A 72089-nucleotide genomic window follows, 5' to 3' on the forward strand; every position below is an offset into this window, starting at 1 on the left:
TCCTGCTGATTCTGAGAATGTTTTTTCGTGACATATTGTACTTCATGTTAGTGGTAACATTTCTTCGATATTACTTGCGATTATTTATGAAAAAAATGGAAATATGGCGAAAATGTTTAAAAATTTGCAATTTTCAAACTTTGTATTTTTATGCCCTTAAATCAGAGAGATATGTCACGAAAAATAGTTAATAAATAACATTTCCCACATGTCTACTTTACATCAGCACAATTTTGGAAACAAAAATTTTTTTGTTAGGGAGTTATAAGGGTTAAAAGTTGACCAGCAATTTCTCATTTTTACAACACCATTTTTCTTTAGGGACCACATCACATTTGAAGTCATTTTGAGGGGTCTATATGATAGAAAATAATGAAGTGTGACACCATTCTAAAAACTACACCCCTCAAGGTTCTCAAAACCACATTCAAGAAGTTTATTAACCCTTTACGTGCTTCACAGGAACTGAAACAATGTGGAAGGAAAAAATGAACATTTAACTTTTTTTTGCAAACATTTTAATTCAGAACCATTTTTTTTATTTTCACAAGTGTAAAAACAGAAATGTAACCATAAATTTTGTTATGCAATTTCTCTTGAATACGCCAATACCCCATATGTGGGGGTAAACCACTTTTTGGGCGCACCAGCAGAATTGGCTGGAATTGAGATCGGACGCCATGTCACGTTTAGAGAGCCCCTGATGTGCCTAAACAGTGGAAACTCCCCACAAGTGACACCATTTTTGAAACTAGACCCCTTAAGGAACTTATCTAGATGTGTGGTGAGCACTTTGAACCCCCAAGTGCTTCACAGAAGTTTATAACGTAGAGCCGTGAAAATAAAAAATCGCTTTTGTTTACACAAAAATGATCTTTTCGCCCACAAATTCTTATTTTCACAAGGGTAACAGGAGAAATTAGACCACAAAAGTTGTTGTGCGATTTCTCCTGAATATGTCGATACCCCATATGTGAGGGTAAACCACTGTTTGGGCGAACCGCAGAGCTTGGAAGTGAAGGAGCGCCGTTTTACTTTTTCAATGTAGAATTGGCTGGAATTGAGATTGGACACCATGTCACGTTTGGAGAGCCCCTGATGTGCCTAAACAGTGGAAACCCCCCACAAGTGACCCCATTTTGGAAACTAGACCCCTTAAGATGTGTGGTGAGAACTTTGAATACCCAAGTGCTTCACAGAAGTTTATAATGCAGAGTCATAAAAAAAAATATATTTTTTTTTCCACAAAAAAGATTTTGTAGCCCCCAAGTTTTTATTTTCACAAGGGTAACAAGAGAAATTGGACCCCAGAAGTTGTTGTCCAATTTATCCCGAGTACGCTGATGCCCCATATGTGGGGGTAACCCACTGTTTGGGCGCACGGCAGAGCTCAGAAGGGAGGGAGCACCATTTGACTTTTTGAGCGCAAAATTGGCTGTCGTGTTTGGAGACCCCCTGATGTACCTAAACAGTGGAAACCCCCCAATTCTAGCTCCAACCCTAACCCCAACACACCCCTAACCCTAATCCCAACCTGATCCATAATCCTAATCACTAACCCTAACCATAATCACAACCCTTACCCCAAAACAACCCTAATGTCAACCCTAACCATAACCCTAATCAAAACCCTAAATCCAACACACCCCTAATCCTAATCTCAACCCTAACCTCAAACCTAACCCTAATCCCAATACACCCCTAATCACAACCCTAACCTTAACCCTAATCCCAAACCTAACCCTAATCCCAAGCGTAACCCTAATGCCAACCCTAACCCTAATACCAACCCTAATCCAAACCCTAACCCTAATCCCAACTCTAACCCTAACTTTAGCCCCAACCCTAGCCCTAACTTTAGCCCCAACCCTAACCCTAGCCCTAAGGCTACTTTCACACTTGCGTTGTTTGGCATTCCGTCGCAATCCGTCGTTTTGGACAAGAAACGGATCCTGCAAATGTGCCCGCAGGATGCGTTTTTTGCCCATAGACTTGTATTGCCGACGGATCGTGACGGATGGCCACACGTCGCGTCCGTCGTGCACTGGATCAGTTGTGTTTTGGCGGACCATCGGCACAAAAAAACGTTCAATGAAACGTTTTTTGTATGTCGCATCCGCCATTTCTGACCGCGCATGCGTGGCCGTAACTCCGCCCCCTCCTCCCCAGGACATAGGTTGGGCAGCAGATGTGTTGAAAAACTACAGCCGCTGCCCACGTTGTGCACAATTTTCACAACGTGCGTCGGTATGTCGGGCCGACGCATTGCGACGGCCCCGTACCGACGTAAGTGTGAAAGAAGCCTAACCCTAAATTTAGCCCTAACCCTAAATTTAGCCCCAACCCTAGCCCTAACCCTAACCCTAGCCCTAACCCTAACCCTAACCCTAACCCTAGCCCTAACCCTAACCCTAGCCCTAACCCTAACCCTAGCCCTAACCCTAACCCTAGCCCTAGCCCTAACCCTAGCCCTAACCCTAGCCCTAACCCTAGCCCTAGCCCTAACCCTAGCCCTAACCCTAGCCCTAACCCTAGCCCTAACCCTAACCCTAGCCCTAACCCTAGCCCTAACCCTAACACTAGCCCTAACCCTAACCCTAGCCCTTGCCCTAATCCTAACCCTAACTTTAGCCCCAACTGCTGTTCTCCTGCCGGCCAGCAGATGGAGACAGATGGCGGGCGCACTGCGCATGCGTCCGCCATTTTCTTTTGCCGGCAGCCAGGAGGAGCAGCAGGAGGATCTAGGGACACAGGTGAGTATGATAGGGTCCCCGAATCCCCCTATTTCTCTGTCCTCTGATGTGCGATCACATCAGAGGACAGAGAATTACACTTTACTTTTTTTTTTTTTGCGGTCGCCGGTAAACAGTTAATTACCGGCGATCGCAAAACAGGGGTCGGTAAAACCGACCCCGATCATGCTCTTTGGGGTTTCGGCTACCCCCGGCAGACGAGACCTCAAAGATTCTCGTGGGGCCGGCCGGTGGGCGCACAGCGCATGCGCCCGCCATTTTGAAGATGGCGGTGCCCACCGGGAGCCACGAGGAGCACCGGGGGAGACAGGTAAGTATTGGGGGCTACCTGGGACCCCTTTTCTCTGTCCTCCAATGTGCGATCACATCGGAGGACAGAGAAATTAAAAAGAGATCGCGTTCTTTTTTTTGCGATGGCCGGTAAACGGTTAATTACCGGCGATCGCAAATGCGGGGTGGGTAAAAAAACCCGAATCATGTTCTCTGGGGTCTCGGCTACCCCCGGCAGCCGAGACCCCGGAGAAAATCCGACTCTGGGGGGAGTTATTTACTTTTTCCACAGCGCCGTTAATTAACGGCGCTGTGGTTTAAGTACCCTTAGCGGCCGCCGTTAAAAGGCATATCGGCGGTCGCTAAGGGGTTAAGAAAGTGTAGGTGAAGTATTAGAATAGCTTACCCATGTTGAATCATTGCTGCAGGGACCAGTGAAGGCACACTTATTTAGTACAGATGTACTTGTTTGACTCTTGTGAGTCATAAAGCCCCCAAACAAATTAGACTTATGTTATACGAACTTGCTGATATCAATGGGTTTGGCCAACAGTTTAATGAGAAGGGGTACGCCTGTCAGCTGATCATCAAGGGAGAGTACGATTGAGCTGCCATACCAGCATGAAAAAACATTGAGTGCACTTTTTATTCATTATCTTTTAATGGATTTTGGCTTGATCTCAAGCCATCATGACTTGATGAATGAAAGATCAGTAGGAAGATGGATCTTGTGCCTAAATAGGTCCACCAGGGTCTTCTCCACCATGATCTTCATGGTATCCAAGCCATGCTTGTCTTCCTCTTCACCTTGTTTCATCTATTCTTCTGGACACAATGTCCTCTGTTGTGAATTCTATTATCGAACTCTCTCCTGTGGTCATGAATGGTACTTCGGCGAGTTCTGTCCATGGACTCCCTCTGGTGGCTGTGAGTGGTGCTGCTGCTTCTGAGGTTCCTTCCACAGGTGACGGAGTTTATTCGTTGGCTGGCTGCTCTATTTAACTCCACTCAGATCGTTACTCCATGCCAGCTGTCAATGTTCTTGTACTGGTTCAGTTCGCTCTTGGATCTTTCTGGTGACCTGTCTACTCCAGCAGAAGCTAAGTTCCTGCTAGTTATTATTTGTTCATTGTTTTCTGGTCCAGCTTGCTATCATGATTTTGTTTTGCTAGCTGGAAGCTCTGGGATGCAGAGTGGCACCTCCGCACCGTGAGTCGGTGCGGAGGTCTTTTTGTACACTCTGCGTGGTCTTTTTGTAGTTTTTTGTGCTGACCGCAAAGTTACCTTTCCTATCCTCAGTCTGTTTAGTAAGTCGGGCCTCTCTTTGCTGAAACCTGTTTCATTTCTGTGTTTGTGACTTTCATCTTTACTCACAGTCAATATATGTGGGGGGCTGCCTTTTCCTTTGGGGAGTTTCTCTGAGGCAAGGTAGGCTTTATTTTCTATTTCTAGGGCTAGTTAGCTCTTAGGCTGTGAAGAGGCGTCTAGGCCGTGTTAGGTACGCTCCACGGCTATTTCTAGTTGTGTGATAGGATTAGGGGTTGCGGTCAGCAGAGTTCCCACTTCCCAGAGATTGTCTTGTGTGAGTTTAACCATCAGGTCGTTCCTGGTGCTCCTAACCACCAGGTCCATAACAGTACAGCTGGCCCAAAGTATTAATGCATCTCAATAGAGGGATAAGAGAAGTTCTGAGACCATTTTTTTTCTTTGCAGTGTGTTTTGTCTTTCTTTTCCCCTTAACCTTTGGGTGGTTCAGGACACAGGTGTAGATATGGACATTCAAGGTCTGTCCTCTTGTGTAGATCATCTCACTGCAAGGGTACAAAACATTCAAGATTTTGTGGTTCAGAATCCGATGTTAGAGCCTAGAATTCCAATTCCTGATTTGTTTTCTGGGGATAGATCTAAGTTCCTGAATTTCAAAAATAATTGTAAATTGTTTCTAGCTTTGAAACCCCGCTCCTCTGGTGACCCCGTTCAACAAGTAAAAATCATTATTTCTTTGTTGCGTGGTGACCCTCAAGACTGGGCATTTTCCCTTGCGCCAGGAGATCCTGCATTGCGTGATGTAGATGCGTTTTTTCTGGCGCTTGGATTGCTTTATGATGAACCTAATTCAGTGGATCAGGCAGAGAAAATCTTGCTGGCTTTGTGTCAGGGTCAGGATGAAGCGGAGGTGTACTGTCAGAAGTTTAGAAAGTGGTCTGTGCTTACTCAGTGGAATGAGTGTGCCCTGGCGGCAATTTTCAGAAAGGGTCTTTCTGAAGCCCTTAAGGATGTCATGGTGGGATTTCCCACACCTGCTGGTCTGAATGAGTCTATGTCCTTGGCCATTCAGATCGATCGGCGCTTGCGTGAGCGCAAAGCTGTGCACCATTTGGCGGTATTCTCTGAGCATAGGCCTGAGCCTATGCAGTGTGATAGGACTTTGACCAGAGTTGAACGGCAAGAACACAGACGTCGGAATGGGCTGTGTTTTTACTGTGGTGATTCCACTCATGCTATCTCCGATTGTCCTAAGCGCACTAAGCGGTTCGCTAGGTCTGCCACCATTGGTACGGTGCAGTCTAAATTTCTTTTGTCCGTTACTCTGATTTGCTCTCTGTCGTCGTATTCTGTTATGGCATTTGTGGATTCAGGCGCTGCCCTGAATTTGATGGACTTGGAGTTTGCCAGGCGCTGTGGTTTTTTCTTGGAGCCCTTGCAGCATCCTATTCCATTGAGAGGAATTGATGCTACGCCTTTGGCCAAGAATAAGCCTCAGTACTGGACTCAATTGACCATGTGCATGGCTCCTGCACATCAGGAGGATATTCACTTTTTGGTGTTGCATAATCTGCATGATGTGGTCATTTTGGGGTTGCCATGGCTACAGGTCCATAATCCAGTTTTGGATTGGAAATGTATGTTTGTGTCCGGCTGGGGTTGTCAGGGGGTACATGGTGATGTTCCATTGCTCACAATTTTGTCTTCCACTCCTTCTGAAGTCCCTGAGTTTTTGTTAGATTACCGGGATGTATTTGAAGAGCCCTAATCCGGTGCCCTACCTCCTCATAGGGATTGCGATTGTGCTATTAATTTGATTCCTGGTAGTAAGTTTCCTAAGGGCTGACTGTTTAATTTATCTGTGCCAGAGCACGCCGCTATGCGGAGTTATATAAAGGAATCCTTGGAGAAAGGTCATATTCGCCCGTCGTCATCACCGTTGGGAGCAGGGTTCTTTTTTGTGGCCAAGAAGGATGGCTCTTTGAGACCTTGTATTGATTACTGCCTTCTTAATAAGATAACAGTCAAATTTCAGTACCCTTTGCTGCTGCTGTCTGATTTGTTTGCTCGGATTAAGGGGGCTAGTTGGTTCACCAAGATAGATCTTCGAGGGGCGTATAATCTTGTGCGAATTAAACAGGACGATGAATGGAAAACAGCATTTAATACGCCCGAGGGCCATTTTGAGTACCTGGTTATGCCATTCGGACTTTCTAATGCTCCATCTGTGTTTCAGTCCTTTATGCATGACATCTTCCGAGAGTACCTGGATAGATTCATGATTGTATATTTGGATGATATTTTGGTCTTTTCGGATGATTGGGAGTCTCATGTGAAGCAGGTCAGAATGGTGTTACAGGTCCTTCGTGCAAATTCCTTGTTTGTGAAGGGGTCGAAATGTCTCTTTGGAGTTCAGAAGGTTTAATTTTTGGGTTTCATTTTTTCACCTTCTACTATCGAGATGGACCCTGTTAAAGTTCAGGCCATTTATGATTGGACTCAGCCGACATCTGTGAAGAGCCTGCAGAAGTTCCTGGGCTTTGCTAATTTTTACCGTCGCTTCATCGCTAATTTTTCTAGTGTTGCTAAACCGTTGACTGATTTGACCAAGAAAGGTGCTGATGTGGTCAATTGGTCCTCTGCAGCTGTAGAGGCTTTTCAGGAGTTGAAGCGTTGTTTTTCTTCTGCCCCTGTGTTGTGCCAGCCAGATGTTTCGCTCCCGTTTCAGGTCGAGGTTGATGCTTCTGAGATTGGAGCAGGGGCTGTTTTGTTGCAAAGAAGTTCTGATTGCTCGGTGATGAAACCATGTGCCTTCTTTTCTAGAAAATTTTCGCCTGCTGAGCGCAATTATGTTGTTGGCAATCGAGAGTTGTTGGCCATGAAGTGGGCATTCGAGGAGTGGCGACATTGGCTTGAAGGAGCCAAGCATCGCGTGGTGGTCTTGACGGATCACAAGAATTTGACTTATCTCGAGTCTGCCAAACGGTTGAATCCTAGACAGGCTCGATGGTCGCTGTTTTTCTCCCGTTTCGATTTTGTGGTTTCGTACCTTCCGGGCTCTAAGAATGTGAAGGCTGATGCCCTGTCAAGGAGTTTTGTGCCTGACTCTCCGGATGTTCCTGAGCCGGCGGGTATTCTCAAAGAGGGGGTAATTTTGTCTGCCATCTCCCCTGATTTGCGGCGTGTGCTGCAGAAATTTCAGGCTGATAGACCTGACCGTTGTCCAGCGGAGAAACTGTTTGTCCCTGATAGATGGACTAGTAGAGTTATCTCTGAGGTTCATTGTTCGGTGTTGGCGGGTCATCCTGGAATCTTTGGTACCAGAGATTTGGTGGCTAGATCCTTTTGGTGGCCTTCTTTGTCACGGGATGTGCGTTCTTTTGTGCAGTCCTGTGGGACTTGTGCTCGGGCTAAGCCCTGCTGTTCTCGTGCCAGTGGGTTGCTTTTGCCCTTGCCGGTCCCGAAGAGGCCCTGGACGCATATTTCCATGGATTTTATTTCAGATCTCCCTGTCTCTCAAAGGATGTCGGTCATTTGGGTGGTTTGTGATCGCTTCTCCAAGATGGTTGATTTGGTACCCTTGTCTAAATTGCCTTCCTCCTCTGATTTGGTGCCATTGTTTTTCCAGCATGTGGTTCGTTTGCATGGCATTGTGGAGAACATCGTCTCGGACAGAGGTTCCCAGTTCGTTTCAAGGTTTTGGCGGTCCTTTTGTGCTAAAATGGACATTGATTTGTCTTTTTCTTCGGCTTTCCATCCTCAGACAAATGGCCAAACCGAACGAACTAATCAGACTTTGGAAACATATCTGAGATGCTTTGTTTCTGCTGATCAGGATGATTGGGTATCCTTCTTGCCTTTGGCTGAGTTCGCCCTTAATAATCGGGCCAGCTCGGCTACTTTGGTTTCGCCCTTTTACTGTAATTCTGGTTTCCATCCTCGTTTCTCTTCAGGGTAGGTTGAGTCTTCGGACTGTCCTGGTGTGGATACTGTGGTGGACAGGTTGCAGCAGATTTGGACTCATGTGGTGGACAACTTGACATTGTCCCAGGAGAAGGCTCAACGTTTCACTAACCGCCGGCGCTGTGTGGATCCCCGACTTCGTGTTGGGGATTTGGTTTGGTTGTCGTCTCGTCATGTTCCTATGAAAGTTTCCTCTCCTAAGTTTAAGCCTCGTTTCATTGGTTCGTATAAGATTTCTGAAGTTCTCAATCCTGTGTCATTTCGTTTGGCCCTTCCAGCTTCTTTTGCCATCTATAATGTGTTCCATAGGTCGTTATTGTGGAGATACGTGGCGCCTATGGTTCCCTCCGTTGATCCTCCTGCCCCGGTGTTGGTCGATGGGGAGTTGGAGTATGTGGTGGAGAAGATTTTGGATTCTCGTATTTTGAGACGGAAGCTCCAGTACCTGGTCAAGTGGAAGGCTTATGGTCAGGAAGATAATTCCTGGGTTTTTGCCTCTGATGTTCATGCTGCCGATCTAGTTCGTGCCTTTCATTTGGCTCGTCCTGATCGGCCTGGGGGCTCTGGTGAGGGTTCGGTGACCCCTCCTCAAGGGGGGGTACTGTTGTGAATTCTGTTATCGAACTCCCTCCTGTGGTCATGAATGGTACTTCGGCGAGTTCTGTCCATGGACTCCCTCTGGTGGCTGTGAGTGGTGCTGCTGCTTCTGAGGTTCCTTCCACAGGTGATGGAGTTTATTCGTTGGCTGGCTGCTCTATTTAACTCCACTCAGATCATTACTCCATGCCAGCTGTCAATGTTCTTGTACTGGTTCAGTTCGCTCTTGGATCTTTCTGGTGACCTGTCTACTCCAGCAGAAGCTAAGTTCCTGCTTTTTATTATTTGTTCATTGTTTTCTGGTCCAGCTTGCTATCATGATTTTGTTTTGCTAGCTGGAAGCTCTAGGATGCAGAGTGGCACCTCTGCACCGTGAGTCGGTGCGGAGGTCTTTTTGCACACTCTGCGTGTTTCTGTTTCATTTCTGTGTTTGTGACTTTCATCTTTACTCACAGTCAATATATGTGGGGGCTGCCTTTTCCTTTGGGGAATTTCTCTGAGGCAAGGTAGGCTTTATTTTCTATTTCTAGGGCTAGTTAGCTCTTAGGCTGTGAAGAGGCGTCTAGGCCATGTTAGATACGCTCCACGGCTATTTCTAGTTGTGTGATAGGATTAGGGGTTGCGGTCAGCAGAGTTCCCACTTCCCAGAGCTTGTCTTGTGTGAGTTTAACCATCAGGTCATTCCTGGTGCTCCTAACCACCAGGTCCATAACAGTCCTCTCTTCATATGATGTGCCCAAAGTAGGCAAGTTGTAGCTTTGTGATCCTTGCAGAGATATGGCAGAGATCAGCTAGTGCATAAAGGATTAAAAAGTTGGGTCAGCACAACTTTTTTTCTAACAGATTTCTAATGGATTCCATCTAGCGGATCATTGAATAGCCCGTCCAGTAACAAAACTTTTCACTTGTCTTTGGATAGCACAATCCAGTGTTTGTTCAGTAGAGCTTTCATCAACATTACCACCTACCCCATGTACACCTCGAACACCACGCCACTTCCCCTTCTACCATGACTGTGCTTTTTCCCCACTCATGGTGGATGTACTCTTCCTCTCTTTTAGCCAGCTGTTTCACAACCCTAGGCCCAGACCTGCAAGTCACCTTCACTAAATTAACAATCAGTATTTATTTGCTAAGATTGTGTGGCTGGACCACAGAATTAGCACAAAATATTTAGATGCTGAAATGTGGACTGGTGCATGGACCACACAATTAGCACAAAGGATTGATATGCTAAAATGTGGACTGGTGGCTGGACCACACAATTTGCACAAATGATTTGTATGCTGAAATGTGTATTGGTGGCTGGATCATACAATTAGCACAAAGGATTGGTATGTTGAAATGTGGACTGATGGCTGGACCACACAATTAACATAAAAGGTTTAGATTGTCACAACTATGTTGTCAGGTGTCCGGGGACCCGGGACTCCTTCCCTGTCCCAACCGCTGGGGGTGCCCTAGCTCACCCTTTTCCCTGGATAACTTCTGATGGTGAAGATGTCAGGGCCACGTACCTTTGTTTGCTTCTGAATCCGCCCTCAGTCTGTACCTTTCCCCCACCAAGGGAAGAGGGGAGAACTAGTGTACTATAATAGACCAACCAGACTAACAAGGTAATGCAAACAGGGATAAAGAAAAATGCTAAACATACAAATATACTCGCACATACAACAAAGGAATGTACCGGAGAGTGGAGGATGGGGCTAAACCAAAGTAAGAGAAGAAAAGGAATTATCACACACTTAAAACCTAGCAACAGTCACAGATAAATTCACCAAATGCCTTCTCCAATAATAACCACCAACAACCTCCAGCCATGCAGCATAAGCTAACTCTGACAATAAGTGATAGCCAGGGCCCAGATTATATAGGAGATGGGAGTGGTTAACAGTGCACTGCTGAGTCTAAATGCAGGAAAGCTTCCAGGAGCTCTCAACTGAGCAGATTAACCCCTACACTGCTAAAAGAAAGTTGCACTGTTTAACCCCTTCACCCCAAAGCCTGTTTTCACCTAAGTGACAGGGCCAATTTTTACAATTCTGACCACTGTCCCTTTATGAGGTTATAACTCTGAAACGCTTCAACGGATCCTGGTGATTCTGACACTGTTTTCTCGTGACATATTGTACTTCATGATAGTCATAAAACTTCTTTGATATGACTTGCATTTATTTGTGAAAAAAACAAAAATTTGTCGGAAATTATGAAAATTTAGCAATTTTCAAACTCTTTTTTTTATGCCCTTAAATTAGAGAGTTATATCACATAATATAGTTAATAAACAACATTTCCCACATGTCTGCTTTACATCAGCACAATTTTGGAAACATAATTTTTTTTTGTTAGGACGTTATAAGGGTTAAAAGTTGACCAGCGATTTCTCATTTTTGCAACAAAATTTGCAAAACCATTTTTTTACGGACCACCTCACACTTGAAGTGACTTTGAGGGGTCTATATGACAGAAAATGCCCAAAAGTGACACCATTCTAAAAACTGCACCCCTCAAGGTACTCAAAACCACATTCAAAAAGTTTATTAACCCTTCAGGTGCTTCACAGGAATTTTTTGAATGTTTAAAAAAATTGAACATTTAACTTTTTTTTCACAAAATTTTTACTTCAGGTCCAATTTGTTTCATTTTACCAAGGGTAACAGGAGAAATTGGACCACAAAAGTCGTTGTACAATTTGTCCTGAGTACGCCGATACCCCATATGTGGGGGTAAACCACTGTTTGGGCACATGGCAGAGCTCGGAAGGGAAGGAGCGCCATTTGACTTTTCAATGCAAGATTTGCTGGAATTGAGATCGGAGCCCATGTCACGATTGGAGAGCCCCTGATGTGCCTAAACAGTGGAAACCCCCACAAGTGACACCATTTTGGAAAGTAGACCCCCTAAGGAACTAATCTAGATGTGTGGTGAGCACTTTGAACCTCCAAGTGCTTCACAGAAGTTTATAATGTAGAGCCGTAAAAAAATGTTATATTAATTTTCACAAAAAATGATCTTTTTGCCCCAAATTTTTTATTTTCCCAAGGGTAACAGGATAAATTGGACCCCAAAAGTTGTTGTGCAATTTGTCCTGAGTACGTCGATACTTCATATATGGGGATAAACCACTGTTTGAGCGCACGGCAGAGCTCGGAAGGGAAGGAGTGCCATTTGACTTTTCAATGCAAAATTGGCTGGAATTGAGATCGGACGCCATGTCGCATTTGGAGAGCCCCTGACGTGCCTTAACAGTGGAAACCCCCCACAAGTGACCCCATTTTGGAAAGAAGACCCCCAAGGAACTTATCTAGATGTGTGGTGAGCACTCTTAACCCCCAATTGTTTCACTAAAGTTTAGAATATAGCATTGTGAAAATTAAAAAATCATTTTTTCTTTCCACAAAATGATGTTTTAGCCCGCAATTTTTTTCCCCAAGGGTAACAGGAGAAATTGGACCACAAATGTTATTGTCCAATTTGTCCTGAGTACGCTGATACCACACATGTGGGGGGGAACCACCGTTTGAGTGCATGGCAGAGCTCGGAAGGGAAGGAGCACCGTTTGAAATGCAGACTTAGATGGAATGGACTGCAGGTGTCATGTTGCATTTGCAGAGCCCCTGATGTACCTAAACAGTAGAAACCCACCACAAGTGACCCCATATTGGAAACTAGACCCCCCAAGGAACTTATCTAGATGTGTTGTGAGAGCTTTGAACCAACAAGTGTTTCACTACAGTTTATAACGCAGAGCCGTGAAAATAAAAAATATTTTTTTTCCACGAAAATGATATTTTAGCCCCCATGTTTTTATTTTCCCAAGGGTAACAGGACAAATTAGACCCCAAAAGTTGTTGTCCAACTTGTCCTGAGAACGCTGATACCCCATATGTTGGGGGGAACCACTGTTTGGGTGCACGGCAGAGCTCGGAAGGGAAGGAGCGCCATTTGAAATGCAGACTTAGATGGATTGGTCTGCAGGCGTCATGTTGCATTTGCAGAGCCCCTGATGTACCTAAACAGTAGAAACCCCCCACAAGTGACCCCATATTGGAAACTAGACCCCCCAAGGAACTTATCTAGATGTGTTGTGAGAGCTTTGAACCAACAAGTGTTTCACTACAGTTTATAACGCAGAGCCGTGAAAATAAAAAATATTTTTTTTTCCACGAAAATGATATTTTATCCCCTATGTTTTTATTTTCCCAAGGGTAACAGGACAAATTGGACCCCAAAAGTTGTTGTCCAACTTGTCCTGAGAACGCTGATACCCCATATGTTGGGGGAAACCACTGTTTGGGCACACAGGAGAACTCGGAAGGGAAGGAGCCCTGTTTTACTTTTTCAAAGCAGAATTGGCTGGAATTGAGATCGGACGCCATGTCGCGTTTGGAGAGCCCCTGATGTGCCTAAACAGTGGAAACCCCCAATTATAACTGAAACCCTAACCCCAACCCTAGCCCTAACCCTAGCCCTAACCCTAGCCCTAACCCTAGCCCTAGCCCTAATGGGAAAATGGAAATAAATACATTTTTTTACATTTTATTATTTTTCCCTAACTAAGGGGGTGATGAAAGGGGGTTTGATTTACTTTTTAGCGTTTTTTTGGCGGATTTTTATGATTGGCAGCTGTCACACACTAAAAGACGCTTTTTATTGCAAAAAATAGTTTTTGCATCACCACATTTTGAGAGCTATAATTTATCCATATTTTGGCCCACAGAGTCATATGAGGTCTTGTTTTTTGCGGGACGAGTTGACGTTTCTATTGGTAACATTTTCGGGCAGATGACATTTTTTGATCGCTTTTTATTCCGATTTTTGGGAGGCGGAATGAACAAAAACCAGCAATTCCTGAATTTCTTTTAGGGGGAGTGTTTATACCGTTCCACGTGTGGTAAAATGGATAAAGCAGTTTTATTCTTCAGGCCAGTACGATTACAGCGATACCTCATTTATGTAATTTTTTTTATGTTTTGGCGCTTTTACACAATAAAAACTATTTTATATAAAAAAATAATTGTTTTTGCATCGCATTATTCTGAGAGCTATAACTTTTTTATTTTTCTGCTGATGATGCTGTATGGCGGCTTTTTTTTTCAGCGGTACCATGGTTATTTATATCCGTCGTTTTGATCGCGTGTTATTCCACTTTTTGTTCGCCTGTATGATAATAAAGCAATGTTTTTTGCCTTGTTTTTTTTTTTTTTTGCGGTGTTCACTGAAGGGGTTAACTAGTGGGATAGTTTTATAGAGCGGGTCGTTACGGACGCAGCGATACCAAATATGTGTACATTTATTGTTTTTTTTTAATTTACATAAATAAATGGATTTATTGGGAAATGTTTTTTTTTTAATTTGGGGATTTTTTTTTTTTTACACATTCTATTTTTTTTTTAACTTTCTAACATTGTCCCAGGGTGGGACATCTCTGTATTAGATCAGATTGTTGATCTGACACTGTGCATAGCACACTGTCAGATCAACGATCTGACAGGCAGTTTAGCTGGCTTTCCAGCGCCTGCTCTCAGCAGGCGCCGGCTAGCCAGGTCATTTCATGACCCGGAAGGAGTCCGGTGGCCATCTTGGATCCGGGGCTCCTTCCGGGTCACCGGAGCAACGCGATCTCCGGTGGGAGAGCGCAGGGAGCCCCCGTCCCTGCGCGATCCCCTTCTATGCCGCTGTCACTACTGACAGCGGCATCAGAGGGGTTAAATGCCCGCGATCGGCGATAGCGCCGATCGTGGGCATTGCTGCGGGGTGTCAGCTGTCATATACAGCTGACACCCGCACCCGATCACCGCGGCGCTCAGCACGAGACCGCGGTGATCGGTGCGCCGTACTAGTACTGCTGCTGGCACAAATGCAGTGCCGGCAGCGCAGTACTAGTACGGCGCATGGCGCGAAGGGGGTAATATGAAGGTGGAGTGTTTCAAAGCAACACAGTAGGTAGGAGAAATCGCTGCAGTCTTCTGGCTCCTCTCGGTTATGGTAAACCCATGACATAGATGTTGAAATGTGGTGACTGGACCACACAATTAGCACAAAGGATTTATATGCTGAAATGTGGACTGGTTGCTAAACCACACAGCACAAATGATTTTTATGCTGAAATGTGAACTCGTGAATGGACCACACAAGGATTAATATGCTGAAATGGCAACTGGTCGCTGTACCACAGAATCTGCAGCACTATGCATTTACAGTATAGGCTGAAGTGGCAACAGGTCGCTGTAACAGAATTAGCAACACTATGAATTTATATGCTGACGTGTCGACTTGTCTCACCCCAGAATTAGCACTACAAATTGATATGCTGGAAGGTCAATTTGACACAGGATCCTATCTATCTGAAGTAGCTGAGAATAACCCGCCTTGCTATCTGACTACTTGCAGCAGCAGTAGCCACACGACGCTGTTGTACTCACAAAATGGAGCCAAAGCCACATGTCCGCTTTTTAAATGAAGAAGGACATGTGACTTAGGCAGCCAGTGACACAAGCCCTTGTGTCAGGACATTGTGTATGGTTTCTGCACCCTGATTGGCAGCTAAAATCTCCACACATTAAGTTAATTAAAAAGAAGAATAACAATCCGTCTATCCTCTGACCACTCTCCATCCCCTCCCCTCATCAAACACTTCCCCTATGCTTCATACAGCACCACTATCCTAGCCAAAGTCCTTACAAAAGCATTAGTGGAAACTTGAGAATTTACAGAGCTTTGGCAGAATTTTGCAGATTTTGAGGAAAATGTTCGTGAATCCGAGCACAAATCCGAATGTGCAAGATTCATGCCAACTTTGAGATTGGCGAACGCTTTTCGAACAAGTTAGATCATCTCTAGCCATCATGTGACCACTCATATGCGATTTACCTGTTTACAGTCGCGTGAAGACTAACTGATCTCAAATTTCAATTCTCTCAATGTTCAGTGAAACACCACAGCTCCGACTAATTGAAAGAAGCAGGAAGAAAAGCTAGTTAGCAAATTACCACAAACATGGAAATCTCATATGAGTGGGCATATATTCTGGGACCAGCAAACAGAGCTAAAGCCTGACAGTGAGTATACTACACATTGTTAGGATTGCGTATGCTACAGTGCTTAATGTTATAATTAAAGGTATTGTCCAAGTTTGTGATGAATGTCTGCAGTCACAGTAGGAGACTAAAAAGACTTCATGGAATACATACCAGTCACCCAAAAAAAATAATATTATTATTACTCCCAATAGGGACTTAGTTACTTATGTATAAAAAGAAACGGGGGACTGGATAAGACCATCGTGGACAAAACTGCATATTCACAGAGAACAGCCCACTAAGAAAAAACGCAGTCATATGTCCAAATAGATATAAATTACAAAAATCTTTATTAAACATAACAGGTATAAAAACACGTCCGTCCACCCCAACGCGCGGTACAAGAACACATTAAAGAAGTTTATTAACCCTTTAGATGCTTCACGAGAGCTAAAGCAATGTGGAAGGAAAAAATTAACATTTCACTTTTTTCACAAAAAGTTTACTTTAGACCCAAACTTTTTTTATTTTCACAGGGGTAAAAGGAGAAAATAGACCACAAAATGTGCTGTACGATTTCTCTTGAGTACACTGATACCCCATATGTGAGGGAAATCCACTGTTTGGGCACACAGCAGGGCGTGGAAGGGAGGGAGCACCGTTTGACTTTTTGAACGCAAAATTGGCTGGAATCGATGGTGGGCATCATGTCACTTTTGGATACCCCTGATGTACCTAAACTGTGGAAACCCCCAAAAGTGACCCCATTTTGGAAACTACACCCTTCAAGTATTTTATCCAGGGGTGTAGTGAGCATTTTGAACCCACAGGTACGTCACAGAATTTGAAAACATTTGGTCGTCATATTGAATATGTCATCATTAGTGTTGAGCACAAGTGCTCCCTACTCCAGTTTGCATCGGGTGCTCAGGTATGCACTAAATATTGCTGGTGCTCGAGTGACATGCTCAAGTCCCTGCCCCACATGTTTTGTAGCTGTTAGACACCCCCGAAAAATATGCGGGAATCTGCAAAACTCTGTGCATATTTGAGCACCCGATGCAAACTCGAGTAGTTAGCACATCCGCTCAATACTAGCCGTCATATCGTCGTCATCTTTTCTTACTTTTGAAAACCCCCAATTCTAACTCCAACCCTAACACAGCCCTAACTCCAACACACCCCTAACTCTAATCCAAACCCTAACCCTATCCACAAACCTAGCTGCAACACAACCCTAACACGACCCTAACCCCAACCCTAACCCTAATACAACTCTAACCTCAACCCTAACACAACCCTAATTCGACCCTAACCACAGTCCTAACACAACCTAAACCACAGCCGTAACCCCACCCCTAACCCTAACCCCAACTGCAAAGAATGGAAAGAATTACAATTTTTTTATTTTATCATTTTTATCTAACTAAGGGGGTGAGAAAGGGGGTTTTGATTTACTATTTTTTTTATTTTGATGACTGTGATAGGGTCTATAACAGTGATCAATATGAACTAGTAGGAAAAATGTCCTAGTCTTGCCTGGTATCGGCCGGCAGATCTCAGCAGGCGCATTTTGATTGTGCCCTCCATTTTCTTCCAGGAATATGATGTGCAGGCCTAAGGAATGGAGCAGGAGGGCCCGAGGATGGCAGAGTTACCAGGGAAGGGGCTCAGGGGACCACATTTCTCTCTTCTCTGATATGCTAGATCATATCAAAAGACAGAGAAATAAATTGAAAATCTGACTTTTTTTGTGAATAACTATGATTGCAACCGCCTCCAAGATTTCTGCTGAATATCCCCCATCCTCTGGAATTCCACGCCTCACATGTCCGATTATCCATCACCCTTGGATCCTTCAGATGGAACCTGAAAACCCATCTCTTCAGGAAAGCCTACAGCCTGCAATAACCATTCTGCCACCTCACCAACCGCCCGAGCTGCCGCCATGTCACCGACCACCCTAGCTGCCGCCATGTCACCGACCACCCGAGCTGCCGCCATGTCACCGACCACCCGAGCTGCCGCAACGACCACCCGAGCTGCCACGTCACCACCACCAGTGCTGCCGAACCCCCGACCTTCTGTCTCTTCCCCATTATCCCGTAGAATGTAAGTCTGCAATGACAGGGTCCTCTCCCAACAGTACCAGTCTGTCACTGTAAACTTGTTTACTGTTAACGATATCTATAACCCTGTATGTAACCCCTTTTCACATGTACAGCACCATGGAATTAATGGTGCTATATAAATAAATAATAATAATAATTATGTGACAGGGGACCATAAAAACCGGCTCTGATCATGTTCTCTAAGGTCTCAGCTACCCCCTGTGGCTGAGACCCTGAAAATTTTTCGATGCTGGGGGACACTACAGTCTTGTTTCTCAGCACCGTTAAAAAGCGGCACGGAGGAGTAAGTACCTTTAACTACCACCGTTAAAAGGCATATCGGCAGTCGTTAATGGGTTAATGCTCCTACCAAATAAAAGCATATTAACCCTTGGCAGCTTGTCAGGTGACACAACACTTTATTAACATAGCCACCTATCATGCATTCTTACAAATTATGGATTATTAATTGTGTACATGATCAGAACCAAACACAACACAAGCAAACATCATCAGCACCACCGGCAGTACAGAAATACATCACTAGAACCCCATATAAGAATGGGTTTGCCAGAAGAAGATCAAAGTTTAGGCATTGTCCAGCCTGAGCCAAGATATGAATCCAATTGAAAGTTTGTGAGTTGACCTGAAGAGGGTGCTGTACAAGGAAGAATGGGCAAAGATTACCAAAATGTACATGTGCCATGCTGATACACTCCTACTCAAAAAGGCTGCATGCCATCATAATTTCAAAGGGAACTTCAACAAAGTATTAGTTTAAGGGTGTGCATATTTTAACAGAGGTGTGTAAACTTTTTGTATTCTGTATGTTGCAGTAGTATTTTTTTAGCATAGAAACTATCAAGACTACTGGGGCCCATGCTTCTCGGTAACATGCTAATGGTGGGAGAGCCCAGGCCCAAATTCTGCCATAGGGCTCATTGGGCTTAAGTCACGCTACTTTACGCTACTTTACGCTACTTTACACATTGACAAGTGTCATGTTGCCAAAGAAATTTTTGGAACATGTCTAAGGCTTATAGTCATGCAACTATTTTAGAGTTGAGATTTTGCTGAGAAAAAACAACCAAATCATAGACAAAGCACAGTGGCATGCAAATTGAGCCAAATTCCCAAAAATCGAGTATACGTTGAAACATGTGTGACTTCGTGACAAAGTTGCGGCAAGTCGCAATGCAACATGTTGTAATGTGAGACCGTGATCTCAATGTCACAATGTCTTTGTGTAGCTCCAACCTGATTTAGTATGCAGGGTCATGATTCTGTCAAATTCAATATTTTGAAAAATATTAACATTATACCATTATGCTATGATATGCTGGGGCTTCGCGTAAAGATATGCAATTTTGAACTAAAAAAATGTGAAAAATTCACCATAGATATTATTAGGTTTAGAAGCATCAAGTAATCTGGAATATTGAAATACTTTTTTTCATATAGGTCTATAGTTAATTATTAATATTATGATGTATGGCAAAAAGAACAAATAAATTAATTTTGGAACAAATCAATCCAAACATATCACTCAAAGCAACGATCCTTGGACGCACATCCAGTTGAAGTGTATTGCTGCTGACAAAATCATTGGTCCGTTCTCAGCAATACATGCTGCTGGCCAATCTGAGGGGGGAGAGTGATGTCATACACTGCCATCCCTCGCTGAAGTCAGCTGTCGGCTTCACAACAGGACGCACACAGTGCGGGAGCAAAGTGAAGGTGAGTAGAGTATATATATATATATATACAGTATATATATATAATAATGTTTACTTATATAGCACCAACATATTCCACAGCGCTTTACAGTTTAACAGTTTCAAACACAACAGTCATAAGTAACAACGTTGACAATACAATAATTTAAGCAAAATAAGACGACCCTGCTCGCGTGAGCTTACAATCTACAATGAGGTGGGAGAGATACAAAGTACAGGTGTGTATTTACAATGATGTATTTACAATGATGGTCCAACCATCTTCTGGGGATGGAGGGTAGATGGAGATAGTGAATGGGCTATACACACAAACATAAAATGACTGATTAGTGAACGTGGTAGGCCGCTCTGAACAAATGTGTTTTGAGAGAGCGCCTAAAACTATGCAAATTGTGGATGGTCCTAATATCTTGGGGTAGAGCATTCCAGAGTATTGGCGCAGCACGGGAGAAGTCTTGGAGTCGGGAGTGGGAGGTATGGATTAGTGCAGAGGTTAGTCAAAAGTCATTTGCAGAGCGCAGCGGTCGGTTAGGCCGATAGAACGAAATGAGCGAGGAGATGTATGAGGGTGCCGCACTGTGGAGAGCTTTGTGGGTGAGAACAAGTACTTTGAATTGTATCCTTTAATGAATGGGTAGCCAGTGTAACGACTGGCGAAGAGCGGACGCGTCTGAGTAACGATTGGCTAGATGGACAACCCTGGCTGCTGCATTAAGGATAGACTGGAGAGGGGAAAGTCGAGTGAGGGGGAGGCCAATTAGTAGAGCATTACAGTAGTCCAAGTGGGAGTGGATCAGGGTGACAGTGAGGGTTTTTGTTGTTTTCATGGTGAGAAAATTGCGGTTTTTAGAGATGTTCTTTAGGTGTAAGCGGCACGAGCGGGCAAGAGATTGTATATGGGAGGTGAAGGAGAGATCGGAGTCAAATATAACACCCAGACAGCACGCCTGTTGCCGGGGTGTTATTATGGTGCCATTCACGGAGAGAGAAATGTCAGATTTAGGGAGGTTAGTAGATGGCGAGAGCAGAAGAAGTTCAGTTTTGGAGAGGTTGAGTTTCAGATAGAGAGCAGACATGATGTTGGAGACTGCAGACAGACAGTCAGTGGCGTTCTTTAGTACAGCAGGGGTAAGGTCAGGGAATGACATGTATACGGCTCATACAAAAAGAAAAACTAATACTTCTAAAAATATCTTTTATTTATCAAATCTTAAAAAGGGAGTAGAAATAAACCCCCATAATACACCATGTGAAAAAAACAAACACAAACTAAAAATATTGCTGATCCGTGTCACTTGTAACAACATAGGCTTATATACAACCTATATAACCGACCGCTCACGTGACCGCTCACCTGACCGCGACGTCATCGAAGGTCCTTCACTCACTGAATTCTCAGGAACGGAGGCGGACGCTTGCAGCGGTGACAGCCAGAGTTCGTCGGAGGGGTGAGTATAGCCATATGTTTTATTTTAATTCTTTATTTTTTACATTAATATGGATCCAAGGGCCTGAAGGAGAGTTTCCTCTCCTCCAGACCCTGGGAACCATACACACAGCACACGCCGATTCCGATTTCCGATATCACAAAAATATCGGAACTCGGTATCGGAATTCCGATACAGCAAATATCGGCCGATACCCAATACTTGCAGTATCGGAATGCTCAACACTAGTTATCAATGGTTTTCTTGGTGACTGTGGTCCCAGCTGCCTAGAGATCATTAACAAGTTTCGCCCATGTAGTTTTAGGCTGATCTCTCATGTTCCTCATGATCAAGGATACCACAGGAGGTGAGCATTCCCGCTATGTAGCAGAGGCAAGTGACTTATGGCAGCTTCTAGCCTCCCATGAAGACTATTGAAGCATGCCAAAATTTTTAAAAAATGTTTTTAAAAATATGAAAAAAAAAAGTTTAAATCACCCCCCTTTCGCCCTATCCAAAATAAAACAATAAGAAATTATAATCTACACATAGTTGGTATCGCTGAGTTCAGAATCCCCGAACTATCAATAAAAAAAGGATTAAACTGATCGCTAAACGGTTAGTGAGAAAAAAGTCAAAACGCCAGAATTACGTTTTTTTGTCGCCGCCACATTGCATTAAAATACAATAATGGGCGATCAAAAGAACGTATCTGCACCAAAATGGTATCATTAAAAATGTCATCTCGGCGTGCAAAAAATAAGCCCTCACCCGACCCCAGATCACGAAAAATGGAGACGCTACGAGTAGCTGAAAATTGCACTTTTTTTTTTTTTACCAAAGTTTGGATTTTTTTTTCACCACTTAGATAAAAAAAGAACCTAGACGTGTTTGGTGTCTATGAACTTGTAATTACCTGGAGGGTCATAATGGCAGCTCAGTTTTAGCATTTAGCGAGCCTTGCAAAAAAGCCAAACAAAAAACAAGTTTGGGATTGCATTTTTTTTGCACTTGGAATTTTTTTCCCGTTTTCTAGTACATGACATGGTAAAACCCATGGTTTCACTCAAAAGTACAACTCGTCCTGCAAAAAATAAGCCCTCACGTGGCCATATTGACGGAAAAATAAAAAAGTTATGGCTCTGGGAAGGAGGGGAGTGAAAAACGAAACCGCAAAACCGAAAAAAGTTCCAGGGGTTAAGGGGTCAATATCCATGGCTGATATTAAAGAAACCCATCAAGTGATTGATTATGCCCAAAATATTATAAGTATGAATCACAGAATGGCTCCCTCATTACAGTCATCTATTTTTTACTCTGAAATGCTTCAGTGTTTTAAAGAAAACAATTTGTAACGGGGGGGGGGGGGGGGCTATGAGGTAACTAGAAGAACTTGACACTGAGACAGGCCCCTGCCAGCTTGTCTTCAATATACTTGACTGAGAGGTATTTCCATATGTGTGAGTATATAGACCTGTCAGTATAGCTCAGCGGGTCCGAGAGAAATCAGTTGGGACCTGCTTCCTTGACTAGACTTTCTGCTCACACGGTCTCTAGCCCCATTTTCAACTATGTTTTCTCAGAAATGCCTGAATCATGCAACAGGTTCTATTTAAGAAACCTTAAAGAAAGTATTCAGTCTCACCACATAATTCATCCAGTTAACAGCTACATGCAACTTCTTCCTGCTGATAATAAAAATGTATTTCTTCAGTTCCAGTTTTAATAAGCAAAAAAGTTTAAGCACCATATACACCTTAAATGAAAAATTGATTGAACCCACCTATTCTGGTGAGATCACCAACCTTCCAATGTGTAAAGGATCTCTTGATTCTTTCCAGACAGATGATGTTGAAGGAGATGAGGATCTGGCATTTTGAATTTATTTGCTCTGTTCATTTGTCCTCCTGACTAAAGGTACCGTCACACTAAGCAACGCTGCAGCGATACCGACAACGATGTCGATCGCTGCAGCGTTGCTGTTTGGTCGCTGGAGAGCTGTCACACAGACAGCTCTCCAGCGACCAACGATGCCGAAGTCCCCGGGTAAGCAGGGTAAACATCGGGTTACTAAGCGCAAGGCCGCGCATAGTAACCCGATGTTTACCCTGGTTACTGTTGTAAATGTAAAAAAAAAAACACTACATACTTACATTCCCGGTGTCTGGTCATGTCCCTCGCCTTCAGCTTCCCGCACTGACTGAGCGCCGACCGTAGAGTACAGCGGTGACGTCACCGCTGCACAGCGTGCTTTACGGCCGGCCGGCGCTCATCAGTCAGTGCGGGAAGCTGACGGCGGGGGACATGACCAGACACCGGGAATGTAAGTATGTGGTGTTTTTTTTTTACATTTACAACGGTAACCAGGGTAAACATCGGGTTACTAAGCGCGGCCCTGCGCTTAGTAACCCGATGTTTACCCTGGTTACCAGTGAAGACATCGCTGGATCGGCGTCAGGCCGGCATCACACTTGCGAGTTTTACGGACGTAAGAGCGCAGAATCTACGTCCATAAAACTCGCAAAAAATACGGCACAATTATTCTCTATGCCCCTGCTCCTATTTGCCGTATTTTACTGATCAGTATTATACGGCTTTCTACGGCCGTAGAAAATCGCAGCATGCTGCGTTTGTCACCGTACTGCGCAAGAAATACGCCAATGAAAGTCTATGGAAGCGTGAAAAATACGGATTACACACGGACAAGCAGTGTGACTTGCGAGAAATACGCAGCGCTGTTAGAGAGAAAAGCCGGTAATTCAGTGCGGTGTACAGTAAAATCACACTGACAGCTTACAGTAGAATAGGTAGAATAAATGTGTACACATAGAATAGGTATATATATATATGTCAGTGAGACACATATATGTATATATATTAATATTTATTCCAGCGCTAGACAGCTTGAAAGCCGGTAATTCAATTACCGGCTTTTTCCTTCTCCTTCCTAAAACCCGACATGATTTGAGACATGGTTTACATACAGTAAACCATGTCTTCTCTCCATTTTTTTTGCAGATTCCACACTACTAATGTCAGTAGTGTGTATCTGCAAAATTTGGCCGTTCTAGCTCTTAAAATAAAGGGTTAAATGGCGGAAAAAATTGGCGTGGGCTCCCGCGCAATTTTCTCCGCCAGAGTAGTAAAGCCAGTGACTGAGGGCAGATATTAATAGCCTGGAGAGGGTCCATGGTTATTGGCCCCCCCCTGGCTAAAAATATCTGCCCCCAGCCACCCCAGAAAAGGCACATCTGGAAGATGCGCCTATTCTGGCACTTGGCCACTCTCTTCCCATTCCCGTGTAGCGGTGGGATATGGGGTAATGAAGGGTTAATGCCACCTTGCTATTGTAAGGTGACATTAAGCCTAATTAATAATGGAGAGGCGTCAATTATGACACCTATCCATTATTAATCCAATACTAGTAAAGGGTTAAATAAAACACAAACACATTTTTTAAAATTATTTTAATGAAATAAAAACAATGGTTGTTGCAGTATTTTATTCAACGCCCAATCCAGTCACTGAAGACCCTCGTTCTGTGAGTAAAAAAACATAATAAACCAACAATATACTTACTCTCCGCAGATCTGTAACGTCCAACGATGTAAATCCTTCTGAAGGGGTTAAAACATTTTGCAGCAAGGAGCTGTGCTAATGCACGCTGCTCCTCGCTGCAAAACCCCAGGGAATGAGGCTAAAAATAGATCAATGATCTATATTTAGCTTCATTTGCGGTGAGGCGCCCTCTGCTGGCTGTTCATAGATCGTGGGAAATTACCTAGAAAGCCAGGGAGCTCCCTGGCTTTCTAGGTAATTTCCCACGATCTATGAACAGCCAGCAGAGGGCGCCTCACCGCAAATGAAGCTAAATATAGATCATTGATCTATTTTTAGCCTCATTCCCTGGGGTTTTGCAGCGAGGAGCAGCGTGCATTAGCACAGCTCCTTGCTGCAAAATGTTTTAACCCCTTCAGAAGGATTTACATCGTTGGACGTTACAGATCTGCGGAGAGTAAGTATATTGTTGGTTTATTATGTTTTTTTACTCACAGAACGAGGGTCTTCAGTGACTGGATTGGGCGTTGAATAAAATACTGCAACAACCATTGTTTTTATTCTAGCGTTGTGTTTCTGTCTAGCGCTGGAATAAATATTAATATATATACATATATGTGTCTAATGACATATATATATATATATACCTATTCTATGTGTACACATTTATTCTACCTATTCTACTGTAAGCTGTCAGTGTGATTTTACTGTACACCGCACTGAATTACCGGCTTTTCTCTCTAATATATGTGTCTACTGACACACATATATATATATATATATATATATATATATATATACAGTGGGGCAAAAAAGTATTTAGTCAGTCAGCAATAGTGCAAGTTCCACCACTTAAAAAGATGAGAGGCGTCTGTAATTTACATCATAGGTAGACCTCAACTATGGGAGACAAACTGAGAAAAAAAAATCCAGAAAATCACATTGTCTGTTTTTTTATCATTTTATTTGCATATTATGGTGGAAAATAAGTATTTGGTCAGAAACAAACAATCAAGATTTCTGGCTCTCACAGACCTGTAACTTCTTCTTTAAGAGTCTCCTCTTTCCTCCACTCATTACCTGTAGTAATGGCACCTGTTTAAACTTGTTATCAGTATAAAAAGACACCTGTGCACACCCTCAAACAGTCTGACTCCAAACTCCACTATGGTGAAGACCAAAGAGCTGTCAAAGGACACCAGAAACAAAATTGTAGCCCTGCACCAGGCTGGGAAGACTGAATCTGCAATAGTCAACCAGCTTGGAGTGAAGAAATCAACAGTGGGAGCAATAATTAGAAAATGGAAGACATACAAGACCACTGATAATCTCCCTCGATCTGGGGCTCCACGCAAAATCCCACCCCGTGGGGTCAGAATGATCACAAGAACGGTGAGCAAAAATCCCAGAACCACGCGGGGGGACCTAGTGAATGAACTGCAGAGAGCTGGGACCAATGTAACAAGGCCTACCATAAGTAACACACTACGCCACCATGGACTCAGATCCTGCAGTGCCAGACGTGTCCCACTGCTTAAGCCAGTACATGTCCGGGCCCGTCTGAAGTTTGCTAGAGAGCATTTGGATGATCCAGAGGAGTTTTGGGAGAATGTCCTATGGTCTGATGAAACCAAACTGGAACTGTTTGGTAGAAACACAACTTGTCGTGTTTGGAGGAAAAAGAATACTGAGTTGCATCCATCAAACACCATACCTACTGTAAAGCATGGTGGTGGAAACATCATGCTTTGGGGCTGTTTCTCTGCAAAGGGGCCAGGACGACTGATCCGGGTACATGAAAGAATGAATGGGGCCATGTATCGTGAGATTTTGAGTGCAAACCTCCTTCCATCAGCAAGCGCATTGAAGATGAAACGTGGCTGGGTCTTTCAACATGACAATGATCCAAAGCACACCGCCAGGGCAACGAAAGAGTGGCTTCGTAAGAAGCATTTCAAGGTCCTGGAGTGGCCTAGCCAGTCTCCAGATCTCAACCCTATAGAAAACCTTTGGAGGGAGTTGAAAGTCCGTGTTGCCAAGCGAAAAGCCAAAAACATCACTGCTCTAGAGGAGATCTGCATGGAGGAATGGGCCAACATACCAACAACAGTGTGTGGCAACCTTGTGAAGACTTACAGAAAACGTTTGACCTCTGTCATTGCCAACAAAGGATATATTACAAAGTATTGAGATGAAAATTTGTTTCTGACCAAATACTTATTTTCCACCATAATATGCAAATAACATTATAAAAAAACAGACAATGTGATTTTCTGGATTTTTTTTTCTCAGTTTGTCTCCCATAGTTGAGGTCTACCTATGATGTAAATTACAGACGCCTCTCATCTTTTTAAGTGGTGGAACTTGCACTATTGCTGACTGACTAAATACTTTTTTGCCCCACTGTTTTGGGACACATGGATCACTTCTATAGCGGTATGTTGGTTTTGCTAGCCTGCGAGAAAACCACGCAGTACGGATGCCATACGGATTACATACGGAGGATGCCATGCGCAAAAAACGCTGACACACCCTGCCTACGGAGGAGCTACGGACCACTTTTTTCGGGACTTTTCAGCGTATTACGGCCGTAATATACGGACCGTATTGTTTTACGCTGTGTGTGACGCCGGCCTCACACATGCCGATTCAGCGATGTCAGCGGGAGATCCAGCGACAAAATAAAGTGCTGGACTTTCCCCAGCGACCAACGATCTCCCAGCAGGGGCCTGATCGTTCGTCGCTGTCACACAGAACGATTTCGTTAACGATATCGTTGCTACGTCACAAAAAGCAACAATATCGTTAACGATATCGTTCAGTGTGACGGTACCTTTACTCTGCTCTAGTCATTGGGAACCATTCGTCCAAGCATACGTGTGTAGTGGTGGGATTGGAGGATTGTAAGAGACAGTTGTCTGCCAAATGCTAAGCTGTATGGGCACCTTTACTATTTTTTATGATGCGACCACTACCAAACAGAAACATAAGCACGAATATAAAGCACAGACATTTGTTCACACATATGTTGTTGCTATCAAATGTCCCAAATCTACAGTACAGACCAAAAGTTTGGACACACCTTCTCATTTAAAGATTTTTCTGTATTTTCATGACTATGAAAATTGTACATTCACACTGAAGGCATCAAAACAATGAATTAACACATGTGGAATTATATACTTAACAAAAAAGTGTGAAACAAAATGAAATGATGTCTTGTATTCTAGGATCTTCAAAGTAGCCACTTTTTGCTTTGATGACTGCTTTGCACACTCTTGGCATTCTCTTGATAAGCTTCAAGAGGTAGTCACCGGGAATAGTCTTCTAACAATCTTGAAGGAGTTCCCAGAGATGCTTAGCACTTGTTGGCCCTTTTGCCTTCACTCTGCGGTCCACCTCACCCCAAACCATCTTGATTGGGTTCAGGTCTGGTGACTATGGAGGCCAGGTCATCTAGCGTAGCACCCCACCACTCTTCTTCTTGGTCAAATAGCCCTTACACAGTCTGGAGATGTGCTTGGGGTCATTGTCCTGTTGAAAAATAAATGATGGTCCAACTAAACGCACACCGGATGGAATAGCAAGATGCTGTGATATCCCCAACAGTGTCACCACTGGCATATTTAGCTTCATTTGCGGTGAGGCGCCCTCTGCTGGCTGTTCATAGATCGTGGGAAATTACCTAGAAAGCCAGGGAGCTCCCTGGCTTTCTAGGTAATTTCCCACGATCTATGAACAGCCAGCAGAGGGCGCCTCACCGCAAATGAAGCTAAATATAGATCATTGATCTATTTTTAGCCTCATTCCCTGGGGTTTTGCAGCGAGGAGCAGCGTGCATTAGCACAGCTCCTTGCTGCAAAATGTTTTAACCCCTTCAGAAGGATTTACATCGTTGGACGTTACAGATCTGCGGAGAGTAAGTATATTGTTGGTTTATTATGTTTTTTTACTCACAGAACGAGGGTCTTCAGTGACTGGATTGGGCGTTGAATAAAATGCTGCAACAACCATTGTTTTTATTTCATTAAAATAATTTTAAAAAATGTGTTTGTGTTTTATTTAACCCTTTACTAGTATTGGATTAATAATGGATAGGTGTCATAATTGACGCCTCTCCATTATTAATTAGGCTTAATGTCACCTTACAATAGCAAGGTGGCATTAACCCTTCATTACCCCATATCCCACCGCTACACGGGAATGGGAAGAGAGTGGCCAAGTGCCAGAATAGGCGCATCTTCCAGATGTGCCTTTTCTGGGGTGGCTGGGGGCAGATATTTTTAGCCAGGGGGGGGGGCAATAACCATGGACCCTCTCCAGGCTATTAATATCTGCCCTCAGTCACTGGCTTTACTACTCTGGCGGAGAAAATTGCGCGGGAGCCCACGCCAATTTTTTCCGCCATTTAACCCTTTATTTTAAGAGCTAGAACGGCCAAATTTTGCAGATACACACTACTGACATTAGTAGTGTGGAATCTGCAAAAAAAATGGAGAGAAGACATGGTTTACTGTATGTAAACCATGTCTCAAATCATGTCGGGTTTTAGGAAGGAGAAGGAAAAAGCCGGTAATTGAATTACCGGCTTTCAAGCTGTCTAGCGCTGGAATAAATATTAATATATATACATATATGTGTCTAATGACATATATATATATATATACCTATTCTATGTGTACACATTTATTCTACCTATTCTACTGTAAGCTGTCAGTGTGATTTTACTGTACACCGCACTGAATTACCGGCTTTTCTCTCTAATATATGTGTCTACTGACACACATATATATATATATATATATATATATATGTATATATAGACAGTATATATATATTTTCTTTTCTTTTTGGGACACATGGATCACTTCTATAGCGGTATGTTGGTTTTGCTAGCCTGCGAGAAAACCACGCAGTACGGATGCCATACGGATTACATACGGAGGATGCCATGCGCAAAAAACGCTGACACACCCTGCCTACGGAGGAGCTACGGACCACTTTTTTCGGGACTTTTCAGCGTATTACGGCCGTAATATACGGACCGTATTGTTTTACGCTGTGTGTGACGCCGGCCTCACACATGCCGATTCAGCGATGTCAGCGGGAGATCCAGCGACAAAATAAAGTGCTGGACTTTCCCCAGCGACCAACGATCTCCCAGCAGGGGCCTGATCGTTCGTCGCTGTCACACAGAACGATTTCGTTAACGATATCGTTGCTACGTCACAAAAAGCAACAATATCGTTAACGATATCGTTCAGTGTGACGGTACCTTTACTCTGCTCTAGTCATTGGGAACCATTCGTCCAAGCATACGTGTGTAGTGGTGGGATTGGAGGATTGTAAGAGACAGTTGTCTGCCAAATGCTAAGCTGTATGGGCACCTTTACTATTTTTTATGATGCGACCACTACCAAACAGAAACATAAGCACGAATATAAAGCACAGACATTTGTTCACACATATGTTGTTGCTATCAAATGTCCCAAATCTACAGTACAGACCAAAAGTTTGGACACACCTTCTCATTTAAAGATTTTTCTGTATTTTCATGACTATGAAAATTGTACATTCACACTGAAGGCATCAAAACAATGAATTAACACATGTGGAATTATATACTTAACAAAAAAGTGTGAAACAACTGAAATGATGTCTTGTATTCTAGGATCTTCAAAGTAGCCACTTTTTGCTTTGATGACTGCTTTGCACACTCTTGGCATTCTCTTGATAAGCTTCAAGAGGTAGTCACCGGGAATAGTCTTCTAACAATCTTGAAGGAGTTCCCAGAGATGCTTAGCACTTGTTGGCCCTTTTGCCTTCACTCTGCGGTCCACCTCACCCCAAACCATCTTGATTGGGTTCAGGTCTGGTGACTATGGAGGCCAGGTCATCTAGCGTAGCACCCCACCACTCTTCTTCTTGGTCAAATAGCCCTTACACAGTCTGGAGATGTGCTTGGGGTCATTGTCCTGTTGAAAAATAAATGATGGTCCAACTAAACGCACACCGGATGGAATAGCAAGATGCTGTGATATCCCCAACAGTGTCACCAGCAAAGCACCCTCACACCATCACACCTCCTCCTCCATGCTTCACGGTGGGAACTGTTATGACCTGGTGGTTAGGAGCACCTGACCTGATAGTTAAACTCATACAAGACGTGCTCTGGGATGTGGGAGCTCTGCTGACCGCAAGCCCTAATCCTATCGCACACACTAAAAATAGCTGTGGAGCGCTCCTGACGCTCCCTAGGCGCCTCGTCACAGCCTAAGAACTATCTAGCCCTAGAGATAGAAAATAAAGCCTACCTTGCCTCAGAGAAATTCCCCAAAGGAATAGGCAGCCCCCCACATATAATGACTGTGAGTAAAGATGAAAGTCACAAACGCAGAAATGAAATAGGTTTCAGCAAAGGGAGGCCAGACTTACTAAATAGACAGAGGATAGGAAAGGAATCTTTGCGGTCAGCACAAGAACCTACAAAAGACCACGCAGAGTGTGCAAAAGGGTCCTCCGCACCGACTCACAGTGCGGGGGTGCCACTCTGCATCCCAGAGCTTCCAGCTAGCAAGACAAATCAGGAAAACCAGCTGGACAAAGAAACAATGAGCAAAAATAACAATAAGGAACTTAGCTTCTGCAGGAGAAGACAGGTCACCAGGCAGATCCAGGAGCGAACTGAACCAATTCTAAAACATTGACAGCTGGCATGGAGTAACGATCTGAGTGGAATTAAATAGAGCAGCCAACCAAAGGATAAACCACGTCACGTGTGTAAGGAACCTCAGAAGCAGCAGCTTCACCCACAGCCACCAGAGGGAGCCCATAGACAGAACTCGCCGAAGTACCATTCACGACCACAGGAGGGAGTTCGACAACAGAATTCACAACAGTACCCCCCCCTTGAGGAGGGGTCACCGAACCCTCACCAGAGCCCCCAGGCCGATCAGGATGAGCCAAATGAAAGGCACGAACAAGATCGGCAGCATGAACATCAGAGGCAAAAACCCAGGAATTATCTTCTTGACCATAACCCTTCCACTTGACCAGGTACTGGAGTTTCTGTCTCGAAACACGAGAATCCAAAATCTTTTCCACCACATACTCCAACTCCCCCTCGACCAACACCGGGGCAGGAGGATCAACGGAGGGAACCATAGGCGCCACGTATCTCTGCAACAACGACCTATGGAACACATTATGGATGGCAAAAGAAGCTGGAAGGTCCAAACGAAATGACACAGGATTAAGAACTTCAGAAATCTTATATGGTCCAATGAAACGAGGCTTAAACTTAGGAGAGGAAACCTTCATAGGAACGTGACGAGATGACAACCAAACCAAATCCCCAACACGAAGTCGGGGACCAACACAACGCCGGCGGATAGCGAAACGTTGAGCCTTCTCCTGGGACAATGTCAAATTGTCCACCACATGAGTCCAAATCTGCTGCAACCTGTCCACCACCGCATCCACACCAGGACAGTCCGAAGGCTCAACCTGCCCTGAAGAGAAACGAGGATGGAAACCAGAATTGCAGAAAAAAGGAGAAACTAAAGTAGCCGAGCTGGCCCGATTATTAAGGGCGAACTCAGCCAAAGGCAAGAAGGACAGAAGGACACCCAATCATCCTGATCAGCAGAAACAAAGCATCTCAGATATGTCTCCAAAGTCTGATTAGTTCGTTCGGTTTGGCCATTAGTCTGAGGATGGAAAGCCGAAGAAAAAGACAAATCAATGCCCATCTTAGCGCAAAAGGACCGCCAAAACCTCGAAACAAACTGGGAACCTCTGTCCGAGACGATGTTCTCCGGAATGCCATGCAAACGAACCACATGCTGGAAAAACAATGACACCAAATCAGAGGAGGAAGGCAGTTTAGATAAGGGTACGAAATGGACCATCTTAGAGAAGCGATCACAAACCACCCAAATGACCAACATGTTTTGAGAAACAGGGAGATCAGAAATAAAATCCATGGAAATATGCGTCCAGGGCCTCTTCGGGATCGGCAAGGGCAAAAGCAACCCACTGGCACGAGAACAGCAGGGCTTAGCCCGAGCACAAATCCCACAGGACTGCACAAAAGAACGTACATCCCATGACAAAGAAGGCCACCAAAAGGATCTAGCCACCAAATCTCTGGTACCAAAGATTCCAGGATGACCAGCCAATACTGAACAATGAATCTCCAAGATAACTCTACTAGTCCATCTATCAGGGACAAACAGTTTCTCCGTAGGACAACGGTCAGGTCTATCAGCCTGAAACTTCTGCAGCACACGCCGCAAATCAGGGGAAATGGCAGACAAAATTACCCCTTCTTTAAGAATACCCGCCGGCTCCGGAACACCCGGAGAGTCAGGCACAAAACTCCTTGACAGGGCGTCAGCCTTCACATTCTTAGATCCCGGAAGGTATGAAACCACAAAATCAAAACGTGAGAAAAAGAGCGACCATCGAGCCTGTCTAGGATTCAACCATTTGGCAGACTCAAGATAAGTCAAATTCTTGTGATCCGTCAAGACCACCACGCGATGTTTAGCTCCTTCAAGCCAATGTCGCCACTCCTCGAATGCCCACTTCATGGCCAACAACTCCCGATTGCCCACATCATAATTGCGCTCAGCAGGCGAGAATTTTCTAGAAAAGAAGGCGCAGGGTTTCATCGCTGAGCCATCAGAACTTCTTTGCGACAAAACAGCCCCTGCTCCAATTTCAGAAGCATCAACCTCCACCTGAAAAGGGAGCGAAACATCTGGCTCGCACAACACAGGGGCAGAAGCAAAACGACGCTTCAACTCCTGAAAAGCCTCTACAGCCGCAGAGGACCAATTGACCACATCAGCACCTTTCTTGGTCAAATCAGTCAACGGTTTAGCAATACTGGAAAAGTTAGCGATGAAGCGACGATAAAAATTAGCAAAGCCCAGGAACTTCTGCAAGCTCTTCACAGATGTCGGCTGAGTCCAATCGTAAATGGCCTGAACTTTAACAGGGTCCATCTCGATAGTAGAAGGGGAAAAAATGAAACCCAAAAATGAAACCTTCTGAACTCCAAAGAGACACTTTGACCCCTTCACAAACAAGGAATTCAGACGAAGGACCTGGAACACCATTCTGACCTGCTTCACATGAGACTCCCAATCATCTGAAAAGACCATAATGTCATCCAAATATACAATCATGAATCTATCCAGGTACTCTCGGAAGATGTCATGCATAAAGGACTGAAACACAGATGGAGCATTAGAAAGCCCGAATGGCATAACCAGGTACTCAAAATGGCCCTCGGGCGTATTAAATGCTGTTTTCCATTCATCACCCTGTTTCATTCGCACAAGATTATACGCCCCTCGAAGATCTATCTTGGTGAACCAACTAGCCCCCTTAATCCAAGCAAATAAATCAGACAGCAGCGGCAAAGGATACTGAAATTTGACTGTGATCTTATTAAGAAGGCGGTAATCAATACAAGGTCTCAAAGAACCATCCTTCTTGGCCACAAAAAAGAACCCTGCTCCCAATGGTGACGACGACGGACGAATATGACCCTTCTCCAAGGATTCCTTTATATAACTCCGCATAGCGGCTCTTCAAATACATCCCGGTAATCTGATAAAAACTCAGGGACTTCAGAAGGAGTGGAAGGCGAAATTGACAGCAATGGAACATCACCATGTACCCCCTGACAACCCCAGCTGGACACAGACATAAATTTCCAATCCAACACTGGATTATGGACCTGTAGCCATTGCAACCCCAAAACGACCACATCATGCAGATTATGCAACACCAAAAAGCGAATATCCTCCTGATGTGCAGGAGCCATGCATATGGTCAATTGAGTCCAGTACTGAGGCTTATTCTTGGCCAAAGGCGTAGCATCAATTCCTCTCAATTGAATAGGATACTGCAAGGGCTCCAAGAAAAAACCACAGCGCCTGGCAAACTCCAAGTCCATCAAATTCAGGGCAGCGCCTGAATCCACAAATGCCATTACAGAATAGGACGACAGAGAGCAAATCAGAGTAACGGACAAAAGAAATTTAGACTGTACCGTACCAATGGTGGCAGACCTAGCAAACTGCTTAGTGCGCTTAGGACAATCGGAGATAGCATGAGTGGATTCGCCACAGTAAAAACACAGCCCATTCCGACGTCTGTGTTCTTGCCGTTCAGCTCTAGTCAAAGTCCTATCACATTGCCTAGGCTCAGGCCTATGCTCAGAGAATACCGCCAGATGGTGCACAGCTTTGCGCTCACGCATGCGCCGATCGATCTGAATGGCCAAGGACATAGACTCATTCAGACCAGCAGGCGTGGGAAATCCCACCATGACATCCTTAAGGGCTTCAGAAAGACCCTTTCTGAAAATTGCCGCCAGGGCACATTCATTCCACTGAGTAAGCACAGACCACTTTCTAAACTTCTGACAGTATACCTCCTGTTACGATCTGGTAATTCAGTACCACAATGGACATAGAAGTCAGAGCACATACAGTGACCTGACAATAACCCAAAAATATAGAACGAGCTCTGAGACGTGGAAACTCTGCTGACCGCAATCCCTAATCCTCTCCAACCACACACTAGAGGCAGCCGTGGATTGCGCCTAACGCTCCCTATGCAACTCGGCACAGCCTGAGAAACTAGCTAGCCTGAAGATAGAAAATAAGCCTACCTTGCCTCAGAGAAATACCCCAAAGGAAAAGGCAGCCCCCACATATAATGACTGTGAGTTAAGATGAAAAGACAAACGTAGAGATGAAATAGATTTAGCAAAGTGAGGCCCGACTTTCTGAACAGAGCGAGGATAGGAAAGGTAACTTTGCGGTCAACACAAAACCCTACAAACAACCACGCAAAGGGGGCAAAAAGACCCTCCGTACCGAACTAATGGCACGGAGGTACACCCTCTGCGTCCCAGAGCTTCCAGCAAGCAAGAAAAAACAAATAAGCAATGCTAGACAGAAAAAACAGCAAACAAAATAGCAAAAGCGGAACTTAGCTATGCAGAGCAGCAGGCCACAGGAACGATCCAGGAGGAGACAGGTCCAATACTAGAACATTGACTGGAAGCCAGGATCAAAGCACTAGGTGGAGTTAAATAGAGCAGCACCTAACGACTTCACCACATCACCTGAGGAAGGAAACTCAGAAGCCGCAGTACCACTCTCCTCCACCAACGGAAGCTCACAGAGAGAATCAGCCGAAGTACCACTTGTGACCACAGGAGAGAGCTCTGCCACAGAATTCACAACAGTACCCCCCCTTGAGGAGGGGTCACCGAACCCTCACCAGAGCCCCCAGGACGACCTGGATGAGCCATATGAAAGGCACGAAGAAGATCGGGAGCATGGACATCCGAGGCAAAGACCCAGGAATTATCTTCCTGAGCATAACCCTTCCACTTAACCAGATACTGGAGTTTCCGTCTTGAAACACGAGAATCCAAAATCTTCTCCACAATATACTCCAACTCCCCCCCCACCAAAACCGGGGCAGGAGGATCAACAGATGGAACCACAGGTGCCACGTATCTCCGCAACAATGACCTATGGAATACGTTATGAATGGAAAAAGAATCTGGAAGGGTCAGACAAAAAGACACAGGATTAAGAACCTCAGAAATCCTATACGGACCAATGAAACGAGGTTTAAACTTAGGAGAGGAAACCTTCATAGGAATATGACGAGAAGATAACCAAACCAAATCCCCAACACGAAGTCGGGGACCCACACAGCGTCTGCGATTAGCGAAACGTTGAGCCTTCTCCTGGGACAAGGTCAAATTGTCCAGTACATGAGTCCAAATCTGCTGCAACCTGTCCACCACAGTATCCACACCAGGACAGTCCGAAGACTCAACCTGCCCTGAAGAGAAACGAGGATGGAAACCAGAATTACAGTAAAAGGGCGAAACCAAAGTAGCCGAGCTGGCCCGATTATTAAGGGCGAACTCAGCCAAAGGCAAGAAGGATACCCAATCATCCTGATCAGCAGAAACAAAGCATCTCAGATATGTTTCCAAGGTCTGATTGGTTCGTTCGGTCTGGCCATTAGTCTGAGGATGGAAAGCCGAGGAAAAAGACAAGTCAATGCCCATCCTAGCACAAAAGGCTCGCCAAAACCTCGAAACAAACTGAGAACCTCTGTCAGAAACGATATTCTCTGGAATGCCATGTAAACGAACCACATGCTGGAAGAACAATGGCACCAAATCAGAGAAGGAAGGTAATTTAGACAAGGGTACCAAATGGACCATCTTAGAGAAGCGATCACAAACCACCCAAATGACTGACATCTTTTGAGAGACGGGAAGATCTGAAATAAAATCCATAGAGATATGTGTCCAAGGTCTCTTCGGGACCGGCAAGGGCAAAAGCAACCCACTGGCCCGAGAACAGCAGGGCTTAGCCCGAGCACAAATCCCACAGGACTGCACAAAAGTACGCACATCCCGCGACAGAGATGGCCACCAAAAGGATCTAGCCACTAACTCTCTGGTACCAAAGATTCCAGTATGACCAGCCAACACCGAACAATGAACCTCAGAGATAACTTTATTCGTCCACCTATCAGGGACAAACAGTTTCTCCGCTGGACAACGATCAGGTTTATTAGCCTGAAATTTTTGCAGCACCCGCCGCAAATCAGGGGAGATGGCAGACACAATTACTCCCTCCTTGAGCATACCCGCCGGCTCAGATAAACCCGGAGAGTCGGGCACAAAACTCCTAGACAGAGCATCCGCCTTCACATTTTTAGAGTCCGGAAGGTACGAAATCACAAAGTCAAAACGGGCAAAAAACAGCGACCAACGAGCCTGTCTAGGATTCAACCGCTTGGCAGACTCGAGATAAGTCAAGTTCTTATGATCAGTCAAGACCACCACGCGATGCTTAGCTCCTTCAAGCCAATGACGCCACTCCTCGAATGCCCACTTCATGGCCAGCAACTCTCGGTTGCCCACATCATAATTTCGCTCAGCAGGCGAAAACTTCCTGGAAAAGCAAGCGCATGGTTTCATCACTGAGCAATCAGAACCTCTCTGCGACAAAACAGCCCCTGCTCCAATCTCAGAAGCATCAACCTCGACCTGGAACGGAAGAGAAACATCTGGTTGACACAACACAGGGGCAGAAGAAAAACGACGCTTCAACTCTTGAAAGGCTTCCACAGCAGCAGAAGACCAATTGACCACATCAGCACCCTTCTTGGTCAAATCGGTCAATGGTTTAGCAATACTAGAAAAATTGCAGATGAAGCGACGATAAAAATTAGCAAAGCCCAGGAACTTTTGCAGACTTTTCAGAGATGTCGGCTGAGTCCAATCATGGATGGCTTGGACCTTAACAGGATCCATTAAGGGGAAAGTAGAAGGGAGTAGTAGAAGGGGAAAAGATGAACCCCAAAAAGGAAACCTTCTGCACACCAAAGAGACACTTTGATCTCTTCACAAACAAAGAATTAGCACGCAGGACCTGAAAAACCGTTCTGACCTGCTTCACATGAGACTCCCAATCATCCGAGAAGATCAAAATGTCATCCAAGTACACAATCAGGAATTTATCCAGGTACTCTCGGAAGATGTCATGCATAAAGGACTGAAACACTGATGGAGCATTGGCAAGTCCGAACGGCATCACTAGATACTCAAAATGACCCTCGGGCGTATTAAATGCAGTTTTCCATTCATCGCCTTGCTTAATTCACACCAGATTATACGCACCATGAAGATCTATCTTTGTGAACCAACTAGCCCCCTTAATCCGAACAAACAAAACAGATAACAACGGCAAGGGGTACTGAAATTTAACCGTGATCTTATTAAGAAGGCGGTAATCTATACAAGGTCTCAGCGAACCATCCTTCTTGGCTACAAAAAAGAACCCTGCTCCTAAATGGCGACGATGACGGGCGAATATGCCCTTTCTCCAAGGACTCCTTCACATAACTCCGCATAGCGGTGTGCTCAGGCACGGATAAATTAAACAATTGACCTTTTGGGAATTTACTACCAGGAATCAAATTGATAGCACAATCACAATCCCTACGCGGAGGTAGGGTATCGGACTTGGGCTCATCAAATACATCCCGGTAATCAGACAAGAACTCTGGGACCTCAGAAGGGGTGGATGACGAAATTGACAGAAATGGAACATCACCATGTACCCCCTGACAACCCCAGCTGGACACCGACATGGATTTCCAATCTAATACTGGATTATGGACTTGTAGCCATGGCAACCCCAACACGACCACATCATGCAGATTATGCAACACCAGAAAGCGAATATCCTCCTGATGTGCAGGAGCCATGCACATGGTCAGCTGGGTCCAGTACTGAGGCTTATTCTTGGCCAAAGGTGTAGCATCAATTCCTCTCAATGGAATAGGACACTGCAAGGGCTCCAAGAAAAACCCACAACGCTTAGCATACTCTAAGTCCATCAAATTCAGGGCAGCGCCTGAATCCACAAATGCCATGACAGAATACGATGACAAAGAGCAGATCAAGGTAACGGACAGAAGAAATTTTGACTGTACCGTACCAATGGTGGCAGACCTAGCGAACCGCTTAGAGCGCTTAGGACAATCAGAGATGGCATGAGTGGAATCACCACAGTAGAAACACAGACCATTCAGACGTCTGTGTTCTTGCCGTTCAACTCTGGACAAAGTCCTATCGCACTGCATAGGCTTAGGTTTAATCTAAGGTAATACCGCCAAATGGTGCACAGCTTTACGCTCACGCAAGCGTCGACCGATCTGAATGGCCAAAGACATAGATTCATTCAGACCATCAGGCATAGGAAATCCCACCATGACATCTTTAAGGGCTTCAGAGAGACCCTTTCTGAAAATCGCTGCGAGCGCAGCTTCATTCCATTGAGTGAGTATAGACCACTTTCTAAATTTCTGACAATATACCTCTATCTCATCCTGACCCTGACACAAAGCCAGCAAATCTTTCTCTGCCTGATCCACTGAATTAGGCTCATCGTACAGCAATCCGAGCGCCAGGAAAAACGCATCAATATTACTTAATGCAGGATCTCCTGGTGCAAGGGAAAATGCCCAGTCTTGAGAGTCGCCACGCAAAAAAGAAATAATAATTCTCACTTGTTGAGCTGGGTCACCAGAGGAGTGAGGTTTCAAGGCCAGAAACAGTTTGCAATTATGTTTGAAATTCACAAACTTGACTCTATCACCATAAAACAAATCAGGAATAGGAATTCTTGGTTCAAACATAGGCTTCTGAACCACCAAATCTTGAATCTTTTGTACATTTATAACGAGATTATCCATTGAAGAGCACAGACCCTGAATCTCCATGTCCACACCTGTGTCCTGAACCACCCAAATGTCTAGGGGAAAAAAAAGGCAAAACACAGTGCAAAGAAAAAAAAATGGTCTCAGAACTTCTTTTTTCCCTCTATTGAGAATCATTAGTACTTTGGGCTTCCTATACTGTTATGAAAGGCAATTCAGTACCACAATGGACATAGCGGTCAGAGCACATACAGTGATCTGACAATAACCCAAAATCATAGAACGAGCTCTGAGACGTGGGAACTCTGCAGACCGCAATCCCTAATCCTCTCCAAACAACACTAGAGGCAGCCGTGGATTGCGCCTAACTCTGCCTATGCAACTCGGCACAGCCTGAGAAACTAACTAGCCTGAAGATAGAAAATAAGCCTACCTTGCCTCAGAGAAATACCCCAAAGGAAAAGGCAGCCCCCCACATATAATGACTGTGAGTAAGATGAAAAGACAAACGTAGGGATGAAATAGATTCAGCAAAGTGAGGCCCGACTTTCTAAACAGAGCGAGGATAGGAAAGATAACTTTGCGGTCTACACAAAACCCTAAAGAAAACCACGCAAAGGGCGCAAAAAGACCCTCCGTACCGAACTAACGGCACGGAGGTACACCCTTTGCATCCCAGAGCTTCCAGCAAAACAAATAGACAAGCTGGACAGAAAAAATAGCAAACAAATAGCAAAGAAGCACTTAGCTATGCGTAGCAGCAGGCCACAGGAATGATCCAGGGAAAAACAAGTCCAACACTGGAACATTGACAGGAAGCCAGGATCAAAGCATTAGGTGGAGTTAAGTAGAGAAGCACCTAACGACCTCACAAGATCACCTGAGGGAGGAAACTCAGAAGCCGCAGTACCACTTTCCTCCACAAACGGAAGCTCCCAGAGAGAATCAGCCGAAGTACCACTTGTGACCACAGGAGGGAGCTCTGCCACAGAATTCACAACAATCAAGGTAACGGACAAAAGAAATTTTGACTGTACCGTACCAATGGTGGCAGACCTAGCGAACCGCTTAGTGCGCTTAGGACAATCAGAGATAGCATGAGTGGAATCACCACAGTAGAAACACAGCCCATTCAGATGTCTGTGTTTTTGCCGTTCAACTCTGGTCAAAGTCCTATCGCACTGCATAGGCTCAGGTTTATGCTCAGGTAATACCGCCAAATGGTGCACAGATTTACGCTCACGCAAGCGTCGACCGATCTGAATGGCCAAAGACATAGACTCATTCAGACCAGCAGGCATAGGAAATCCCACCATGACATCTTTAAGGGCTTCAGAGAGACCTTTTCTGAAAATAGCTGCGAGCGCACCTTCATTCCATTGAGTGAGCACGGACCACTTTCTAAATTTCTGACAACATACCTCTATCTCATCCTGACCCTGACACAGAGCCAGCAAATTTTTCTCTGCCTGATCCACTGAATTAGGTTCATCGTACAGCAATCCGAGCGCCAGGAAAAACGCATCGATATTACTTAATGCAGGATCTTCTGACGCAAGAGAAAATGCCCAGTCCTGAGGGTTGCCACGTAAAAAAGAAATAATGATCCTAACTTGTTGAACTAGGTCACCAGAGGAGCGAGGTTTCAAAGCCAGAAATAGTTTACAATTATTTTGGAAACTCAGAAATTTTGTTCTATCTCCAAAAAACAAATCAGGAATAGGAATTCTTGGTTCTAACATAGAATTCTGAACCACAAAGTCTTGAATATTTTGTACTCTTGCCGTGAGCTGATCCACACATGAAGACAGACCTTTAATGTCCATCGCTACACCTGTGTCCTGAACCACCCAAATGTCTAGGGGAAAAAAAAGGCAAAACACAGTGCAGAGAAAAAAAAATGGTCTCAGAACTTCTTTTTTCCCTCTATTAAGAATCATTAGTATTTTGGCTTCCAGTACTGTTACGATCTGGTAATTCAGTACCACAATGGACATAGAAGTCAGAGCACATACAGTGACCTGACAATAACCCAAAAATATAGAACGAGCTCTGAGACGTGGAAACTCTGCTGACCGCAATCCCTAATCCTCTCCAACCACACACTAGAGGCAGCCGTGGATTGCACCTAACGCTCCCTATGCAACTCGGCACAGCCTGAGAAACTAGCTAGCCTGAAGATAGAAAATAAGCCTACCTTGCCTCAGAGAAATACCCCAAAGGAAAAGGCAGCCCCCACATATAATGACTGTGAGTTAAGATGAAAAGACAAACGTAGAGATGAAATAGATTTAGCAAAGTGAGGCCCGACTTTCTGAACAGAGCGAGGATAGGAAAGGTAACTTTGCGGTCAACACAAAACCCTACAAACAACCACGCAAAGGGGGCAAAAAGACCCTCCGTACCGAACTAACGGCACGGAGGTACACCCTCTGCGTCCCAGAGCTTCCAGCAAGCAAGAAAAAACAAATAAGCAATGCTGGACAGAAAAAACAGCAAACAAAACAGCAAAAGTGGAACTTAGCTATGCAGAGCAGCAGGCCACAGGAACGATCCAGGAGGAGACAGGTCCAATACTAGAACATTGACTGGAAGCCAGGATCAAAGCACTAGGTGGAGTTAAATAGAGCAGCACCTAACGACTTCACCACATCACCTGAGGAAGGAAACTCAGAAGCCGCAGTACCACTCTCCTCCACCAACGGAAGCTCACAGAGAGAATCAGCTGAAGTACCACTTGTGACCACAGGAGGGAGCTCTGCCACAGAATTCACAACAACCTCCGCTTCATCCTGACCCTGACACAAAGTCAGCAAGATTTTCTCTGCCTGATCCACTGAATTTGGTTCATCATAAAGCAATACAAGCGCCAGAAAAAACGCATCAACAACTCGCAATGCAGGATCTCCTGTCGCAAGGGAAAATGCCCAGTCTTGAGGGTCACCACGCAACAAAGAAATTATGATTTTTACTTGTTGAACGTGGTCACCAGAGGAGCAGGGTTTCAAAGCTAGAAACAGTTTACAATTATTTTTGAAATTCAAGAATCTAGATCTATCCCCAGAAAATAAATCAGGAATAGGAATTCTAGGCTCTAACATAGGATTCTGAACCACAAAATCTTGAATGTTTTGTACCCTTGCAGTGAGATGATCCACACAAGAGGACAGACCTTCAATGTCCATATCTACACCTGTGTCCTGAACCACCCAAAGGTCTAGGGGAAAAGAAAGACAAAACACAGTGCAAAGAAAAAAAAATGGTCTCAGAAGTCCTCTTATCCCTCTATTGAGATGCATTAATACTTTGGGCCAGCTGTACTGTTATGACCTGGTGGTTAGGAGCACCCGACCTGATAGTTAAACTCATACAAGACGAGCTCTGGGATGTGGGAGCTCTGCTGATCGCAAGCCCTAATCCTATCGCACACACTAAAAATAGCCGTGGGGCGCTCCTGACGCTCCCTAGGCGCCTCGTCACAGCCTAAGAACTATCTAGCCCTAGAGATAGAAAATAAAGCCTACCTTGCCTCAGAGAAATTCCCCAAAGGAATAGGCAGCCCCCCACATATAATGACTGTGAGTAAAGATGAAAGTCACAAACGCAGAAATGAAATAGGTTTCAGCAAAGGGAGGCCAGACTTACTAAATAGACAGAGGATAGGAAAGGAATCTTTGCGGTCAGCACAAAAACCTACAAAAGACAACGCAGAGTGTGCAAAAGGGTATTCCGCACCGACTCATGGTGCGGGGGTGCCACTTTGCATCCCAGAGCTTTCAGCTAGCAAGACAAATCAGGAAAACCAGCTGGACAAAGAAACAATGAGCAAAAATAACAATAAGGAACTTAGCTTCTGCAGGAGAAGACAGGTCACCAGGCAGATCCAGGAGCGAACTGAACCAATGCTAAAACATTGACAGCTGGCATGGAGTAACGATCTGAGTGGAATTAAATAGAGCAGCCAACCAAAGGATAAACCACGTCACCTGTGTAAGGAACCTCAGAAGCAGCAGCTTCACCCACAGCCACCAGAGGGAGCCCATAGACAGAACTCGCCGAAGTACCATTCACGACCACAGGAGGGAGTTCGACAACAGAATTCACAACAGGGAACCAGGCATGTAAAGTCCCTCCGTTCACCTTTTCTGCGTCGCACAAAGACACGGTGGTTGGAACCAAAGATGTCAAATTTGGAGTCATCAGACCAAAGCACAGATTTCCACTGGTCTAATGTCCATTCCTTGTGTTCTTTAGCCCAAACAAGTCTCTTCTGCTTGTTGCCTGTCCTTAGCAGTGGTTTCCTAGCAGCTATTTTACCATGAAGGCCTGCTGCACAAAGTCTCCTCTTAATAGTTGTAGAGATGTGTCTGCTGCTAGAACTCTCTGTGGCATTGGCCTGGTCTCTAAACTGAGCTGCTGTTAACCTGCGATTTCTGAGGCTGGTGACTCGGATAAACTTATCCTCAGAAGCAGAGGTGACTCTTGGTCTTCCTTTCCTGGTGTGGTCCTCTTGTGAGCCAGTTTCTTTGTAGTGCTTGATGGTTTTTGCAACTGTTCTTGGGGACACTTTCAAAGTTTTCCCAATTTTTTGGACTGACTGACCTTCATTTCTTAAAGTAATGATGGCCACTCTTTTTCTTTACTTGGCTGCTTTTTTATTGCCATAATACAAATTCTAACAGTCTATTCAGTATGACTATCAGCTGTGTATCCACCAGACTTCTGCTCAACACAACTGATGGTCCCAACACCACTTATAAAGAAAGAAATCCTGCTTATTAAACCTTACAGGGCACACTTGTGAAGTGAAAAACATTTCTGGTGACTACCTCTTGAAGCTCATCAAGAGAATGCCAAGAGTGTGCAAAGCCGTCATCAAAGCAAAAGGTGGCTACTTTGAAGAACCTAGAATATAAGACATATTTTCAGTTGTTTCACACTTTTTTGTTAAGTATATAATTCCACATGTATTAATTTATAATTTTGATGCCTTCAGTGTGAATTTACAATTTTCACAGTCATGAAAATACAGAAAAATCTTTAAATGAGAAGGTGTGTCCAAACTTTTGGTCTGTACTGTATATGTCTATATTCTTATTAAATAAAATATCACTCAGGTAAAAGGGGTAAAGAGAGGTTTATTAGATAATAAAAAGGTATAGAAATAAACTATAGATGCTGATGCTCTTCTAAATATTGGGCTCATCAGTGAATCTGATAATTAACAGAAACTAAGTAATTTCAAATGCTTCCGATCTGCTCCAACCATTAGCTCACCACAAATGTATGTGTCTCCAATTATACACATGGCCCAGAGATGCTTTTACTTTACTGTTTTTATCACAGTAGCATACTTATCTTTTGAAGGTATTCAAGATAAATTACAGGTCAAAAGTGCTGACCCATAGTGTAGTCTTTACCTACATGAACATTGATTGACCTATTGTGTGAGTCAGCCCTACTTCCATCAAAGGCAGTCAACCACTAGGAAGCAACACATCAACCAAACAAAATTTGAGCCAAAGCATAAGTTGGTAAGTGCATTGCATAGGTGGTCAGTCACACGGTGGCCATTTAACAGATAGAACCTAAGATAAAAACAAAATGAGCAAAAACACCCTCTAGTAAGTAAATAAATAATACATGTAAGTAACTTAGGGTACATTAACATTGATTTGATAAAAAAATGTAAAAGTCATCCCACTGAGATAAGGTGTACCCTATTAGTGACGGTACCTAACTCTTGTAGTTCACCTTTCTATGTGCCAGCAGATGTAATAATAGATGATGCTTTGCTTATATAGTGCTACCATATTCTGTAGTGCTTTATATATATTATCATCTCTGTTACAAATGAGGCTCACACGGAGAACCTGGAGGAAACCCATGCAAACACCGGGAGAACATAAGGGCAGAGTAGGACCTGGGTCCCGACTGTCTACTAATACTGTTTTTATCTTTTTGATGTTACACACTTAAGGGTTGCTTCTTCATTTCTTTTATACCTTTTGGTTTATTTTTATGTATTTTTCACTTGTTTTTCATTGGCGCCATATTCATTTTTTAAATTTTCACTTTTTTTTAAATGTTTTTAGCTTGCCATTGTTTGCAGAATTTAGGTTTTACAGATGTTTGCATCTGAGTCATCATTTGTGACTTTTAGGATAACCCCCTTTTTAACTAAATGTTTTGCCTTGATAAAATAAATATATATATACTCACCTCCCACGTTGGCACAGTACCCACGGTGAGGGCACTCGCTGACGCCATTGTCCCCACCTACGTATGGATTGGACATGAAGAAGAAGTCCGGACTGCAGCTGATTTCTGGCTTCCTCTTCATGTTCAATCTGTACTTAGGCGGGGGCCGTAACGCCAGCACTGACTGGGCGCCGGGGCCACGTGTCACCACACTGCACGAGAACCCCAGGGAGAGTGAATGCAGACACCGTGGGAACCACACCGGCACAAGAGGTGAGCACAGGTTTTTTTATTTTATCAGGGCCAAACATTTAGTTGAAGGGGTTGTCCTTGTAGTGGACAACCCCCTTAAAGAGAAATATCAAAAGATGTAGTTAGGAATAATCTTTTTTTGTCAAACAAAATCAAAAAATCTAAATCAAAACAAATTCATATTAGAGACCCACAAAAATGTGGTAAACTTGTAGGAAGGATTTCAGTAAATGGACAAACATTTATATCACTGAACTCCATTGTGACATTTACTACAATCTTTTTTGCATGTGGCCCAACATCTACATTATCTGTGAATTTCACTTAATCTTACATAACTATTTGCACTTTGCAGTATTCCACTAATAGATGCATTTAGTAATGTGCCTAAAGCAATCAATTACAATGTCACTCTTATCTCTGGATGTCTGATATTTAACACAGCAAAGGAGCAATTGGTCACAACATAGAGGCAAATTAGTCCCTTGTAAAAGTACAATGAAAGATGCAAAAATCTGACTAATTAGCAGAAAATGGGAGAATAGTATGGAGTAATTATAAAACTATTATCATATCTTTCCTAAATTCTATCAGTCATTTTGGGCACAATTCTGACTCACTGCTTTTATAGATTCCAGAGGCACAATAATTTGATTTGCATTTTTTTTGGTTTCTGCTTCTGTTTGGCTGTCTGCTGCAATTTTTATGTTAGACTTCAAAATATTCTTATATTTTACATAAAAAATATAAGAGTTGAAAAGACTCCAACACAGATTAAAATGAGAATTGTTGGGAGACCTATGCAAATTAGATTGACGGCCAATATCGCTGGATTTGGATTAATTTTATCTAATGGGTATCAATACTTTAAGCAAGACATCAAAGATAAACTTTTCCAGGATTTCTGCAAAAGTCAAGAAAAAAAATACAAAAAAATAGATCCAGTAAATTCGTGAAGTGAGTAAGCAATTGTTGCTCTGGCATGTGAAGGCAGAACAGGAACTATAGTTAAGGGGATGACCTTAGGCTAGTTCATAAGCATGTGATCTAATATGTAAGTTATTGGCTATTTAGACAAAGTATAATCGCAAAGAAACAGACAGACTTTGGTGTTATGAGGTCAAGCATGCAATTACCGTTACAGGTTTGTCAAAGATCCGCATTTGCTGTGTCCATGAAGATAAATCCATCAAAAAACAAATGTATTTGAACTCAGGATGCATCACACTCATTAACAACCTTCTCTAAACTTTCATTTTACCAGACAACTCTTTCTTACTACATTCTACAGTGCAGATCTTTATGTCTTTTCATGAACTTTCAAAGACAAAAGGCAGATTAATCGATTTCACAGTCTTTTCTGGGTCTGGTAACATGAAAAGAATACGGTCAATCTGTTTAGAAATGGTCACAGTTTTCTATATGATCAAATAAATATTAACTTGCTGGTAACCATTTCTGTCAGCTGACAGAAGCAGTAACTTCTGATCACATGGATGATTGCTTGTAGGGGCATCTGTTGTATAAATATTGTGTGGTAAAGGGGTTTTCTAGGGGGTGGTTGGGTTGTGGGATGTACTTTGAAAAATATAAGATGCAATAGCCCTACTGGTGGAGGAGTGATTTCCCAAATAGCGATAGTTTAAGGATTGAAGTATACACACGTGACCGTTCAGAAGCAATGTTTCGTACACAGAGGCATTGAGCTTGATGGTTACAGAGATCACAATAGGTACCAGCTTGATGGTTACAGAGAACTTCACAACATACAACAGCAGAGAATTTCACAAACTGAAACTGCTTAAAATGAGATAGATGATGTAAGAACTTCCACCTATACGTTAACTCATTAATCTGTGTATACCTCAGTACACTCTCAGTGCTTGGTCCAATTCCTCTCTTCATGGCAATACACTGCTAGAGCATGTCTAGCAATCTTGCTCATTCTAGCCATTACTGCGTATCAATCCCTTATACGCAGGCACATTTCCTAGCCATTTTTGGTGTGAAACCTCTTCACTCAGGCCTCAAAAAATAGACTTCCTCTGGTGAGGCAATATCCTTGCCCGTTGTGAAAGTCTGATCCCCACCTATTTAGTGCTTGCATGCTTAGCTCACAGGAATAAGCCTCTTTGCTCCCCTCTGTGATTTCAATCATCACCTTCTTTCTGTGTAATAATGGTGCTCTCCTACAGGTAGGGGGGCTCTCCCTGCTAAGAGAATATTCACTGACAGCAGTGCAGTATGAGCTTCCTGTCTTGCACTTTGGACTTTTCTATATCCCTACGGCACAGACTTTTGCAGCTGGGCTCCACCTCTTTCTTCCTGCTTGTGTCTGACCTGTACTGGCATTGGACTGTCAGTTTGTGAGTTGGTTGTGCGTAGCACCCCCTCTGATAATTTCCCTATTGCTATCATCTGTAGAATACAGTGGATCTATTAGGGTATGTGCAGACGATCAGGAATTGGCAGCGCTTTGGACACAACATATGTTCACTGCACCCAAAGTGCTGCCATCTATTGAACGCAGGTAAATCCGCATGTGTTCTCTGAACCGTGTGGATTCACCACGTTCAACACATGCTATGGGTGAAATGACATGCTGTGGTCTGGAGAGACGAGCCGCATGTCTGTCTCCACGGGTGAGCTGTGTGCTTCTCTGGCTGCATAGTGCACATGGGAATTCTTGAAATCCCATCCACTATGCTGCAACATCCGGATGCTGCGGGTTGGATGCTGCACAAGTATGCAGCATCCAACCCGCAACTATTACTGATTGTCTGCACATACCCTTAGAGATCCTTGCACATACATTATACATCAACTAATACAGACCTCCCAACCGTCCCGGGTCCAGCGGGGCAGTCCCGATTTTGAGAATCTGCCCCATGGTCATGGCTGGGATCGTACTTTTCCCACAATGCACTGACTGTGATTACCGACTGGTTGCTAAGAGATGTCGGGAAACTTCCTCTGCAGCTTTTCTTTGTACAATATCAGGATGGCTGCTCTGTGCACACAGGACCTGTGATAAGGTCACAGAAGGGGAGGAGTTGGGGTCACATGATCAGGGGCTCCGTGTATGCAGGACTCTGCTGTGCTGGTTGTCATGGTGCTGGATGAGGGTACATTTATGTGTGGAGTCAGGAGTGCTTTACAGTGTGGATGTAGCAGAGCTGTGTGTGTACGAGAAGTACGGAGCAGAGCAGTGTGTGTATGAGGTATACAGAGATGAGACACGTGTGTATGATTTTTAGGCACAGAAGATTTAAAAAACCCCTCCAAAATATTCAAGAGTTTATTATGGCAAAATGGGCTTAGAAATGTTCATAGCAGTAATCTTTGCACTTGTTCTGCAAGACAGGCAGTCGGACATTAGTGTAAACTGTCACTGCTCCATACTTTAAAGTGATCTGCACTATAGTGATATGACACAGCTGTCGGGTGACCCAGATCCATGGGCTCTTTCCCTGACACTAACACTAGGGGGCACCCTACCCTAGCTTGTCCTATTCCCGGGATACTTCTGAAGGTGAAAATGCCGGGGTCTCCACCCTTGCCTTATGTCTTGAGTCAACCCTCTGCCTGTTCTCTTCCCCCACCCAGATAAGAGGGGCGCTACTGTGCACCATAGTACACCAACCTGACAAACAAGGCAACATGAACAAGGGCTAACAGAAAACTCCAGGCATACAAAATATTCACTCACATATACCAGAGGAATGCACCAGGATGTGGAGGTAGAGGAATAAACCAAAATAGAGAAGGATAGAGAATTACCACACATACAAGCCAAGCAACAGTCACAGATAACTCCCCCAACTCTCCTTCTCATATGAACACCTCTCCCTCCATTAGCCATGCAGCAAATGCTACCTCTGACAAAGATTTGCAACAAAGCCCAGATTATAAAGTGGAAAGGAGTGGCTAACTGAGCTCAGCTGCGAGCACAGAGATTTCCAACATGGCCAATTAACCTCTGTTCTGCCAGAAGGAATAAACACCATTAAAATGAAGGCGAAGTGCTTCTTCTCAGCGCCGGGTTAGGAGCAATCAGACTCTCCTATCTTCTGGCTCCATACTGTCGCTGTAACCAGGTGACATGTAGTTTCTATTTCCATAATATTGCTAAACTGTTAGTTCCGCTCAGGATATTAAAGTGTTGTTGCTAACATAGTAAGATATCCCGTATCCATGGGGTAGAAGATAATTTATTGATAACTGGCAGTCCAAACACTGGAACCATTATCAATTCTAAGACCAGTGCACTGGAGCCCAAGAATCAGGATTTGCAGACCCCCATCTTTAATAAAGTGGTGCACGTGATAGATCGACCTCCACTACTTTCAATGTCTATAGAGCTCCTGTAAACAGCTAAGCACTGTACTTGGCTTTCTCCAGCAATCCTGTAAACAAGGAATGGGAAAGGTTACAGTCATGGAATGGTCAGACACAAAGCAATCAGTAAATTATCCCTATCCTTTAATGTAGGGGATAATTTACTATCTTGGGAGTAACATTTTAAGTATTTCAGCAAATATGGAAATTTTTAAAGCCATAAAATGCATCAATTAAAGAAAAATATTTCTTAGAGGACATGCAAAATACATTCACTATGTATCAATACATTTCCATCACCATTTGGAGTTTATCAAGGTGTAAGGGGGTGTCACATTCCTACCCCCTTTAAACGTGTAAACTGGTTGTGCTTTTACCATTTTGTGTATTATAGTATAGGGCAAGTGTAGGACCTGTTATCGGACACTAGATGGGCACTACATTGTACATAGTCATGTAGGAGGGGATGTCTGTGTCAAGTAAAGTGTCTTCCTGTTTTGCAGTCAGTGGGGGGCCCAGTGTCCATGCTGGGCAATCCAGTCATTCAGGGTCCTGATGGACAGAGAGTACAGCTAAGGCAGCAGCGCTTTCCACAGTTCAGAACAGAAGTGAAGAAGTGAACCTTAACCAGTGCAGGAACAGAGGTCGCTCTCCATGTGGCAGATCATTGCTTGGGCTGATGCCTTTTGTACCGGTGCGAAACGGATGGAGGAACACTCAGGTGTATTGAGCTCACACAGGGAGGGCGCTGCATTATTGCAAGAGGTGGTATGTCTCCGTAACGTACTGCAGAATGAAGTAGAAAGCGTAGAGAAAGCGGAGAATGTGAACTGCTTGGAACCTAATGCCAATGTTGTAACTGACTGGCATGTGCTGAGTAGTGTTGAGCGATACCTTCCGATATCCAGAAGTATCGGTATCGGATTGGATCGGCCGATATCCAAAAAATATCGGATATCACCGATACCGATACCCAATACCAATTCAAGTCAATGGGACACAAATATCGGAATGTAAATAAGCCCTTTCTGTCCTTCTACATCCTGTTCCGGAGGGGGGAAGAGTGTGGGCGGTGCGTGGGCAGACACTGTGCGTGTCTGTGTGTGCGGGCAAGGTCTGTGCGGGCCTCTGGGGGTCTGTGCGTGCCTGCCGAGGGTCTGTGCGGGCCTGCCGGGGGTCTGTGCGGGCCTGCCAGGGGTCTGTGCGGGCCTGTCAGGGCTCTGTGCGGCATGCGGGGCTCTGTGCAGCGTGCCGGGGCTCTGTGCGGCATGCCAGGGCTCTGTGCGGCGTGCGGGGCTCTGTGCGTGTGTGCCGGGGCTCTGTGCGGCGTGCCGGGGCTCTGTGCGGCGTGTGGGGCTCTGTGCGTGTGTGTCGGGGCTCTGTGCGGCATGCGGGGCTCTGTGTGGGCTGCCGGGCTCTGTGCGGCATGCGCGGCTCTGTGCGGGCTGCCGGGGCTCTGTGCCTGTGTGCAGGCATCGCTTGATGGGACTACATCGGATGATGCCTACAACAGTGACAGTGATTGACACATTAGCCAATGATGAGACAGTAGTAGTCCCATCATCCTGCTAATGTGTTGAATGAAAAAAAAACATACATACTACCTACATACTACATACATGCTACATACTACATACATAATACATACATGCTACAAACATACTACATACAGTACATTCATACATTGCATACAGTACATACAGACATAGAGTACATTAAACATAGAGTTCATACTCACCATTACTTGTCACTTTGTTCCCCGAAGCCAGTGTCATCTGTAAAAAAATATGAAAATAACAAACAACCAATATACTCCCTGTCCGCAGAAATCCACGAGTGTCCCACGACGATCTTCCATGGAGAACGGCAGCATCAGCTGATGCGACCGCTCTCTAGGGGCTCCAGGAACATAATGATGGGAGGAAGGTATCCTTGCGCACTGTATTCCTCGGCCGCTGTAAAAAAAAATAGTCCCTAGTCTCACTTTTGGCATTGCTGTATGAGAAATTTTCCCACGCAGCAATTGCCATAAAGTGAGACTTTGTCTTAAGGTAACCTCTCAGTGATGCACTGCAGGAGAGGGGCCATGGATATTGGCCTTCCCCCCCGGCTACAAATACCAGTCCGCAGCCACCACAGAAATGACGCATCTGTACGATGCGCCAATTCCGGCACTTGGCCCCTTTCTTCCCACTCCCGTGTAGCGGTGGGATATGGGGTAATAAGGGGTTAATGTCACCTTGCTATTGCAAGGTGACATTAAGCCGGGTTAATAACGGAGAGGCGTCAATAAGACGCCTATCCATTATTAATCCAATAGTAATAAAGGGTTAATAAAACACACACACATTAGGAAAAAAGTATTTTAATATTCTTCATTTAACCATACTTACCATACTTCAGCGCCTGCAAAAAACGTAAAATAAACCGTATACTACCTGTCCGCCATAGTCCAATTAATAACGAGTGTCCCACGACGATCTCACCTATAGAACAGTGACATTGGGTGATGTCACTGTTCTATAGGACCCTCTGTGACACATTGACAGGAGACAATGGCTCCTGCAGTGCATCACTGAGAGGTTACCTTAGGACAAAGTCTCACTTTATGGCAATTGCTGTGTGGTAAAATTTCTCATACAGCAATAACAAAAGTGAGACTAGGGACTACTTTTTTTTACAGCGGCGGAGGAATACAGTGCGGAAGGATACCTTCCTCCCGTCATTATGTTCCTGGAGCCCCTAGAGAGCGGTCGCATCAGCTGATGCTGCCGTTCTCTACGGGAGATCGTCGTGTGACACTCGTGGATTTCTGCAGACAGGGAGTATATTGGTTGTTTGTTATTTTCATATTTTTTTACATATGACAATGGCTTCGGGGAACAAAGTGACAAGTAATGGTGAGCATGAACTCTATGTTTAATGTACTGTATATGTCTGTATGTATGTATTCTATGTAATGTATGAATGTACTGTATGTAGTATGTATGTAATATGTATGTAGCATGTATGTATTTATGTATGTATGTAGCATGCATGTAGCATGTACTGTATGTAGTATGTATGTAGTATGTATGTAGTATGTAGCATGTATGTAGTATGTATGTAGTATGCATGTAGTATGTATGTAGCATGTAGTATGTATGTAGCATGTATATAGCATGTATGTAGTATTTCTTTTTTTTTTTTTTCATTCAACACATTAGCTGGATGATGGGACTACTACTGTCTCATCATTGGCTAATGTGTCAATCACTGTCACACGCCCACAGAAGCAGGAAGACCTGACACCACAACAATAGGAGCCCTTAAAGGGACCACACTTCTTATTTTTCACACTATCTAGAAAACGCAGTTTGAGAAAGACCCGAGGCAGGGTCGAAACGTTACTACTTCGTTTATACTCCCTGCTGTGTGTGTATATACAGTTAGGGCCAGAAATATTTGGACAGTGACACAATTTTCGCGAGTTGGGCTCTGCATGCCACCACATTGGATTTGTAATGAAACCTCTACAACAGAATTCAAGTGCAGATTGTAACGTTTAATTTGAAGGGTTGAACAAAAATATCTGATAGAAAATGTAGGAATTGTACACATTTCTTTACAAACACTCCACATTTTAGGAGGTCAAAAGTAATTGGACAAATAAACATAACCCAAACAAAATATTTTTATTTTCAATATTTTGTTGCAAATCCTTTGGAGGCAATCACTGCCTTAAGTCTGGAACCCATGGACATCACCAAACGCTGGGTTTCCTCCTTCTTAATGCTTTGCCAGGCCTTTACAGCCGCAGCCTTCAGGTCTTGCTTGTTTGTGGGTCTTTCCGTCTTAAGTCTGGATTTGAGCAAGTGAAATGCATGCTCAATTGGGTTTAGATCTGGAGATTGACTTGGCCATTGCAGAATGTTCCACTTTTTGGCACTCATGAACTCCTGGGTAGCTTTGGCTGTATGCTTGGGGTCATTGTCCATCTGTACTATGAAGCGCCGTCCAATCAACTTTGCAGCATTTGGCTGAATCTGGGCTGAAAGTATATCCCGGTACACTTCAGAATTCATCCGGCTACTCTTGTCTGCTCTTATGTCATCAATAAACACAAGTGACCCAGTGCCATTGAAAGCCATGCATGCCCATGCCATCACGTTGCCTCCACCATGTTTTACAGAGGATGTGGTGTGCCTTGGATCATGTGCCGTTCCCTTTCTTCTCCAAACTTTTTTCTTCCCATCATTCTGGTACAGGTTGATCTTTGTCTCATCTGTCCATAGAATACTTTTCCAGAACTGAGCTGGCTTCTTGAGGTGTTTTTCTGCAAATTTAACTCTGGCCTGTCTATTTTTGGTATTGATGAATGGTTTGCATCTAGATGTGAACCCTTTGTATTTACTGTCATGGAGTCTTCTCTTTACTGTTGACTTAGAGACAGATACACCTACTTCACTGAGAGTGTTCTGGACTTCAGTTGATGTTGTGAACGGGTTCTTCTTCACCAAATTAAGTATGCGGCGATCATCCACCACTGTTGTCATCCGTGGACGCCCAGGCCTTTTTGAGTTCCCAAGCTCACCAGTCAATTCCTTTTTTCTCAGAATGTACCCAACTGTTGATTTTGCTACTCCAAGCATGTCTGCTATCTCTCTGATGGATTTTTTCTTTTTTTTCAGCCTCAGGATGTTCTGCTTCACCTCAATTGAGAGTTCCTTTGACCGCATGTTGTCTGCTCACAGCAACAGCTTCCAAATGCAAAACCACACACCTGGAATCCACCCCTGACCTTTTAACTACTTCATTGCTTACAGGTTAACGAGGGAGACGCCTTCAGAGTTAATTGCAGCCCTTAGAGTCCATTGTCCAATTACTTTTGGTCCCTTGAAAAAGAGGATGCTATGCATTACAGAGCTATGATTCCTAAACCCTTTCTCCGATTTGGATGTGGAAACTATCATATTGCAGCTGGGAGTGTGCACTTTCAGCCCATATCTACTATATAATTGTATTTCTGAACATGTTTTTGTAAACAGCTAAAATAACAAAACTTGTGTCACTGTCCAAATATTTCTGGCCCTAACTGTATATGAAAATTTTGTCTCAACACATGTGAATAAATACATCACATTTTTGCAAAGATATACCATAAGAGTGCGGCTGATTTTTCTATATTTTTCTATATTGGACTTGTTGTTGGGTTTTTCCCAAGTACAGCCAGCACCAACCTAAGATAGCTGAGTGCGCTCCTTTTTTCTTAATATATCACTGTCACTGTAGTAGGCATCGTCCGATGGGGCTTGTAGTCCGATCGGATGATGCCTGCACACAAAACAGAGCCCCGGCAGCCCGCACAGAGCTGCGCATGCTGCACAGAGCCCCGACAGCCCGCACAGAGCTCCGGCACACCGCACAGAGCCCCGCACGCCGCACAGAGCCCCGGCACGCCGCACAGAGCCCGGGCATGCCACACAGAGCCCTGGCACACACGCACAGAGCCCCGCACGCCGCACAGAGCCCCGCATGCCACACAGAGCCCCGCATGCCACACAGAGCCCCGCACGCCGCACAGAGCCCTGGCACCCACGCACAGAGCTCCGGCACACACGCACAGAGCACCGGCACACACGCACAGAGCCCCGGCACACACGCACAGAACCCCGCACGCCGCACAGAGCCCCGGCATGCCGCACAGAGCCCCAGCATGCCACACAGAGCCCCGCACGCCGCACAGAGCCCCGGCACACCACACAGAGCCTCGACACGCCATACAGAGCCCCGACACGCCGCACAGAGCCCCGACACGCCGCAGAGCCCCGACACGCCGCAGAGCCCCGGCACACATGCACAGAGCCCCGGCACACACGCACAGAGCCCCGGAACGCCGCACAGAGCCCTGGCAGGCCCGCACAGAGCCCCGGTAGGCCCGCACAGAGCCCCGGCACACACGCACAGAGCCCCGGCACACACGCACAGAGCCCCAGCACGCCGCACAGAGCCCTGGCCCACCGCACAGACCCCTGGCAGGCACGCACAGAGCCTCGCACGCCGCACAGAGCCCCGCATGCCACACAGAGCCCTGCACGCCGCACAGAGCCCTGGCACCCACACACAGAGCCCCGGCACACACGCACAGAACCCCGGCACACACGCACAGAATCCCGCATGCCGCAGAGAGCCCCGGCATGCCGCACAGAGCCCCAGCATGCCACACAGAGCCCCGCACGCTGCACAGAGCCCCGGCACACCGCACAGAGCCCCGACACACCACACAGAGCCCCGACACGCCGCAGAGCCCCGGCACACATGCACAGAGCCCCGGCACACACGCACAGAGCCCCGGCACGCCGCACAGAGCCCTGGCAGGCCCGCACAGAGCCCTGGTAGGCCCGCACAGAGCCCCGGCACACACGCACAGAGCCCCAGCACACACACACAGAGCCCCAGCACGCCGCACGGAGCCCTGGTCCGCCGCACAGACCCCTGGCAGGCACGCAAAGACCCCCCCATGGTCACGCACTGACCCCGCCCGCACACACACACAAAGTCTCTGCCCACGCACCACCCACACTCCATTATAGTGCATCATTGCACTATTGGAACTTCTGATTCCGATATCCGATATCACAAAAGTATCACACATGCAGAGCCCCGTCACACACGCACAGAGCCCCGCACGCTGCACAGAGCCCCGGCACGCCGCACAGAGCCCCGGCATGCTGCACAGAGCCCCCCACACACGCACAGAGCCCCGCACACTGCACAGAGCCTCACACACCGCTCAGAGCCCCGACACGTTGCACAGAACCCTGGCACACACGCACAGAGCCCCGGCAGACACGTACAGTGCCCCGCATGCCGCACAGAGCCCTGGCACGCTGCACAAAGTCCCAGCATGCCGCACAGAGCCCCGCACGCCGCACAGAGCCCCGGCACACCGCCTAGAGCCCCGACATGCCACACAGAGCCCCGACATGCTGCACAGAGCCCCAGCACACACACACAGAGCCCCGGCACGCCGCACAGAGTCCCGGCACACCGCACAGAGCCCCAGCACACACGCACAGAGCCCAGGCAGGCCCGCACAGAGCCCTGGCAGGCCCGCACAGAGCCCCGGCACACACGCACAGAGCCCCGCCACACACGCACAGAGCCCCGGCACGCCGCACAGAGCCCCGGCACGCCCTTCAGACCCCTGGCAGGCACGCACAGACCCTCCCACGGTCACGCACAGACCCTGCCCGCACACACACACGCAGTCTCCGCCCACGCACCACCCACACTCCAGTATAGTGCATCATTGCACTATAGGAACTTCCGATTCCGGTATCCGATATCACAAAAGTATCAGAATCGGAATTCCGATACAGCGAATATCAGCCGATACCCGATATTTGCAGTATCGGAATGCTCAACACTAGTGCTGAGACAAACTAATAGTAAAGTTCTTCGTATTACGTTGGAAAAGGACTTTGTCTCTTATTATTCAATGGAAGCAGCAAAACTTCAGCCAGCCCGATGGGACCCAGATGGTGTGGAGGGTGAAGTGAAAAGGCATGCTGCAGAAGGGACATTGTTTATATGTAATTGGGGGCCAGGGCATGTGTAACCAGTAGTGATGAGGGAGTATACTCGTTGCTCGGACTGCTCGACAGCTTAAGTACATGTGGGGGTTGCCTGGTTGCTAGGGAATCCCAACATGTCTTCAAGCTGTCAAGCAGCCGTAAATCATGCAGCTGCATCTACAAAAATTAAATCTCTGAGCAACGAGTATACTCGCTCATCACTAGTAACCAGTTAACTTCAGCCGCGACTATGGCTCTGGCCCAGCCCCTTACAAAGGCACCAAACAGCAAATGTAATATTGAATGAAACCCTCTTAGCTGCCATATAAAGATGGCATCTCTGTATTTCTTTATTTCTCTATTTCGATTTTTGTCGTCATGGTTCTAAGCCGTTATTTTTTTTCCCTGACGAACATCTCATAACTGGTGAGGACAATATGTTGAGTCATGGATTAGATACCCAAACATTTCAATAAAGAAGGTTAATGTGCAAACAAGGTCTCAAGGGGATATCACAAGTGTCACTGAATGTGGAATTATTATTTTATCTCCCGTCGGGTGGGTCTGGACTTGGGGGTACATAAGGGAGAAAGAGAGAGTGTCGGGGTGTGGAGCCTCAGGCCTCCCATGATAACCCTTGCTACAGGACCCCAGTCGCGCCACAGAGGCAGAACCCACCCGCTTGGGCACACCCGACGGGTACCCTCTGTCACCCCCGGAACCACAGGGAGGCTTTATGTGAGGTGTTTTTTTATTCTCTTTTCCTAGTTTTTAAACATGGCATAACTATGCCTAAATAAAGATTTTTTCATTTACCTGGTTGGAGTGACGGAGAGATCTTTTTCATCTCTCAATTTATTTTAGCATCAATATACAGTGGCTTGCAATTTTCCATATTTACTACCTCACAAACTGGAATGTCACTGTTTGTTTTGAGGGTTTGCATCAGTTCATGTAAAGAACAACTAGAAACATTTGGTTTTCTTTTTATTGTGATGCAAACAACAAATAGGAAAACTTCAGTGTGCATAATTATTCATCCCCCTAAAGTCAGTACTTTTGTAGAGCCTCCTTTTGCAGCAATTATAGCTGTAAATTGCTTTGGATAAGTCTCTAAGCTTTCCACATCTTGCCACTGGTATTTTTGCCCATTCCTCAAGGCAAAACTGTTCCAGATCCTCTATTGTACAGCAATCTTTAAAGGCCCCTTCACATTAAGCGACGCTGCAGCGATACCGACAACGATCCGGATCGCTGCAGCGTCGCTGTTTGGTCGCTGGAGAGCTGTCACACAGACCGCTCTCCAGCGACCAACGATGCCGGTAACCAGGGTAAACATCGGGTAACTAAGCGCAGGGCCGCGCTTAGTAACCCGATGTTTACCCTGGTTACCATGCTAAAAGTAAAAAAAAACAAACACTAGATACTTACCTACCGCTGTCTGTCCTCCAGCGCTGCGCTCTCTGCTTTTCTGCACTCCTCCTGTACTGGCTGTGAGCCGGAAAGCAGAGCGGTGACGTCACCGCTCTGCTTTCCGGCTCACAGCCAGTACAGGAGGAGTGCAGAGCGCAGCGCTGGAGGACAGACAGCGGTAGGTAAGTATCTAGTGTTTGTTTTTTTTTACTTTTAGCATGGTAACCAGGGTAAATATCGGGTTACTAAGCGCGGCCCTGCGCTTAGTTACCCGATGTTTACCCTGGTTACCAGTGAAGACATCGCTGGATCGGTGTCACACACGCCGATCCAGCGATGTCAGCAGGAGTCCAGCGACGAAATAAAGTTCTGGACTTTATTCAGCGACCAACGATCTCCCAGCAGGGGCCTGATCGTTGGTCGCTGTCACACATAACGATTTCATTAACGATATCGTTGCTACGTCACAAATAGCAACGATATCGTTAACAATATCGTTATGTGTGAAGGTACCTTAAGTCTGACCACATATTCTCAATTGGATTAAGGTCTGGGCTTTGACTTGACCACTCGAAAACATTTAAGCGTTTCCCCTTATACCACACGAGTGTATGCTTTAGGTGATTGTCTTGTTGGAAGGTGAACCTCCGTCACAATCTCAAATCACTGACAAACAAAACAAAATAAAGTAGCACTCTGTAGAGCTATAGCATGCAGACATGAAATATATGACATTTGATCTGCATTCCTGCATTAGAAAATATGAAATATTCAGAATATTTAACACATAAATTGGCCAATTCATGTGTACCCGTCAGCCATGATAAGACTATTCTTGTTGCTGGGACCTATCCTGTGGCTCAGTCTTTTGATATTCAAATCACTGATAGACAAACAGGTTTTGCTCAAGAATATCCCTGTATTTTGCACCATCCCTTCCCTTTGACTAAAACAATTTTCCCTGTGCCTGCTGCAGCAAACATCCCCACAGCATGATGCTGCCACGACCATGTTTCACGGTGTGGATAGTGTTACTGAGAACATTATGTGCTGGTTTGGCGCCAGACATAGCGTTTATCTTGGTGGACAAAAAGTTCAACTTTGTTCATATGGACAGATACTCCAGTAACATAGTAACATAGTAACATAGTTAGTAAGGCCGAAAAAAGACATTTGTCCATCCAGTTCAGCCTATATTCCATCATAATAAATCCCCAGATCTACGTCCTTCTACAGAACCTAATAATTGTATGATACAATATTGTTCTGCTCCAGGAAGACATCCAGGCCTCTCTTGAACCCCTCGACTAAGTTCGCCATCACCACCTCCTCAGGCAAGCAATTCCAGATTCTCACTGCCCTAACAGTAAAGAATCCTCTTCTATGTTGGTGGAAAAACCTTCTCTCCTCCAGACGCAAAGAATGCCCCCTTGTGCCCGTCACCTTCCTTGGTATAAACAGATCCTCAGCGAGATATTTGTATTGTCCCCTTATATACTTATACATGGTTATTAGATCGCCCCTCAGTCGTCTTTTTTCTAGACTAAATAATCCTAATTTCGCTAATCTATCTGGGTATTGTAGTTCTCCCATCCCCTTTATTAATTTTGTTGCCCTCCTTTGTACTCTCTCTAGTTCCATTATATCCTTCCTGAGCACCGGTGCCCAAAACTGGACACAGTACTCCATGTGTGGTCTAACTAGGGATTTGTACAGAGGCAGTATAATGCTCTCATCATGTGTATCCAGACCTCTTTTAATGCACCCCATTCTCTGCTTGGGAACTCTGCAGCTCCTTTATGGATACCTTTGGTCTCTGTGCTGCCTCTCTGATTAATTCCCTCTCCTGACAGGTTTGTTTGTTGTACCATGTTCTTCCCATTTGATGACAATGGTTTGATGGTGCTCCAAGCGATCAAAGATTGGAATTTTTTTTTTTTATAACCCAACCCCACCTTATATTCTCAACAAGATTGTTCCTGACTTGTTTGGAGAGCTCCTTTGGTTTTCATGGTGTTGTTTGGTGCCTCTTGCTTAATGGTGTTGCAGCCTCTGTGGCCTTTCAGAAAAGGTGTGTACATACTGACAGACCATGTGACACTTAGATTGCACACAGGTGGACTTCCTTTGCCTACAGTCATGGCCAAAAGTTTTGAGATTGACACCAAAATTATATTTTCACATGATCTGCTGCCCTCTGTTTTTTATTAGTGTTTGTCTGATGTTTATATCACATACAGAAATATAATTGCAATCATATTATGAGTACCAATAGGTCATATTGACAGTTAGAATGAGTTAATGCAGCAAGTCAATATTTGCAGTGTTGACCCTTCTTCTTCAAGACCTCTGCAATTCTTCCTGGCATGCTCTCAATCAACTTCTGGACCAAATCCTGACTGATAGCAGTCCATTCTTGCATAATCAAGGCTTGCATTTTGCCAGAATTTGTTGGTTTTTGTTTGTCCACCCGTCTCTTGATGATTTACCACAAGTTCTCAATGGGATTAAGATCTGGGGAGTTTCCAGGCCATGGACCCAAAATCTCTATGTTTTGTTCCATGAGCCATTTAGTTATCACCTTTGCTTTATGGCAAGGTGCTCCATAATGCTGGAAAAGGCATTGTTGGGCGCCAAACTGCTCTTGGACGGTTGGGAGAAGTTGCTCTTGGAGGACATTCTGGTACCATTCTTTATTCATGGCTGTGTTTTTAGGCAAGACTGTGAGTGAGCTGATTCTCTTGGCTGAGAAGCAACCCTGTTATGATGCGGTGGTCTAGGAGCAACATGGAACGAGCTCTGAAGCAAGTGGTAACTGTACTGACCGCAGTCCCTAAGCTCAACACAACCCTAGAAGTAGCCGTGGAATGCTCCTAACTCTCCCTATGCATCTCGTCACAGCCTAAGAGCTAACTACCCCTAAAGACAGAAGCAGGAAAACTATTTTGCCTCAGAGAAAATCCCCAAAGGATAGATTAGCCCCCCACAAATAATGACTGTGAGTGGAGAGGGAAAAGACATACACAGAATGAAACCAGGATGAGCACAGGAGGCCAGTCTAGCTTGATAGATAGGACAGGATGGAATACTGTGCGGTCAGTATAAAACACTACAAAGATCCACGCAGAGTTTACAAAAAAAATCTCCACACCTGACTAAAGGTGTGGAGGGTAAATCTGCTTCCCAGAGCTTCCAGCAAGACAGAATTAATTCATACTGATGATAACGCTGGACAAACATAGAAAGCACTGAACGGATAAGTCCACAATCTGTGAACAAAAAGCGCAAGCAAAAACTTAGCTTTGCAGAACTGGTCAGGATAACAGGGAAATCCAAAGAGATGTGAATCCAACCAGGAACCATTTACAAGTGGCACTGGCTGAAGAAAGAGCCAGGCTTAAATAGCCGATCAGAAGAGACGATAAGTGGAGGCAGCTGATGACAGCTAACTCCAAGGAGCAGCCATACCACTTGAAACTACAAGAGGGAGCCCAAGAGCAGAACTCACAAAAGTGCCACTTACAACCACGGGAGGGAGCCCAAGAGCGGAATTCACAACAGTACCCCCCCCCTTGAGGAGGGGTCACCGAACCCTCACCAGAGCCCCCAGGCCGATCAGGACGAGCCAAATGAAAAGCACGAACCAAATCGGTGGCATGGACATCGGAGGCAACAACCCAAGAATTATCCTCCTGGCCATAACCCTTCCACTTGACAAGATACTGAAGCCTCCGCCTCGAAAAACGAGAATCCAAAATCTTCTCAACCTCATATTCCAACTCTCCCTCAACCAACACCGGGGCAGGAGGGTTAACCGAGGGAACAACGGGCACCACATATCTCCGCAACAAAGATCTATGGAAAACATTATGAATGGCAAAAGAGGCTGGAAGAGCCAACCGAAAAGACACCGGATTAATAATTTCAGAAATTTTATAAGGACCAATAAACCGAGGCTTAAACATAGGGGAAGAAACCTTCATAGGAACATGACGAGAAGACAACCAAACCAAATCCTCCACATGAAGTCGGGGACCAACACACCGACGGCGGTTAGCAAAACGTTGAGCCCTTTCCTGAGACAATGTCAAATTGTCCACCACATGAGTCCAAATCTGCTGCAGCCTGTCCACCACAGAATTAACACCAGGACAATCAGAAGGCTCAACCTCCCCAGAAGAAAAACGAGGATGAAAACCAAAATTACAAAAGAAAGGTGAAACCAAAGTAGCCGAACTAGCCCGATTATTAAGGGCAAACTCGGCCAACGGCAAGAAGGACACCCAATCATCCTGATCAGCAGACACAAAGTATCTCAAATAGGTCTCCAAGGTCTGATTGGTTTGCTCAGTTTGGCCAATAGTCTGAGGATGAAACGCCGAAGAAAAAGACAAATCAATGCCCATCCTAGCACAAAAGGCCCGCCGAAATCTAGAGACAAACTGAGAACCTCTGTCAGACACAATATTCTCCGGAATGCCATGCAAACGAACCACATGCTGAAAAAATAATGGAACCAGATCTGAGGAGGAAGGCAACTTAGGCAAAGGTACCAGATGGACCATTTTAGAGAACCGGTCACAAACAACCCAGATAACAGACATCTTCTGGGAAACAGGAAGATCCGAAATAAAATCCATGGAAATATGCGTCCAGGGCCTCTCAGGGACCGGCAAAGGCAAAAGCAACCCACTAGCGCGGGAACAGCAAGGCTTGGCCCGGGCGCAAGTCCCACAGGACTGCACAAAAGCACGCACATCGCGCGACAAGGAAGGCCACCAAAAGGACATGGCAACCAAGTCTCTGGTACCAAAAATCCCAGGATGACCAGCCAACACTGAACAATGAACCTCAGAAATTACCTTACTTGTCCATCTATCAGGAACAAACAGCTTCCCCACTGGACAGCGGTCAGGCCTATCAGCCTGAAATTCCTGAAGCACCCTCCGCAAATCAGGGGAGATAGCAGAAAGAATCACCCCCTCCTTAAGAATGCCAACCGGCTCAAGGACTCCAGGAGAATCAGGCGAAAAACTCCTAGAGAGGGCATCAGCCTTAACATTCTTAGATCCTGGAAGATACGAGACCACAAAATCAAAACGGGAGAAAAACAGGGACCATCGAGCCTGTCTAGGATTCAGCCGTTTGGCCGACTCGAGGTAAATCAGATTCTTATGATCTTATGACAACGCGGTGTCTAGCTCCCTCAAGCCAATGTCGCCACTCCTCAAACGCCCACTTCATAGCCAACAACTCCCGATTGCCGACATCATAATTGGGTTCCGCAGGCGAAAACTTTCTGGAAAAAAAAGCACACGGTTTCATCAAAGAACCATCAGACTCCCTCTGAGACAAAACGGCCCCTGCCCCAATCTCAGAAGCGTCGACCTCAACCTGAAAAGGAAGAGAAACATCCGGCTGACGCAACACAGGGGCAGAAGTAAATCGGCGTTTAAGCTCCTGAAAGGCCTCAACAGCCTCAGAGGACCAATTCGTCACATCAGCGCCTTTCTTCGTCAAATCAGTAAGGGGCTTAACCACACTGGAAAAGTTGGCAATGAAACGGCGATAGAAATTAGCAAAGCCCAAAAATTTTTGAAGGCCCTTCACAGATAAGGGTTGGATCCAGTCATGAATAGCTTGGACCTTAACAGGATTCATTTCTATAGACGAGGGAGAAAAAATAAAACCCAAAAAAGAGACCTTCTGAACGAACTCTGAATAGGCACTTAGACCCCTTCACAAACAAAGCATTATCACGAAGGATCTGGAACACCATCCCGACCTGCTTCACATGAGACTCCCAATCATCGGAAAAAATCAAAATATCATCCAAATATACGACCATGAATTTATCAAGATAATTGCGGAAAATATCATGCATGAAAGACTGGAACACAGATGGAGCATTAGAGAGCCCAAATGGCATCACAAGGTATTCAAAATGGCCTTCGGGCGTATTAAATGCAGTTTTCCATTCGTCACCCTGTTTAATACGAACAAGATTATATGCCCCTTGGAGGTCAATCTTAGTAAACCAACTAGCCCCCTTAATCTGAGCAAACAAATCAGTAAGCAAAGGCAAGGGTGTCATGATCCCAATGGCAGGGGATCACAAAAAGGACAAGCACAGATACAAACAAGCTCTAGGGCGATGGAACCTGAGCTGACCGCGACCCTGAACCTAACACACAAATAAAAGTAGCCGGGGAACGTGCCTACGATGATCCTAGACGTCTCACTCCAGCCGAAGATCTAACTTCCCCTATCAGAAGAAACACAGACCTCTCTTGCCTCCAGAGAAATACCCCCACAGCAAATAGCAGCCCCCCACATATAATGACGGTGAAATGAGAGGAAAGCACATACGTAGTATGAAAACAGTTTCAGCAAAATGAGGCCCGCTAAAGCTAGATAGCAGAGGATACAAAAGTGAACTGCGCGGTCAGCGAAAAACCCTTCAAAAAACCATCCTGAAATTACTTGAACTCATGTGCCAACTCATGGTACATGAAAAGCATTTTCAGCCCACTAGAGCAACCAGCAGCAGAGAATCACATAACTGCAGGCTGGACTAAAAACCAAATTAAGCAAAACACAAAACAGGAAAATCCAAACTTAGCTTGTCCAGAAGGTTCTAGGAGCAGGGAGCAGAGGTAACAAGACACACTGGATACATTGATAACCGGCGAGGAAATGCCAGCAAAGCCAGGTTAAATAGGAAACTCCCATATGCTGATGGAACAGGTGGAACCCAGAAACCCAGGAAAGACAAGTCACCCAGTACCATCAGTAACCACCAGAGGGAGCCCAAAAACAGAACTCACAACAGTACCCCCCCCTTGAGGAGGGGTCACCGAACCCTCACGAGAACCACCAGGGCGACCAGGATGAGCCCGATGAAAAGCGCGAACCAAATCATCAGCATGAACATCCGAGGCAACCACCCAAGAATTATCCTCCTGACCATAACCCTTCCACTTGACCAAATACTGGAGTTTCCGTCTGGAAACACGAGAATCCAAGATCTTCTCCACAACATACTCCAATTCTCCCTCCACCAGCACTGGAGCAGGAGGCTCAAGAGAAGGAACAACAGGTACCTCATACTTCCGCAACAACGACCGATGAAACACATTATGAATAGCAAACGATGCCGGGAGATCCAAACGAAACGACACAGGGTTAAGAATTTCCAAGATCCTATAGGGACCGATGAACCGAGGCTTGAACTTAGGAGAAGAGACCTTCATAGGAACAAAACGAGAAGACAACCACACCAAGTCACCAACAAGAAGTCGAGGACCCACGCGGCGACGGCGATTAGCAAACTGCTGAGCCTTCTCCTGGGACAACTTCAAATTGTCCACCACATGACTCCAAATCCGATGCAACCTATCCACCACCATGTCCACTCCAGGACAATCAGAAGGTTCCACCTGACCAGAGGAAAAACGAGGATGAAACCCCGAATTACAAAAGAAAGGAGAAACCAAGGTAGCAGAACTAGCCCGATTATTAAGCGCTAACTCGGCCAGCGGCAAAAAGGTAACCCAGTCATCCTGATCAGCAGAAACAAAACACCTTAAATAAGTTTCCAAGGTCTGATTAGTTCGTTCAGTCTGGCCATTCGTCTGAGGATGGAATGCAGACGAAAAGGACAAATCAATGCCCATCTTAGCACAGAAAGTCCGCCAAAATCTAGACACAAACTGGGATCCCCTGTCAGAAACGATGTTCTCAGGAATCCCATGCAAACGAACCACATTCTGAAAAAACAGAGGGACCAACTCAGAGGAGGAAGGCAACTTAGGCAAGGGTACCAGATGAACCATTTTAGAAAAGCGATCACACACAACCCAGATGACGGACATTTTTTGAGAGACAGGGAGATCCTAAATAAAATCCATGGAAATGTGCGTCCAAGGCCTCTTTGGGATAGGCAAAGGTGACAACAATCCACTGGCCCGAGAACAGCAAGGCTTAGCCCGAGCACAAACCTCACAAGACTGCACAAAAGAACGCACATCCCTCGACAAGGAAGGCCACCAAAAAGACCTGGCCACCAAGTCTCTAGTACCAAATATTCCAGGATGACCTGCCAACGCAGAAGAATGGACCTCGGAGATGACTCTACTGGTCCAATTATCCGGACCAAACAGTCTCTCAGGCGGACAACGATCAGGTTTAGCCACCTGAAACTCCTGCAAAGCACGTCGCAAGTCTGGGGAGACAGCAGACAAAATCACCCCATCCCTAAGGATACCAGAGGGCTCAGAATTTCCAAGGGAGTCAGGCACAAAACTCCTAGAAAGAGCATCCGCCTTCACATTCTTTGAACCTGGCAGGTATGAAACCACAAAATTGAAACGAGAGAAAAACAGTGACCAACGAGCCTGTCTAGGATTCAGACGCCTGGCAGACTCAAGGTAAATCAAATTTTTGTGATCAGTCAAGACCACCACACGATGTCTAGCACCCTCTAGCCAATGACGCCACTCCTCAAATGCCCACTTCATGGCCAAAAGTTCCCGATTACCAACATCATAATTCCGATCAGCCGGCGAAAACTTTCTAGAAAAAAAACGCGCATGGCTTCATCACTGAGCCATCGGAGCTTCTCTGTGACAAAACCGCCCCCGCTCCAATCTCGGAAGCATCAACCTCAACCTGAAAAGGGAGCGAAACATCTGGCTGACGCAACACAGGAGCAGAAGAAAACCGGCGCTTAAGTTCCTGAAAGGCCTCCACAGCCGCAGGAGACCAATTAGCAACATCAGCACCCTTCTTAGTCAAATCCGTCAAAGGCTTAACAACACTAGAAAAATTAGTTATAAAACGACGATAGAAATTAGCAAAGCCCAAGAACTTCTGTAGACTCTTAAGAGATGTAGGCTGCGTCCAGTCACAAATAGCCTGAACCTTGACGGGATCCATCTCAATAGTAGAAGGGGAAAAAATATACCCCAAGAAAGAAATCTTCTGGACTCCAAAGAGACACTTTGAGCCTTTTACAAACAAGGAATTGGCCCGCAGGACCTGAAACACCTTCCTGACCTGCTGAACATGAGACTCCCAGTCATCAGAAAAAACCAAAATATCATCCAAATACACAATCATAAATTTATCCAGATATTCACGGAAAATATCGTGCATAAAGGACTGGAAGACTGAAGGAGCATTAGAAAGTCCGAAAGGCATTACCAAATACTCAAAATGGCCCTCAGGCGTATTAAATGCGGTCTTCCACTCATCACCTTGCTTTATTCGTATAAGATTATACGCACCCCGAAGATCAATCTTAGTGAACCATTTAGCCCCCTTAATGCGAGCAAACAAATCAGTCAACAATGGCAAAGGATACTGATATTTTACGGTAATCTTATTCAAAAGACGATAATCTATACAAGGCCTCAAGGAACCATCTTTCTTGGCCACGAAAAAAAAACCTGCTCCCAAAGGGGACAAAGATGGACGGATATGTCCCTTTTCCAAGGACTCCTTAACATAATCCCGCATAGCAGTATGCTCTGGCACTGACAGATTGAACAAACGACCTTTAGGAAATTTACTGCCCGGAATTAAATTTATAGCACAATCGCAATCCCTGTGAGGAGGAAGCGAACTGAGCTTAGGCTCCTCAAAAACATCCCGATAGTCAGACAAAAACACAGGAATCTCAGAAGGAGTAGATGAAGCGATAGAAATCGGAGGTGCATCATCATGAACCCCCTGACAACCCCAGCTTAACACAGACACTGATTTCCAGTCAAGGACTGGATTATGAGTTTGTAACCATGGCAGACCAAGTACTAGAACATCATGCAAATTATACAGTACCAGGAAGCGAATCACCTCCTGATGAACGGGAGTCATACGCATGGTCACTTGTGTCCAGTACTGAGGTTTATTCATAGCCAAAGGTGTAGAGTCAATTCCCTTCAAAGGAATAGGGACTTCCAGAGGCTCAAGACTAAACCCACATCGCTTGGCAAATGACCAATCCATAAGACTCAGGGCAGCGCCTGAATCCACATAGGCATCGACGGAAATGGATGATAATGAACAAATCAGAGTCACAGACAGAATGAACTTAGACTGTAAAGTACTAATGGCAACAGACTTATCAACCTTTTTTGTGCGTTTAGAGCATGCTGATATAACATGAGCTGAATCACCACAATAAAAGCACAACCCTTTTTTCCGCCTATACTTTTGCCGTTCACTTCTGGACTGAATTCTATCACATTGCATTATCTCAGGTGACGGTTCAGACGACACCGCCAAATGATGCACAGGTTTGCGCTCCCGTAAACGCCGATCAATCTGAACAGCCATAGTCATAGACTCATTCAGACCAGCAGGCGCAGGGAACCCCACCATAACATCTTTAATGGCCTCAGAAAGGCCATCTCTAAACCTTGCAGCCAGAGCGCACTCATTCCACTGAGTAAGTACCGACCACTTCCGAAATTTTTGACAATAAATTTCTGCTTCATCTTGCCCCTGAGAGAGGGCCAACAAAGCTTTTTCAGCCTGAATCTCTTGGTTAGGTTCCTCATAGAGCAAACCCAATGCCAGAAAAAACGCATCTGCATCAATCAACGCAGGGTCCCCTGGTGCCAATGCAAATGCCCAATCCTGAGGGTCACCCCGCAGGAAAGATATAATTATCTTGACTTGCTGAGCAGGGTCTCCAGAGGAGCGAGATTTCAAAGAAAGAAACAACTTGCAATTGTTCCTAAAATTCAGAAAACGAGATCTATCTCCAGAAAAAAACTCTGGGACAGGAATTCTAGGTTCAGACATAGGAGCACGTACAACAAAATCCTGTATATTTTGAACCTTAGTGGCAAGATTATTCAGGCTGGAAGCCAAACTCTGGACGTCCATGATAAACAGCTGAGATCAGAGCCATTCAAAGATTAAGAGGAGGAGGAAGTAGCCAGGCTGCAATAAGGCTAGGCAGCAAACTCTGAGGGGAAAAAAAAAAAAAAAAAACTTCCTCAGACTACTTATCCTCCTACTTCAGCCAATACAATTAACACTTTGTGGGCCGGTTATACTGTCATGATCCCAATGGCAGGGGATCACAAAAAGGACAAGCACAGATACAAACAAGCTCTAGGGCGATGGAACCTGAGCTGACCGCGACCCTGAACCTAACACACAAATAAAAGTAGCCGGGGAACGTGCCTACGATGATCCTAGACGTCTCGCTCCAGCCGAAGATCTAACTTCCCCTATCAGAAGAAACACAGACCTCTCTTGCCTCCAGAGAAATACCCCACAGCAAATAGCAGCCCCCCACATATAATGACGGTGAAATGAGAGGAAAGCACATACGTAGTATGAAAACAGTTTCAGCAAAATGAGGCCCGCTAAAGCTAGATAGCAGAGGATACAAAAGTGAACTGCGCGGTCAGCGAAAAACCCTTCAAAAAACCATCCTGAAATTACTTGAACTCATGTGCCAACTCATGGTACATGAAAAGCAATTTCAGCCCACTAGAGCAACCAGCAGCAGAGAATCACATAACTGCAGGCTGGACTAAAAACCAAATTAAGCAAAACACAAAACAGGAAAATCCAAACTTAGCTTGTCCAGAAGGTTCTAGGAGCAGGGAGCAGAGGTAACAAGACACACTGGATACATTGATAACCGGCGAGGAAATGCCAGCAAAGCCAGGTTAAATAGGAAACTCCCATATGCTGATGGAACAGGTGGAACCCAGAAACCCAGGAAAGACAAGTCACCCAGTACCATCAGTAACCACCAGAGGGAGCCCAAAAACAGAACTCACAACACAAGGGGTATTGGAATTTGACCGTGATCTTATTAAGAAGATGATAATCAATACAGGGTCTCAAGGAGCCATCCTTCTTAGCAACAAAAAAGAAACCCGCTCCCAATGGTGACGAAGAGGGCCGAATATGCCCCTTCTCCAAAGACTCCTTGACATAACTCCGCATGGCGGCATGCTCTGGCACAGACAGATTGAAAAGTCGGCCCTTAGGGAACTTGCAACCAGGAATCAAGTTAATAGCACAATCACAGTCCCTGTGCGGAGGAAGGGACCTGGACTTGGGCTCATCAAATACATCCTGGAAATCCGACAAAAACTCAGGGACCTCAGAAGAGGGGGAAGAGGAAATTGACATCACAGGAACGTCACTATGTACCCCTTGACAACCCCAACTAGTCACCGACATAGTTTTCCAATCCAGCACCGGTTTATGTTCCTGTAACCATGGAAAACCCAGTACAACAACATCACTACGGGAAACGCTAATGTGAACGTAGCCTTACAACCACCGGAGGGAGCCGAAGAGCGGAATTC

This window comes from Ranitomeya imitator, chromosome 1 (genome assembly GCF_032444005.1).
Source record: "Ranitomeya imitator isolate aRanImi1 chromosome 1, aRanImi1.pri, whole genome shotgun sequence".
In the NCBI taxonomy this organism is placed as follows: domain Eukaryota; kingdom Metazoa; phylum Chordata; class Amphibia; order Anura; family Dendrobatidae; genus Ranitomeya; species Ranitomeya imitator.